The sequence below is a fragment of the Xiphophorus couchianus genome, chromosome 14 (genome assembly GCF_001444195.1).
Source record: "Xiphophorus couchianus chromosome 14, X_couchianus-1.0, whole genome shotgun sequence".
Classification (NCBI taxonomy): Eukaryota; Metazoa; Chordata; class Actinopteri; order Cyprinodontiformes; family Poeciliidae; genus Xiphophorus; species Xiphophorus couchianus.
Genome location: NC_040241.1, coordinates 19,709,143 through 19,770,073, shown reverse-complemented (window position 1 = coordinate 19,770,073; position 60,931 = coordinate 19,709,143). Strand labels below are relative to the sequence as shown.

General features: G+C 37.1%; 5 protein-coding genes and 2 pseudogenes across 12 annotated transcripts; 3 read left to right on the top strand and 4 right to left on the bottom strand.

The window, feature by feature from the left end:
• The first annotated feature begins 2,748 nt into the window (after positions 1–2,748).
• On the top strand, positions 2,749–18,025 carry mus81 (MUS81 structure-specific endonuclease subunit). 2 transcript variants are annotated; one of them, XM_028039288.1, is made up of 16 exons: positions 2,749–2,823; positions 3,065–3,207; positions 3,802–3,931; positions 10,327–10,424; positions 11,172–11,297; positions 11,372–11,452; positions 11,531–11,619; positions 12,671–13,009; positions 13,128–13,255; positions 14,385–14,497; positions 15,366–15,485; positions 16,178–16,273; positions 16,851–16,979; positions 17,060–17,163; positions 17,521–17,604; positions 17,734–18,025. In XM_028039288.1, exons 2-16 carry the CDS (start codon positions 3,067–3,069, stop codon positions 17,798–17,800), a joined length of 1,845 nt encoding a protein of 614 aa, XP_027895089.1. In that variant the 5' UTR covers positions 2,749–2,823; positions 3,065–3,066; the 3' UTR covers positions 17,801–18,025. The 2 variants fall into 2 exon arrangements, with proteins under 2 accessions (XP_027895089.1, XP_027895088.1); XM_028039287.1 differs by having other exon boundaries at positions 2,751–2,839.
• LOC114157996 (uncharacterized) lies at positions 4,644–10,064 on the top strand. Of its 2 annotated transcripts, none has more exons than XM_028039289.1 (2): positions 4,644–5,731; positions 9,888–10,064. In XM_028039289.1, the coding sequence occupies exons 1-2, from the start codon at positions 5,007–5,009 to the stop codon at positions 9,967–9,969; spliced, it is 807 nt and encodes a 268-aa protein (XP_027895090.1). In that variant the 5' UTR covers positions 4,644–5,006; the 3' UTR covers positions 9,970–10,064. The 2 variants fall into 2 exon arrangements, with proteins under 2 accessions (XP_027895090.1, XP_027895091.1); XM_028039290.1 differs by having other exon boundaries at positions 4,644–5,735; positions 9,892–10,064.
• Positions 18,026–20,216: 2,191 nt separating the features above from the next.
• On the top strand, positions 20,217–37,065 carry LOC114157594 (prostaglandin D2 receptor 2-like). 5 transcript variants are annotated; one of them, XM_028038683.1, is made up of 5 exons: positions 20,220–20,262; positions 25,785–25,993; positions 31,291–31,336; positions 34,329–35,519; positions 36,408–37,065. In XM_028038683.1, exon 4 carries the CDS (start codon positions 34,366–34,368, stop codon positions 35,479–35,481), a length of 1,116 nt encoding a protein of 371 aa, XP_027894484.1. In that variant the 5' UTR covers positions 20,220–20,262; positions 25,785–25,993; positions 31,291–31,336; positions 34,329–34,365; the 3' UTR covers positions 35,482–35,519; positions 36,408–37,065. The 5 variants fall into 5 exon arrangements, with proteins under 5 accessions (XP_027894486.1, XP_027894484.1, XP_027894488.1 ...); XM_028038685.1 differs by lacking the exon at positions 25,785–25,993 and having other exon boundaries at positions 20,217–20,262; XM_028038682.1 differs by lacking the exon at positions 20,220–20,262 and having other exon boundaries at positions 25,656–25,993.
• A 4-nt stretch (positions 37,066–37,069) lies between these two features.
• On the bottom strand, positions 37,070–43,055 carry LOC114157595 (G-protein coupled receptor 4). Its single transcript, XM_028038688.1, has 3 exons — positions 42,879–43,055; positions 41,152–41,904; positions 37,070–38,552 (listed from the first exon to the last, which is right to left on the bottom strand). Exons 2-3 carry the CDS (start codon positions 41,730–41,732, stop codon positions 38,129–38,131), a joined length of 1,005 nt encoding a protein of 334 aa, XP_027894489.1. The 5' UTR covers positions 41,733–41,904; positions 42,879–43,055; the 3' UTR covers positions 37,070–38,128.
• A 2,281-nt stretch (positions 43,056–45,336) lies between these two features.
• On the bottom strand, positions 45,337–48,559 carry LOC114157593 (UDP-glucuronosyltransferase 2B31 pseudogene; annotated as a pseudogene).
• Positions 48,560–48,672: 113 nt separating this feature from the next.
• On the bottom strand, positions 48,673–53,353 carry LOC114157591 (UDP-glucuronosyltransferase 2B20-like). 2 transcript variants are annotated; one of them, XM_028038681.1, is made up of 2 exons: positions 53,277–53,353; positions 48,673–51,255 (listed from the first exon to the last, which is right to left on the bottom strand). In XM_028038681.1, the coding sequence occupies exon 2, from the start codon at positions 51,250–51,252 to the stop codon at positions 49,666–49,668; it is 1,587 nt and encodes a 528-aa protein (XP_027894482.1). In that variant the 5' UTR covers positions 51,253–51,255; positions 53,277–53,353; the 3' UTR covers positions 48,673–49,665. The 2 variants fall into 2 exon arrangements, with proteins under 2 accessions (XP_027894482.1, XP_027894480.1); XM_028038679.1 differs by lacking the exon at positions 53,277–53,353 and adding an exon at positions 52,015–52,152.
• A 407-nt stretch (positions 53,354–53,760) lies between these two features.
• On the bottom strand, positions 53,761–57,680 carry LOC114157592 (UDP-glucuronosyltransferase 2B31 pseudogene; annotated as a pseudogene).
• Between the last annotated feature and the right edge of the window lie 3,251 nt (positions 57,681–60,931).

Genomic DNA, 60,931 nt, shown 5'->3' with positions numbered 1-60,931 from the left:
TCCAGCACGTTTGGTCAGCTGGTTTTACCCCTGAATGCACTGTACAAAGGCTGCTGGAAAAGACAAATGTCTTGTTTTGAATGTATTTAAGACTTTGATAGATCCCAGTATGTCGAGTTGCAGATGTGTAATTGTTTTACTTGAGTCATTTATGTTATAAGTTTATGTTTATTGTGACTATGCACTGTAGCTGAATGTGTTTTGTTTTGTTTTCCCGTCTCTCTATATGCTGTTTTTGTTTTTGTTGTTGTTGTCTTACCATCCAGAAACGATTTGCTGCATTCTTGTTGGTTGTGCAGCAGGCTCTACTAATGCTTTTCAAAGAGGTACTGTGGTCAGTGCATCAGTTTGTTGCTATTTTCATGTGTGAGCATAAACACTGAATTGGGGGCGTGGCCAGCAGCAGCTTACTTGGATTTAAAGTGACAAAGCCCCTAAACCAGAACTATCAGACTAAAATCTCAATGTCTAAGAATGATTTTGTGCAAAGAAAAATGTAATAAATATGTTTTGGATAGACCACAGACCTACCCTAACCTGTTAAAGGAAGCATAATATGTCACCTTTAAAGTTATTTTAAGGAAGCAAAGAATAATTTTTTTCCTTGTTTGACGAGGCGGTCTGCAGTCAGAGAAAGTGAAGTTATTTTGCCTTTTTCTTGCTCCCCAAACCCGTTCACCTCTCTCTCTGTCTTTGTGTCTCCTGAGTTTCTTCCTCCCATTCTCCTGCTTCTCGCCAAGCTTTGGACTGACTGTGTGTCTAAGAAAGGCTGCGGCTGGGGGGAGAGGTTGGATTCCTGATCCCTGTCGAGTCTTGTCGGAGGATTCCAGCTGCTGTCAGCCCGGGGATACAGGGAGGAAAACCCAGGCGGATAACGGTCTGTGAAAGGTAACAGACACAGACGGTGTAGGAAAATAATGGAATCATTCAAAAGTAATGTATTTTAATCAGGTTTATGCACTGTTTTTATGAAATTAGCGTTTTCTTGATGTTTCCAGAAGGTTTTCTGATTAACTTGGACTTTCTTTCTTGTGTCATTTTAAACTGCAAAACATACAATAGCAGACAGAAACTGCAGTGTCCAGACTTTTTGTCACATGGACCAAAATCTTCAGCTCAGAAGTACTTTAGAGTCAAAAAATATTATTTTAAAAATGTAAATCACCAAAAATGTGATTTTTTTTTCCTCATAGATTCAAAATATTTGCACATTTTTCTTTGTTAAATGAAAGGCAACTATAGTTTTCTTATTATTTTAGGCTTGGTAAAAGAAACCTGAAAAAAATATTTAGTCTATCAAGAAAAACAGGATTTAATTTGAAAACACTTGCTGTACTTAGCCAAGTTTTAATACAGTAATTACCAGCAGATATAGGTGCATTAAGGTGAACTTCATAGTATAAGTTGATGAGTTACCATGACAACAGAAGGAAACCAGAAAGCTTGGAGAAGATGCAACACATTAAATGCATTAAATGCAACACAATCGCTTTGTGTTGCATTTAATGTTTTTTTAATTACATTTTAGCTTAAAAATCTGAGTACTGGGGTGTGCTGTGGTGGCGCAGGGGGTTAGCGCACCCCATGTTTGGAGGCCTTGGTCCTTGGCACGGACGTCGTGGGTTCGACTCCCGGTCCTGGTGACCTTTGCCACGTGTCTTCCCCCTCTTTCCTGTCTGCCTACTGTCACAAAAAATACAAGCCATTAGTGCTGCAAAAACTCTTTGGAGAGAAAATTTTTTTTTAAGTATTTGTCCTAATTTCTTTAACTTATCCTTGAATTGTGCCCTAGGGCCTGAGGGGCCGCACAAAATCAGTCCAGGGTCCGCAAATGGCCCCGAGGCACCGAGGCCACATAATAATTTATTCATTAAACTCACATTGAAAAAAATTACAAAAATCCAACCTTTAATATAATTTTATGTATTCAGTGATAGAAAAACAAATTCCGCCTTAAGAAATATTAAAAAAACAAAAACACAAACTGCGACCTGCCCACTCTTATACTGGGTGTGGCCCATTTCTGAGGAAATTGTTGCACTGATTGGGCGTTTGGACAATTTCAAAATGACACATCCCATTGTCCTAACTGCTGGATAAACTCCTGGATTATGGTTCAGTCTATGTTGCATATTCAGCAGCAGGTCATCTTTGTGCAGGTGATTTTTTGTTATTGTACGTTGACATCCTCAGCAGTTGATGATGTAACAAACTCAAATCACTTGATCTGACTGTTGATGTTTAACTTATTAGGTTTTCTTGTCACAGCTTTCTGACAAGTCATAATCAGATCTGCTGCATGAGAATTTTATGTTTTCTTGTCTTTGCCATGTTTGAACAGAAGCTAAGACCAACAGACCACATCCTGGTATGCAGGAAGCCGTGAATTAAATTGATTACTGATTAAAAGTTCCCAAAATATCTTCTCAGTTTAATATATTCAATGATAAATCAAAAATAATGCTTGAGCTACGTTTGTTGCCTTTGATTTTATTTCTCACTGCATATACTGTCCTTATCAAAGACTTTTTAAGCATATAAGCCATTTTTAGAGTGAGATTATGCAGAATAATAAAAAAAATTACAAAAAGACGTAAAAACAAGAACAACAAAACATCATCGCCATAAAAAAGAAAAACCCAGAAGAGTATTTCTTTTAGAAAACGTAAACATCTTCGGGTTTTGTCGGCAGTATCAGACCATCCTCACCGCTTGGTGTCGCTGTTTTCCGTTTGCGCTCTACAGCTCCGTGGGTCACGTGACCGACGTCAATAAGGAAGTGCTTCGGTACGTTTTGAAAACAAGGCGCCAGCCAGCAGCTCAGTAAGAAAAGAACACGGTGAGCAACATTAACGGACACAAAACTATCTTATGAGAACGTTTTCTGATTAAACGTATGTTTTTACTGGTATTTACTTCAACAGCCTGTTGTTTCTTTGCGAAAACATTCAGATAAATACTCTAAAATGTTAGCGTAGCTTATTTAAACCGTGTTTCCTCGCTCTTTTCTCGCGTTATTCAGTGAGTTTACCGCTAGTATCCGTGTCCTGTTGGGTTTCTACAGGGATGCCCGGTTCGGAGCCGGTTCGGTTCGGACGGAAACGCGCCCTGCCGTCCTGTCCGAACCCGTTGTTCTTCCAGTGGCTCACCGAGCTCCGAGACGAGGCGAAGGAGAAAGGCCTGAAGATCCAGTACACCTACCAGAAGGTACCGGGCTCATTAGGGGAAAGTTCTTCCTGTTGGACGTGATTAAGATCCATTTCTCTGGTCTTGTGTCCGTTATTTGCTAGATTTAAGTTAACATTTTTTTAAAGGCAAGACTTTCAGAAATGGTTAATTTTTGCATTACTAACCAAATGTTAGCTTTTAAAGGAAAGCAAACAATCAAAAATTGAATGAGTGAATGAAAATATTAGATATAACCCCCATTGTTCCTGTGGAGAAATTCAGCTACACCAGCAGCAAAATGACAGGAAAGCTGAAGCATGTAGCTTAATATAAAAAGTATAACATTAGAAAAAAATACAGTCCAGTTATTAAAACCTTGATATTTAGAGTTAAAGAAATGTGCAACTGAGTAGGTCAATTTTAAAAAATCAACAAAATGTGCCTTTGTAATTGTGATTGATCAGTGCTACAAGAAAAAAGAGAGAAATAATATGATGTAATTTCTTTGTCAACCAAAATGAAAACTTTAGATTTATTTAAAAGAATAACTTCAAACACAAAGTCTTTTGTAAAACTGCAATATTGCACAGAAATATTTGATTCAAATAACTTTTGTTTGTTGTCTTCTTTCAGGCTATCGACTCTTTAAATAAATATCCACTTCCACTAAAAAACGCTAAAGAGGCAAAAATCCTTAAAAACTTTGGAGACGGAATCTGCAAAATACTGGATGACAAACTGCAGCGACATTACAGACAAAACGGTAAGAAACAGACGGCGAGGGCTGGGTCTGTGGAGGGACGGACAGATGATTGAACGGATGGAAGGATAGGCGGAGGGATGAATGGTTGGATTCACGGGCCGATGAAAGGAAGACCAAAAGCAGTACGGACTGATTGGAGGATGGTGTATTAGGACTGAAAAGTAAATCTACCAAAAAACTCTGATGTTTTTAGATTAATGTCAGAGATTTTCTAGAAAAGATGTGAAAATTTTGGAGTTTGAAAGGTCAAAAATTTGCGAGAAAAGTTAAGAAAACATTTGCCTGAAAAAACTCAATTAAGCTAAAAGCTTTTCTTGAAAAAAACGGAAATTTCTGAGTTTGAAAATTCAAAAATTTGCTAAAAACAAATTTAATTTTCAATTAATCTGAAAAAAATTTCTAGAAAAAAACATTAACATTTCTGAGTTTCAAAAGTTTATTTTTGAAACAAATTTTCAAACAAAAGCAAATTTTTGACTTTTTTCTAGAAATTTCTTTTTTGATTAATCTAAAAGTTTTTTGGTGGACATTTATGTCTCTTTCTAGCTGCAAAGGTCCTAATGCACTGATATATTTGATTGACAGATGAATAGATAAATGAATGGACTTGGTAAATAGTTGGCAAAGACAGATAAATGGACTTGTGGATTAAAAAGAAAACATAATGTTAAATCATAGCCAAGCTTGCAGGCTTAACTGAGTTCACTGTAGTTAAAAATATTTACGCTCGAGGGACTTCCGGTGGACGCGGAGCAAGATGGCAGCATAAGTTCGAGCTCCCTTGTCGAAGGAAAAAAGAAACCTCCCTAATCCAAGGAAATCAGTCAAAATACAATTTTAACCAGACACGAAATGAGTGGAGGACGCAAGCAGAGAAGTATAAGGAAGAAAATGGCAGAAGTATACAACCCCGACGCTGAGGAAATGGAAGAAGAAAGCGGCGACTCGAGTCAGCTACAGGCCGTGTTGGAGGGGCTACATAACATCACGGCGGAAATCCGAGACTTTAAAAAGGAGGTGAAGGAGAACCTCACACAATTCAAAGACGAATTCAAAGGAGGTGAAGCGAGAATTTATGGGCTTTAAAGAAGAAATTAAGAAAAAAGTGGCACAGAATGATGCGGAAATACAGAAACAACAAGAGGACATGACCGAGGCGCAGGGCCGCATAGCAGAGCTGGAACAGGGCAACACGGAAGCGAAGGCCGCCATTCTGAACCTCTTAAAACAGCAGAGAAAACTACAAGAGAAGCTAACGGAGTTGGAAGGACACGGCAGGCGCTGCAACATGAGAATTTACAACGTGGCTGAACAAGAAGGTGAATTAGTCCAAGAAAGGGTGGAGAAGCTGCTACACCGTGAGCTAGCCCTACCGGCCGGAACCGAGTTACAGATCCAGCGGGCTCATAGAAGCTTCGGAAAGAGACCTCCACCCGAAGCTAATCCCAGGTCCATAGTGGTTAACTTTCTTAAATACAAAACCAAAGAAGAAATCCTGACAAAAGCATGGAAAAAGAAAATTCAAGTCGAGGGGAAGCGAATATTTTTCGACCATGATTACCCCACTGAGGTAATAGAAAAACGCAAATCCTACTCCGAGATTAAAAAGGCTCTGAAAGACCGAAAGATCCGCTTCCAGACGCCAATGACTAAAATACGGATTCACTGGTCAGACGGGATCAAGATTTACAACAACGCAGAAGAAGCTGCAATAGACATGAGGAGACGAGGGCTGGAGATGGAGAACCAGAATGACACCGGACCTTCGCCCGAGGAGAGGAGCCAGACGGCGGCATCCTGGCAGCGCTATGGGAAGAAACATGGGTCGGGCGACGGGTCCTCCGCTACGGGCTCTGGCCAGAATGCGAGTAGCCGAGCGAGGGAACGGCTGCAGGAATTTCAAAGAGGAGGACACTGAAGACGCGGAGGTAAAGGGGGCATAAACTGCTCATTGAAGAAGGGGGATGGAAGAGACTACAGTCTTCTCTGAAGTTTGAATAAATAACGACAGGGAGATCCACCAAGCAAGGGACTGTTGGACTCGCCTAGCAGGTCGGGGGAACCCAACACAGGTTTGCCCAAAACCACTAGGGGGGGGGCCCTCTTCATAAAAGGATACCCCCCTCCCTTTCCAGCAAGGGGACAGGGCCTCTTGGGAATATGGCCCATTTTTAGTCGGGAGTTCAGATTTGTTTTTAGTTTAGTTTGTGTTCATAGTTCAAGTGGAGAGGCTGAGATTCAAACCAAGATATACAAACAATGTCTAAGGTTATAACTGTGGTATCACTGAATGTCAATGGTTTAAATAATATCAAAAAGAGAGATAAGGTCCTAAATAAATTTAGAAAAGAAAAAGTACAAGTTATTCTCTTACAGGAGACACACCTAACAAAAAAGGGCATGAAAAGTACAAAAAATTAGGGTATAGAAACTCATTTTCCTCCTCATTTGGAGAAAAGCATAAGCGAGGAGTTATGACACTGATTTCAAATAGTGTAAAGTTTGAATTGTTGGAGGAGATTGGGGATAAAGAAGGAAGATACTTAATGATAAAGGGCAAATTGGAAAACCAGTTAACCACACTACTCAATGTATATGCCCCTCCAGAAAGTGACAAAGTACTTTTTAAGAAAATATTTGATCTCATTAACTTGGAAACAGAGGGAATATTGATATGTAGCGGGGACTTTAATGTGGTGTTAAATTATAGGATGGATACTACAAGCAAGAAAAATAGTAAAAAACAAATCAGTAGGTACATGAACACCATGATGTCAGAAATGGCAATTGTAGATGTGTGGAGAGAATTTCACCCCTTAGATCAAGATTATACTCATTACTCAATACCACATGGTATTTATTCCAGAATTGATTATATACTAATGAACAAGAGAGAACTACACAGAGTGAAAGAGTGTAGGATTGGAGTTTCAGACGTTTCTGATCATAACGCAATCTATCTTAAGATTCATTTGGACAGCAAAAAGAACAATACTCTGTGGAGACTAAATGAAGGCATATTAAATAACAAGGGACTAGTTGGTGAAGTAAGAGAGGAGATAACCCGTTATAAAGAGGAAAATGATAACGGTGAAGTGGACCCAGTAATTCTTTGGGATGCTCTGAAGGCAGTAATACGGGGGAAAATGATTTCTTACACAGCATTTATGAAAAAAGCAAGATTAGAAACATACAATAAACAAATAAGAAAGCTAAGAGATTTAGAACAACAACATAAACAAACAAATGACCCAGACGTATTTAATCTGATTAAAGAAACCAGGAAAGAAATGGATGAGAGTTTATGGGAGGAGGTAGAAAAGAAGGCTAGATTTACTAAACAAATGTACTATGAGGGGGGACCGAAAGCTACAAAAAATTTGGCTAGGCGCGTTAAGAAACAACAAACATTAAGTAGCATACATAAAATAAGAGATCCACTATCCAATACAATCTTATATGAACAAGAAGAAATACAAGGAACATTTGAGCGATATTACAAAACTTTATATGCACAGCCACCATCGGCAGGGGAAGAGGAGGTGAGTAATTTTCTGGAAAAATTGGATTTACCAGCAATAGGCACAAAACAAAATGCGACATTGACTTCTCAAATTACAGAGGAAGAGATTACAAAGGCAATTGGCAGGACCAAAACAGGAAAGTCACCAGGGTCAGATGGTTTAGGGGCTTCTTTTTATAAAACCTTCAAAGAACAATTAACACCACTGTTATATGACTCGTTTAATTATAGTCTCAGGACTGGCAAGATGCCTCCATCTTGGAAAGAAGCCATTATTTCCGTAATTCCAAAGGAAGGTAAAGATCAAGAATACTGCCACAACTACAGACCGATATCGGTACTAAATGTAGACTATAAACTGTTTTCCTCTATCATAGCTAAAAGAATGGAAAATTTAATGCAGGATTTAATTGATGAGGATCAAACTGGTTTTATAAAGGAAAGACAAACACAAGACAATATAAGGAGAACTCTTCATATCATAGACCATCTGCAAAGAAGAGAGGAACAGGCAGTTCTGATAAGTATAGATGCGGAAAAAGCCTTCGACAGTGTTAATTGGAACTTTTTGTATAAGGTCTTAGAAAAATTTGGATTTAATGAAACATTTGTAAATTGTATTAAATCAATTTATCAAGACCCAACTGCAAGGATTAAAATAAATGGCAACCTGTCAGGAAGATTTACTCTGGAGAGAGGAACAAGGCAGGGATGCTGCCTCTCACCGAGTCTTTTTGCACTGTTTATAGAGCCGCTAGCTCAGATGATTAGGCAGGAAGAGGAAATGAAAGGAGTGGAAATAGGAGGGGAAGAACATAAAATAGGGCTGTTTGCAGATGACATTTTGATTTATCTAAAAAACCCAAATGAAATGTTTTTAAAAACAGTAAGTTTGCTTGAGGAGTTTGGGAAATTCTCTGGATACAAAATCAACGTGGAAAAAACACAGGTCCTAACAATAAATTACTCCCCGCAGCAGAAAATAAGGGATACTTATAAACTTAAGTGGAATGAAAAATCTATAAAATACTTGGGGGTGAACATAACCAAAACAATTGACAAACTCTATGATGCAAATTATTTAGAAATAAACCACAATATTAAGAAAGACCTGGGGCGATGGATGGACATTGGCTTGGATCTTAGCTCTAGAGTGGAGATAATTAAAATAAATATTTTACCACGACTGTTATACCTGTTTCAGTCCCTGCCACTGATTATCCCCCAAAAACAATTTGTAGAATGGGACAGATGGATTTCAAGGTTTATATGGAACGGGAAGAAACCTAGGGTTAGATATAAAACACTTCAGCTCCCAAAAGATAAAGGAGGCCTGGGCTTACCAGCCCTAAAAGAATATTTCTGGGCCGCACAAATTAGACCCCTCGTATGTTGGTGCAATGATGACTATGTTTCAAAATGGAAAAATATGGAAATAAGTAGAAAAGACATAGAAGTTAAAAATTTAATAGCACATAAAATACTCTTAGGAAAACTAAGCAATAAGCTAGATTCAATAACTAAAACTACGATTGAAATATGGAACACAGTGATTGATAATTACAATTTAGAGAAAGAAACAAAGAGTTTGAGCTGGTTTGCTTGGGACCCGAGGTTTAAACCAGGTATTTATGATACAGGTTTTAAACAATGGGCAGATAAAGGAGCCACAGCAATGTGTAAATTGACTGAAAAGGGCAATCTGCTGAGCTTTAATAGCTTAAAGGGAAAATACGATCTGGAGGATCAAGACCAGTATAGATATCTGCAAATAAAAGATTATTATGAGAAAGAGATAAAAACCAACGTAAGTGAAATAATAGAGATATTTCATAAGGCCTATGAGGGGAATAAATTGCGGGTTATTTCAGCACTATACCAGGGACTGATGGCAGGCAGGAAGACATCTACTATGTACATCAAAGAAAAATGGGAGGATGAATTGAAGGAGCTCATAAGCGAGGAGGAATGGTTTAAAATTTGTAAAATGCAGTGCACGGCCACCTGCTCCCGTGTGTGGAGGGAATTTAATTGGAAAAACATGATTAGATTCTTTATAACACCAAAGATCAAGTCCGGGATGGTATCCAGTTCACAGCCATGCTGGAGCCTCTGTGGCCAGACTGACGTAGGCCACACACACATATTCTGGTCTTGTCCAAAGCTAACCACATACTGGCATAATGTTAGCCTTATCTTGAAAAACATATTGGGATACGGAATACCCAGATCATGTAAAACACTCTACCTGGGATGCCTCACACACGATGTAATTCAAAAGGACGATGAATATCTGTTAAAAATATTACTTTCTGCATCAAGGAAAACCATCACAAAATTATGGTATAGACAAGACCCTCCTGCAGTGGAGCAGTGGCTGAGCATTGTGGAAGAGATTTTCGTAATGGAGAAAATCACATATAGACTAAGACTGCAGGAGGACAAGTTTGATGTTAAATGGGAAAAATGGAGCGACTACAGACGCAGGCCGAATGCCACTCTTGTATCCAGCTAAATATGGACACGGTTGCCCAACATTGTATATGAAGTTGAATGTATTGATGCCTCTCCACTGTATGTGTTCAGAAATGTTCAATAAAAAATAAGTATAAAAAAAATATATATATATTTACGCTCCATCCTCTGTTTCTTCAAACATTAAACATTATCACAGCAAAGAAAAATATTTTAAAAAGTATTGGTGTTTAAAGCAGGGACATTCTAGCAACATTTTCTAAATATTAACACAGAAACATATAAAAATTTAATAGGAACTGAATAAAAATGTACAAAATGCTATTCTGGTTGAAATGTTTCATCAAATACAATGAAGCTCTTGCTTCTCTCTCCTTACTGACTTGTGTACTTTCAGGTCCCAACGCTTCAATACACAGCTTGCCCAAAGGTGCGCCCCCTCCTGGCCGAACATACAACAACAACAGCAGTAACACTCTGGCTCCTTCTAGGAAGGTGATTAAAACAACTTTCTTATATTTTGGTTTGTTTATATTTTTACATAAATGGGAAAAATAGTGTTCACAGACTGATGAAATATGAAACATTGTGTTAAAGCACACAGAATATTGAACACACAGATAGGAAAACATAATTTACACTGTTTGAAATATATGGAAGAGGATAAGGGCCACTGAAAAAAAACAACTTTTTTCTCACAGTTGTGACTTTATTCTCATAATTCTGATATTAATCTGAGAATTCTGACTTTATTTTGTTTGTTTTTTTCTCAGTGGCCCTAATCGTCTCCCATAGGAAATAAAAGCTTTAAATGAGATAAATATTAAATATTGAGGTGCATGTCCTCTGCCGTCCACCAGAGGGCGCTGTGTGACCATTTTCTCTCCTGTCCGCAAATAAATAAATTGAAGCTTAGAAACATTTTTATCAGCTTTCTGTTGATGCGCATTAAACGGCATTTTAGTTATATAAATTAAGATTTTAAATATACTTAAAATATTTAAAATACTATGTTAAATATTTTTATTTAAATCCAAAAAATATTTAATAATAAAAATAAAATTTTAATTATGTAATTTAAATATTCAGCTGAAGTATTTAATGTCAAATTAAATATTTAGATATTAAACATTTAATATTAAATTAGTTAATTTAATCAACAATTAAATTAACATATAATTTTAATTATATAAATGCTGCTATAACTTCAAATTAAGCCATCATGTAATTAATCTGTTAAAGAGGAATGATGCAGGGAAGGACAGAGGAGAAGATGGAGGAACGAAGAAGAAGAAGAAGAGGGCGTTCGTTCCGCTGCAGCGATCTGGAGGATATGCTGTGTTGCTCGCTCTTTACAGACAGCAGCAGGTACCATTCTGTTGTTAAATTAATTTAAAATACTTTGAGCCTGGACCAGTTTTTACTCTTTTATCCACCTGTAGATACCTGGCAGTAAAGGCTACATGTTTAAGATGGAGCTGCAGTCGGAAGCTCAGCCTCTCTGTGACAAATCGTTTTCTGTGGTGAGTGTTTTCATGAGATCTGCTGCTGTTCCTCCGCCTGTCTCCTCTAAAACTTTCCCTCTTTGTGTTTGTCTGCAGCCCGATCTTGGCAGCAAGTACACCGCCTGGTCCTCAGTCAGCACTCTGATCCAGAAAAACCTGCTCATAAAGACTCACAATCCTGCCAGGTTACTAAACTACATCCTAAATGTTCAGTTTGTAGTAAAATTATTCAAAATATTTGGTTTGTACACATTTTGTCACATTAAAACAACAACGTTCTGCACATTTCACTGAGCTTTTGAGTAAAAGCTGAAAAGTGTGGCCTGTTTTTATATCTCATATGGTAATTTTTGCTCATTCCACTTTGCAGAATATCTGAAGCTATGAAAGGACTTTGACTAGGTCATTCCAACACATGAATGTTGGAATGGCCCTGCCAGTTTTGGGAGTCCAAACTGGCAAATTTAAAGCACTGATGGACAAAATTCATTAAACTAAAAATGGCAAAATTATTAATTTCTTTTCATAAAAAACATTTTTATAAAATCTATACATCATTTAAGATCCAAACATTTTTAAAAAGCTTTGAATTGTGACCTCATCAAAAGAAAAACAGAAAATTCCCAAACTTTTTGGTCATCAATTGTCTCCATTTTGTTGTCTAAATTTTTATGTGTCTTGACTTGTGGTCAGGGGCCAAATAAAATGATTTAAAGGACCACAAATGGCCAGCGGCCCACACTTTGGACACCTTCTCAGAAAGTTAGAGGGAAGAGGAGGAAAAAAATTCAAAAATAAATAATTTTTTAAAACTGTTTTTCAATAATTTTTTTAAATTAAAATATAAGTTAAAATAATTAATTTAAAATCTTTTTCTGATGCTCATTTTCTGATTGGCTGTCAGTCAAATTCATCAAATTCATCATGGAAATAGAAGAAGACCAAAGGAACTGTCCCATAAAAACTGAAAATAAAATATGATGTGATTCATATAAAATATTACATTTTCTTAAAATCTAATGGATGAATTGTGATGAAAAAAAATTATTGTCTGGTAATAAATTCCAACTAAAATCCCAAACTATAAGGCAACATTTATTCTAAATAAATGTAATAATTATTGAATAGTGGATAAAAACACTGTAAAAGTTTCTTTGCATCCTTGGTAGCGACAAACCAACTAGAGTTGGATTCAACATGGCAACCTGTAGATTTCAGCGTCTCTCTCTGCTGTAGGTATTCTCTGACGGATGAGGGTTTCGCTTTGGCCGAGCGACTTGAATCGGTGGAGAAGGAGAGGAGAAACGTCCCGGTGGAGGAGAGGAGGGGAGCAGCTGGACCGGAGGACGACGCCGTGGTTGATCTGACCGCAAGTGATGATGAGGAAGAGGAGGAGCGTGAGAGTCTGCCAGAACGAGCCACCGGTGAAACTCAGTCCAGCGGCGATGCCGGCCGGTTGCCTTTACCGGGGAAAACACAGGTTACCATGACGACGAACAGGAAGCCAAACAGAGACTGTCTCCTACCTGGAACCTACGATGTCATCCTGTGTGTTGACTTCATTGAGACGACAGGGTAAGAAACAATTGTTGTGAACGTTTGTGCAGCTGAAAGAGAAAAGAAAAGTGATTTTTTTGTTTTGTTTGTTTTGTTTTATTACTTATGTTTTTTTTTCCCGTCCTGGTTTGTGCAGCGGCAGCCATTACAGGAAGCAGGAGCTCGTCAGAGAGCTGCAGCGGAACGGAGTCGGCTTCGACGTCAGGAAGCTGAACGTCGGAGACTTCCTTTGGGTGGCGCGGGAAAAGGTCGCACCTGTTCCAGGTAACGCACGAAACACCAGAGCAAAAATGTACTCAGAATGCACTTTAAAATTATTTTTACTATATAAAAAGTTCAAACTATAGAGCAAAATTTAACAACTCTACTATTTTTTAAGTTACTGTATTAATTTACAATAAAATAACCATATTTTAATAATAAATAATAATTTGTTGTTATTACACAATATTTATTATTATGCTATAATAGCAATATAAAAATATTTAAATTAAAAAATGTATTTAAAAAAGAATATTTAAAAGTATTAGCATTTTTTTATAATTGAAAAGTAATTTTTTAAATTCAGTTTTTAATAAAAAAAATATTTATCTATGTAAATATTGTCATATTTATTAATATAATTTTATTATATTTATTGTTACTAACAATAAAATAAGTCTATGTACTTACTGAATATGGAAAAACAAATCAAATATAAACAAAAACTAATTCTGGAGCGATATTTGCAATTTTACGTCAGTCACAAGTCGAGCTGGACAATAAATAAAAAGCAAAATACGTCTAAATGAATATTTAATGTATAGAATGAAACTATAAGTGGTTGGTAGAATCAACTGACTCACTCACTCTTTAGTTACCTAGCAACTCACTCAAGTGGTTGCCTAGCAACAACTTGTTAAGTAACTGCCGCAGCAGCAGTTTAAAGTTCCCCCACTTTGTCTCATAACTGCTTAAAATAAAAAAAACACAACAGCATGGAGAGAAAACTGGATAAAAATCAAAATGATCCAGTTTGGCAGCATTTCAGATATTTAAAACAAACAAAGAAAACAGATCAATAATTATCGATATCGACTGATACGAAACGCTTTTATAGTGATGAATTTTTCAGCCGAACGTCGTCAGATTAACTGGTTTGACCTTGAAGCACATGCACGTCCTGAAGCACAGCAAATTATGACTCTCTAAAAAGATAAATATCTGTCTCTTCAGACTGAAATACTTTAGTCGCAAAAAAACCCCCAAAATTAATAAAAAAATTAAAAATGGTTAATTTCAGAATGTTGATGGTTTTCTAAAAGAATGGATGTCAGTAGTGGATTGTAGGTTATTATTCTCTCTATGCTTCAGTCTTTGTTTAGTGTTGGTTTCTGCTCATCTTTACCTCCAGGTCAGCTGCGAGCGCCTGCAGCCAGAGAGCTCGTCTTGGATTACATCATAGAGAGGAAGAGGATGGACGACCTGTGTGGGAGCATCATCGACGGACGCTTCAGGGAGCAGAAGGTGAGTACAGGAATGTTGTTTCCATCTCTGTTTTTATGTACATTTTAACCCACAAAGAGTCTTTTTTTAAAAGTTTGTTTGTTTATTTTTATTGAAACCGAGTTTGTCTGAAAACCGGTAACACTAAAATATGTTTCTCCAAAGTAAAATGTTGTTTCTTTTTTTCTTTTCTGTTAAACTCAAGTTTTATTCTGTTCTTTAGTGTTTTATAAAAACGTTTTAAACTGAGTTTGAACTGTAAAAATGTGGAAAAAACAACTTTTATAGTATTTACATTAGAGATGCTGTGATCCGATATCAATATCTGTATTGGTTCTAGAAAGAAAACCTAGATTGAGTATCGGTGACGATGTGATCCGTAAGGGCGGATCTATTCAGTCTAATTCTATGCTTTAATATTTATTCTTAATTCCACTTTCTGAACCATTTGAAAGAAAGTTTATTTTTACATGCATCTTATTGTCTTGTCAGTTTATTATTTATTTTATATTGGCTGTTTTCCTCCTAATTATTTACTGACTCAACAAATTAAAGTTGTTTTTACATCTTTGACTAAACTATCGGTGTATTTAAATGAGCTGCACTTGTGTAGAGTTATCAAATAAAACATGTCTGGATTTAAAAAAATAAACATTTTAAGTGAATCCAGCTGTTTTTATGCATCATCCGATCCTAAAACCTCAGACATCAGAAGTGATAAATGTGGATCCATCAACGTTTCCCAAAGAAGTTCAGATATTTTTTTCACACTGCTTGTTTTTGCTCAGCGTCTTGAAATCATTTCATAAATAAGCGTCAAGTTAAAGTGAACATGTAATCAAGAATAAATGAGCGTAAACAGTTTTTAAAACTGTGATTTTCTCGTCAGTTTCGGCTGAAGCGGTGTGGACTTCGTCGGCCCATCTACCTGGTGGAGGGCAGCAGCTCGTCTGCGGCTCACCTGAGTTTACCTGAAGCGACTCTGCAGCAGGCCATCGTCAACACACAGGTGAGACGGAAGAAAGAAACTGAAACTAAATGTTTTCTATTAACAGATAGTGAATAAGAGGGCTTATAAATAGAGTATTAAGTTTTTATTATGTTAGATCTGAACTATATAGAAACAAAAATGACTTGTTTTTATATTATAAACATAAATACGAACTATTTAGCCCATTTTTTATCCATATTTGTCTGAAAAACCCAATGATGACCTATTTTTAGTTTTCTTAAAGAGGAAGCCATGTTTTTATTTAAATTTAATTGATGCTTTGAGAATATTTATTGTGTTCAGTGCTTCAAGGTTTCCAAAGCCTTTCAAAGAGAAACTGACCCACAGCAACATAGATTATGGAAATGTTTTTCTCTGAATATTCATTTTGTTTCAGGTCAAACTTATTTAAAGTGTTTGTTCAAATCTAGTGACTTTTTTCTATTGTTTTTTTTTTTACTTTTATGGCTTTTATGAATGGTAGAAAAATTCAGCTGCGGTAGCCACCGTTCAGCCCAAAGGGGGCAGCACTGAGGCTGTTTTAGGCCAAATATTTACATCAAAGTTGCATGAAAATGTCAGAATTTGCACAGAAACATAAAGATAGAACTGTTAAGAATCAATTTATACACTTTATCTGCAAAAAAAAAAGTTAATCTGGGGTTACTCTATAAGCTTTCTGCTGTTATATTTAAATTTTTTTGTGTTAGGTTCTTGATGGCTTCTTTGTAAAACGAGTCCAGGACGTTCGGGAGTCGGCCGCCTACCTCACAGTCATGACCCGCTACCTGAGCAAACTCTACCAGGTGGGAAACAAACTGATAAAACCTGCTTTCTTCTTCACTTTCAATTAAACAAGCATCTTTCTGTCTGCTTCACTTCTTTTTGTTTTTAACAAATAGACAAGACAAACAAAAACAAACAATAGAAATATATATAAATGCCATCAGTCTGACAGAGAAGGGCAGTGGCAATGCTAATTTAAGAAGTGGAAATTTAAGATTTGAAATACTGTTGACAAGATATCAGTTTAGATAATTGATAGATTAATCGATAACTAAAACAATCATTAGTTGCAGCTCTAGATTTCTGCCTTTGTCTGTTTGTAGAAATCCAACATTTTAACTACAAATATCTGCATATGAAAGAACCTGAAAGTTCAAAATCTTACTGTCGTCTTTAACTGTGGAGAAAAATAATGAAACCGTGAATTTATGAGCTGCTTTAAACTCTGTCGTCTTTTTTTGAATGAATGAATTAATTTACGTTTCTAATCCACAGAGGGGAAATTGACATTTCAGAACAAACAATATAAGACATGAATAGACGGGTGCCTGTAAAATAAAGTTTGCTTTTATATATTTTACCTTTTTTAAATCCCAGAACCAAACGCTGGTCTGTCGCTCCAGGGAGCTGGAGGGAGACGTACCGAGCGATGAAGAGGAGAGAGGGAACCCCTCCTGCTCCCTCATTTCTTTTGCAGAGTTCAACCACGGCGCCGTCAAAAACAAGGTGAAACCGTCACATTGTCGACGATCTGAAGAGGAGTTTGTCTTGTTGTTTGTAAACTCACAGATCCTCTTCCTCTGCAGTGTCAGACGGTGAGGGAAGTGTTTGCCAGGCAGCTGATGCAGATCAGCGGTTTGTCTGGACACAAAGCAGCCGCCATATTGGAGCAGTACGGCACGCCACACAGGTATGTCAAAACTTTTCAATAACTTCTTAAAGAGACAGCAGAGTATTGGTGTTTAAATATTTTAAACCATTTGAGAATGAATGGGTGAAAAATGGACCAAAGCGTGAGTAGAGATTGTGTAGAGAAAAATCTGCGAATCAAAAGGGAAGCAAAACCATAGAAGAAGAAAAATGCTCAACTTCCGATAACAGCAACGAATCAAAAATATATAAAACTGACAGTATGGTGACAGTCATGACCAATCAAAAGGCAGATTATTTACTCTTTAGATGAGGATTCAACTGCCTCCCTGGTCTGGATTTTGTTCTATTTTATCCTTAATTTGCTGCTGTTCATCTTTTATTTTTCCCTCCTCAGTCTTCTGGCAGCTTATGAAAAGTGTGGAAGTGAATCTGAGAAAGAGAAACTCCTCTCCTGCATTCGATACGGAAAGCTAAAAAGGTTTGCAGTGATTTTTATTTGAAGCTTTCTTTTTTATTGTGAGACTAAGAGGTGGTTAGAAATGATCCAGACAGAATGCGTAGCGGCTAATTTAGAAACATTAAACATGTTTAATAATTTACTTTTCAGAAATCTGGGTCCAGCTCTGAGCAGGACAGTTTATCAGCTGTACTGTACTCCAGGAGCGCTCACATGATCTCTATGGATCCAACGATCTGCCTCGGATTTGTCTGCATCATGGCATGTTTTGACTCACGTCTTTACATGAAGTTACTTAAAGGATGAATGTTTACATTTATGTTCATTTTAAAAATGCTGCTATGTTTTAGTAGGTCTTTAAAACATTAATTTTGTAAACTTGTATAAAGAACTTTAGAAATGTTTCCCAGTATTGCACCAATAAAGTTGATTTTGAAGCATTCTGATGCTTAAATTGTCACTTTTTATCCTTTTTTTTTGCTTCTACATCGAGATGTACAAAAGAAGTTCACAATCTGTAAATGAATAAGATCATCCCTGAATCTGTAAGGGGGTAGAAAGAGAGTAAACAATAAAAATTTCCCCATGTTCAACTTTTTCTCGGCCCAATTCCGATCTGAGCCACTTCATATCATATCCTGTAGTTTTTAAAGCATCTGCTGTCTGATTGGTAATGTCCCATTTTATCCGACTTTTACGTTATTGACGTCAGACACACCTTTCAGTTTTGCGCCAGAAGAAGTCAGAGGCGGGAAATTCATGCATCTTCCTAAAATAATGGCTTCCTTTCTGCCAAAAGGGATCTTGAATAAATAAATAAATTAATAATAATAATAATTATCTCCTCAATCTTTCCACAATATATTTTAGGAAAAGAAAAAAAAAATCCAATTTAAGTTAAACATCTAAATTGAGTATTGCCACCTGCTGGGTGAATGTGGCCATTGATTTTACTGCTGTGCATCTAACCAGATTACTTTAGAGTAGGGCTGGGAAAAAATATATTGCAAATTCTTTATCACAATAAGACTGTACTCAATGTGTGTATTAATATATCATTAATTATATGTTAATATATAAAAAATACTCTTAATTAGGCCTGTCGCGATAAACGATAAATCGATTAATCGTACGATAAATTAAAACTATGGAAGTAATTTTAATTATCGGCATTATCGTCTCTTCCGGCCTTTTTCTCTTTCTATTGATGACACCGAATGAAAAAAGGCTCAACTCCACTGACTCCTCCCTTCCTCATTTCCTTAGTGTAAAGCCCAGCGCACACGACACGATCTTAGAGCTGTCAGCTGATTGTCGGCCGATTTTCAAAACCTGACAGACCACACATTAGCCGACAGAAATCCTAGCTATAACGGTTTGATCGGATTCATTCCTGCCGTGTGGTGTCCAACAATGGGCACAGAATAATGGCTATAAGTCCAGTTAACTAATTTTAAAACCAGGCATTAATCAATGCTTTACTACAATCTACCTGCAATGCATGTTGCTAGTGTCAGCGTAAAGTCCTGACTGAATGAAAATCATTAGAACCTATTTACGTCACGTTAACGAAGAACAGCTGAAAAGTTACCGGGTTTATCAACTGCAGTAGCAATTTCGCTCCAACTCCTCCTCTTGTCATTTCTATAGTCTTTGCATGTTGAATAAACATTAATGTTGTTTCCACGTATCATCTCCGATGTCCGCTGGACTTCGGGTTGCGCCGTATAAGCTGTTTGGGATTCCCAGACGTAATTTCCCCTCATCAAGCACGAGGAGAATCCTGCTGATTGGCTACCTGTCGCATTCAACAGGCTGCGTTAAAGCGCCCAGTCGGGGAAAACCCCTGATTTAGATCGGAGAGGCAACGACTATCTACCGTAACACACCACACAATCTTAGAAAGACCAACGTTTTAAGATTGTCATAAGGGGAAAAATAGGAGCAAAAAATCATGTAGTGTGAACTATTGCATCAGGTAGTCGGATGTGCCCATTTTCTCTATTTAAATCTAATTATTACTGAAGGGCAACATAATATACAGACTTCATAATCTGCCCTCTTTTGGTTGAATGCAGTATTTATTTCCACTTTGGCTTTATGTTGTTTAGTTTTTTTTTTCCAAGTGCGTTTTTTGTTAATGGAGACCATTTTATTTTCGTTTTTGGTTGTTTTGTTTATTTTGTTTATCAGCTCAAGTGTTAAATGTTCTTTTGAAAATAAAGTGTATCTATCTTTGGCAGGAAATCGCATGGATTATTATGTCATTTCCATTAAATCAGTGTAAAAAGGTCTTCAGACAATATTATCGTTTATCGCAATAATTTTTGAGACAATTAATCGCTCAGCAAAATTTGCTATCGTGACAGGTCTACTCTTAATTGTTAATAAGCATTTTAATAAATGAATTACAGGTTTACAGATCCAACAGAAACTAGATGCCTCATTTTCTCATAAACTATATGTACAAAAACAGTTGTTGATATATTGATGTAGACCTGTCTTCTTTTTTTCTAAGCAGAAAACCGAACATTTGATTGTTGGTTTTTGTAAAAAGTTTTCCAACATATGATTTGGGGAACTGAAACTAGAGCCGATACGGCTGATTAAGAAAGGAAACAGTTTGCAGACAGTCCTTTTCCTCTGTTGAGTCATGAGCTCACACTGCTGAAACGAACGGTAGGGGAAAACTTTGCTTTCTCACAAATTTTCTCAGAAGTATTTTACATTTCTTCACTTCTGACGGGTTATTTTAGTTTATCAAATGGAGGATCTGCTGCATGGTGGTTTAGAGTAAATTAATATCTGTCATACTGTACATTCAGTCTCTGTGTTTCATAGTATCTGAGTAAAACAGTGAAACTCTTGAACATTTTGAACATAGACGTTAATAAATAAAACAGTAGAGTACCATGAATTTAGTGGAAAACTTAACTAAACTCATCTTTGTTTGCTCAATCCCAACATTATATGTCAGAGCCAAGAGATCTGAATAATCCAGAGTTTAAAGTTTAAATTACCAGTACACTGCAAAAACACAAAAACCTACCAAGTAATTTTAGTTTCTAGTGCAAATATCTAAGTAAACTTGGAATAACACAAAACTACCCCATGAATACCTTTTCGGCAAGATATAGGAACTTATTTTAAGTGAGTAATTTCTTAATTTTGATGGGAAAATTATTTGTTCCATTTACAGATTATTTCACTGAAAATAAGAAATTTTTCTCATGTTTTAAGTGAAATAATTTACAACTGTAATAAGTATTTTTTTCATCAATATTAAGGATTTATTGACTCTAAATAAGCTCCTCTATCTTGTTGAAAAGTTACTTATACTGTATGTTAGTTTTGTCTTATTCCAAGTGAAATAAGATGTTTGCACTGGAATCTAAACCAGAAATACTTGGTAGTTTATATATATATATTTATTTTTTTTGCAGTGTGGGTAAATATTGTGAAACTGCTTGAGGTGAAGTATTATACATCAGGCGCAGTGGTTATTAATTTAATCTCCTCATCTTCACTTGTGAAATAATTCTCATTATGAATGTGTATCTAAGTCAGAAAAACTTCAGGAATCAGAAGTTTGTGCAGTTTGGCATTTATAGGACGTTAAACTGTAATAAAGCCCAAAAACAAAAGATTTTGCACAAAGTTAGTTGTGTAATTAATTAAATTAGATTACTAAATGCAGTAATTAAAGGATATTACATATTTACACTGCCACAAATGAACTAATCTACATCCTACAACAGGGTGTCCAAAGTGTTTTCATTGTTAAGTCAAAAGAACGCACAGGCTAATAAAATAATAATTAAAAAAAAACAAAAATTAGGCAAATAAAGTTACCCAGTTTTGAAGGAAACTAATGTTTGATCCAGAATGTAAAAATGATTTTGCATGTTTGCTGTATTGAAAGAAATTTGCACAAATTTATTCTCACTTGTAAAAACAGAGTCAGAATGCTTTCTATATTTTATCAAGTTTAATAAATTAAATAAAAGCTTATTTGTGTGCATAAAAGTCAGTTTTTCAGTAAAATAGTCTGGATAAACATGGTTAAAATATTAGTTTTAATTAGTTTCGTATCATTATGTTGGTGAAAACGATACCCAGAGTAAAAATATAAATTCTCCTTCTACCTTTCCTGCCGTTTAATATCAACAGTCAATTCGTTTTTATTTCACTTAAAAAATCACAACCAAATGAACATTTTGTGTATTTTGTGAGATTTGGGCCAGCGGGTTGCAGCTGCAGTGAGGTTTGCATCATCAGGGCTCCAGGTTTTACTCTGCAGTTCACTGGGACACAAGACAACGCAGCAGAAATGATTCCTCAAACAACTGGACAAAAAGAAAAAAGAGGAAACGAGCAATTTCTTCTGAAATCGTTTTTAATTTCATAATAGTAATTCTGAAAAGTGATGACACATCGTTTCTGAGATGTAGTTCTTAACGCAGCGAAGGAAACACCTGAATAATAAACGCTTTCTATAAAGGTAATTTTATTCATGTAGCACATTTTCAGCAACAAGGCAATACAAAATGCTTTACAGGAATTAAAAGGAAATACAAACAAAATAACAAACCAAAGGAAAGAGCAAAGGAAGAAAAATAATCTAATGTTGATCCAAAGTAAATAATCTAGATACTTTTATTCAGGGTTGGTAGATAAGTATAAATAAGTATCTCTGGTCTAATTCCTTTTCTGGTTTTCTGGTCTAAAGGTTGCTAAGTTTCTAAGTTTGTTCTAATTCCTTTTCTGGGCTGCAATAATAGACGTCTCTCTGCATAATAATCTAAAAAAATAACCTAATATTGATCTAAATAGTGAGTACTCTACAGTTTCTAAAATATAAGCTAAAGAGTGACTAATAATCTAGTAAACTAGAGTCTCTACAGTCTGTCACAAATGTGTTGATAAGCCAGGAATCTGCAAGCTCCAAACAGCAGAAATCCTGTGATCATGAATAAACCGCCGGACAACAGGGCTCTCCTGTGCCCAGTCTTCTTGTCGAGAAAATTTCATCCACTGCATTGAGAGACCGGTTGGCCAGATCCATAATTTGTAGATTTGGAAGATGTGCAGAAAAAAGTTCCAAAAATAGAGAAAAAGACAAAACCAGAGCAAGCAGGGCAGGGAGGGAGCAGAGGAAAAATGCGTCATAAGTTTATTTGTGTTGCACATTTCAGAAACAACACAGTTCAAAATGATTTACATCATGAAATTATACAAATATACTAATTATGAAGTAAGTAAACATATTTTGTGGAATACCATCATAAAAGTCACCAATAAACATCAAATATTTTGACTAATGTTTCATTTATGATGTTTTGAAATCAGCTCTAATCAGGTGGGTTTTTGGTCTACATTTAGAGGAACTCAGTGTTTCGGTTGTTTTGCAGTTTTCTGGAAGTTTGTTCCAGATTTGTGGTGCATAGAAGCTGAATGCTGCTTCTTCATGTTTGGTTCTGATTCTGGGGATGCAGAGCAGAACCAGAACCAGAAGACCTGGGCGGTCTGGAAGGTTGCTATGACAACAGCAGATCTTTAAAGTATTTTATAAGTATATATAAGTATCACTTTCATTTTGGGCCATTTCACAAATTTGAATGTTCTTAAAGGGCCGGTTGTGCCAGAATATGTTAATAAAACCAATTAAACTGTTAAAATATCAACAAATAGCTGTTCCTCCAGGATGTGTTTTTTTGCAATCAAAATTGCAGATTTTGTGGTGACAATTTAGAAATGTTTGCAAGATGTTAAATGTGATTTTTTTAATTGATCACCAAGTCACTTAAACTCAAAGTTTTTGACCAATTTTGAGAGAAATTTGCTGTAAAATCAGAACAAAACGTTGAGTTTTGTTGATCTTGTGTGAATTTTGCAGATTTGTAGAAAATTGGAGGGACTTATTGATGTCATTTGGAGTCTAAAGGGCCACATAAAAAGCCACGGCGGGCCAGATTTGGCCCCCGGGCCTTGAGTTTGACAGATGTTCCTCTAGATTGTTCCTCTTTAAGATAATAACTTCAGTTCTGTTTTTATTGAGGTAAAAAAAACTTTATGATACTTCATTTTCAGCGCTTGAATGGCTTCGTGGTCCCCTGGAGACATTGTAACAGATTTGTGTATCATCTGCATAGTTTTATAATTTTTCTGCTGGAGTAAAAATAGATGGAAGTAGTGCTGCGCCTCCCTCAGCGATTCTCAAAAACGTTTGACAAACTGCTGCTAAAGTTTACGGCATTAATGAAAATCCTTAGTCACAATTCATACAGAGAACAGCGCAAAAAAGGTTCTGTGAAATGCTTCCTGTTTAAAACTTAGAAAATGAGTTTGTTTTAACTCTTCTCTGCTAAGTCTACGGTGGGCTACATGATGTGCTACATGATGTTCTGGTGGTTTTTTATTCAAACTTCAGCTCTCTAGGGAACTCCTATTTGAATAGCAGGAAAAAACAAGCGAACGCTTCTTATTTTTCCTGTGAGCATGTCAAGGTTGGATTAGATTTCCTCTCTGCGTTCCTGTGTAGTTTTTCTTTTTTAAAATTGCTTTTCATCTTTTGGAGATTTGCACAAGCTGCTCACACCTGTGAGAAATTGTTTTCTCTTGTGCACTTAGTGAGGGCCAGTTAACATCTTAGGTAAGTCTCATTTTTCTCTGCGGCAAGAAATGCAGACATATAAAGCTGGAAGTTCAGGTTAAATATGGAGAGTCATGTTTCCTTTGGGTGAAAGAATGACAAAACCATTTGGGTTGATTTTACTATCTGGAAGGAAAGGAGAGCAGAAGTGAGACGTGTTTCCGCTTTGCACTGCTCTTTATTTGTAGTGACTGGTGTTTTCCAGTGGAAGCCAAACACAAACCAATATAAGTGCTTTTTTCTGTTTTTAAAGAATCTTACAGCTCACCTCAAACTATGGACAGCGATTTAAAGTTGGAACTAAACAATTATGGAAATGATTGTTGTTTTATATGAAAATAGAAAACAAAGATGAACTTTTCATGACGTCACAGTTAATAGAAATATATGTGTTCAGACGTGTGTTTAATTTGAGAACATTATGGAGCGTTTTCTGCAGCATCTTTTTTTATATACATATGAATTTTATTTAGAAAGTGATAATGTATCTAAAACATAAATGTGCTGTACCAGATTATAGTATAAACTAATTTGCATCTGCAGCCCCTTGGCAGGTTACAAAACGCAGCAGGTCCAAACTCAAACCGTGGAAGTGACATAAGACGGGTTTTGTGATGTACGCCTTGGTTTTTGACATGCGCCATGTCTTCCATCATGTTACCAAATCATGTTACCAAATCATGGCATATGTCATCATGCAAGCGATGGCAAACGCCACAAAAGCCGTGAGATGTGTACCATCTGTCATGGAAGAAAAATAATTTGGTTGTGAATTGTTTTTAAAAGAAAATTATGCTTATCAATAAATTAAGCATGTAATATTTTAATGAAACAAAGTTTCAGCTTTTTTTGGACTGTTTTCTAACCCTTTTCAGTTATTTTTTGTTTATTCCCAGCAACAAAAATAAGAACTTCCTTCAAAGAAATGCTTCTTCTGTTATCCAGGTTTAAAACAATAAATATGCTCTATTTATTATTTTTAAGTAGAAACTTGCTGGACATTCATTTACTATGAAATTAAAGGAAAACGCAGCTAATAAAAGAAAAAAAATTGTGTCTAATGCTTTCTATTATGGAATAATTAAGTTTATCACTGATGAAAAGTTTCGCCTAGAGTGCCAAGTTTGTAGCGGTCTTGAACTACAAATTTCGATGGCCGCACAGATTCAGTTCCAAGCTCCACAAATGGCCCCCAACCCTCACTTTGGACACCCCTGCCTGATTAAAAGTCATCTAGAAAGAATATAACAAACACTGAGCAGGAGGAAAATGACAATTCTTTGATCACTTAAAAATATCAATTAAGAAGAATTTTTATCCATAATATGAGAATGTCAATGTTTAGATCAAGCTGGATATGTAGAAATATGCAGGCAGGGTGAGATGCAGGCAGATTAGCTGCTGTGGCGCCCCCTGGGGGCTACCCTAGGGGTTGCGGTAATTAAACATCTGCACCAAAATTAGAGTTGAAGAGCTGAACGTCTGAGCTGAACAGCAGAAATAAGGATTTCTGCAGCAATTTCTCCTGACATTCCTCACTTCTCTCCAGCCAGGAAGATCTTCTCTTATCTATGAATCAACTATTGGAAAAACATGGAGAAAAAAAAAACCTTTTCCCCTCATTTTCCCTTCAGTAGAACCTTTATTTGGATGATCAGCAAGTTTTGAGGAAACGCCTGTTTTTTTAACATGAACCCGCAGACAGTCTGAAGCGGAAAGACCCGATTCCTCCAACTTTCATCACACCGAGTTTTTGCAGTAAGTAAAACTTTAACTTGCTTCATCCGAGGGGACATTTAGCTTTACTTTATTTGCGCTACATGCCAAATAGCTCATATTTACATCTGTTTTACTGCTGGTATTTTATGCTGTGTTATTAATTATCTCACGGTCATAAAATGTTGTGAAAGAGGCTGGAATGACCTCTGCAGCTGTTGACTCCGTTTCTACAAATCTCGGCTGTTTCTGTGGAGTTTGCGTGTTTTCTTACTGCATGCGTGTCACTGTGACATCCTTCCACATTCCTCTGTGTATTGCTCGGTGTAAATGTGTGTGTGTGTGTGTGTAGCTTTCTGCAATGGCGGCTCTCGGATAAATGAGGGTCAAGAGGGGCCCCAAATTCTGCGCCCCCCCAAAATCACCTCTGAACAGTGTTGTTGGTGTTGTTTTGAATTTATCACCCAAGAAACATACAAAAATCCACGATGGAGTGTTTGTTATTTATTACCAGAATATTAGCATAATAAAAACATCAACTTACAAGAAAAATCATACTTGTAATGATAAAAACTTCAGTAAATAGAAAATACAATTAATCAACCAATCAAGTTGATCTGTATAGCACATTTTGGCAACCAAGCAGTTAAGTTGCTCTGTTAAAAAGCTATAAAAACAACCTGGAGTTACCAATTGAGAAACCAGTAACAATTACATTTTGCTGACTGCCATCATCAAAATCATCAACAAACATCAGATATGTTGGTCAATGTTCCATTTAATATGGTTCAAAAGCAAATCTAAACAACATTACAAGTGACGTCACACTTCAAGGAGCTTTGTAGCTGACGGCCATCTTGGTAGGTACCATAACTCACTGTCATGGCGGCTGCTAACATGTTATTTTTGCCCAGTCTCTCATTAAGTAGAATAAAAAAAATAACCCTGAACAAACTACAGATCAATGGTTCCCATTCGGCAGTTGATGGCAGATAGCAGTTGTAACACAGCTGACATTAATTTTAACGATTTAAAAAATAGACACAAAACATAGAAAAATCAAACATGGAACTCTGCATACGATTAAATGTGTCTGAAATGTACTGTACTTCAAAACTGGATACTGCTTAAGAGATAACAGACCACAGTTTCAAACGGCAACAGAAAACAGGGGGAGGAGCTGGTTGCTACGGTAACCACCAACTGCCAAAAAGCAGGGTAAACAAAACTTATACAGCAATAAAATCAGGAGAAAATAACTTCTTGACTAGGCAAATTTTATTTGAAGAGTAAATAAACCAATTTGGACAAACTTCACATCGATAATAATGTTTTTAAAATAAAAACATAAATATATAGATGGATTGGTGTTTTCTCAAACGTCTCCACATATGGTGCTAACAATGTTGCTTTATTAAAGTCAGAGTAAGTGCAGCTGCTTCGCTGTGCTGGGGGAGAAGACCAAAGTTCAACAGCCTGCAGACAGTCACAGTGTACTGAGTAGAGAAATTAAAGGGTAGTGGCTAATTCCTATCCTGCATTGTGTAAAAGCACTTATAGTCAGTAAGTGCTGCAGTTTTATACCCCAAAATAAACTGCAGCATGCCTCGAAGCAGCCTGCAGACACTAACAGCGTCTGCAAGCTGACACTGTGACTGAGAGAAATTAAAGGGTAGTGGCTAATTCCTGTTCTGCATTGTGTAAGAGCTCTTACAGTCAGCAAGTGCTGCAGTTTTTATACCCCAAAATAAACTGCAGCACGCCTTAAAGCAGAAGTAAAGCCTTCAAATGTTCTTTCTCATTAACACTTAATTCTTATGCTTATGACATTTATTCAATGGAAAGTAAAATAATCTACATTTGGAAGAAAACAGAGTACCTCAGAAAGGCAACAGTCCTAGTGGTGTCAATGCACCAACCCAACAGCAGGTGGCAGTGTGATTCCCACACTTCATCCAGCCCAAAAGGTTTTTTTTTTACCAACAGTTATAATGTTAGGGACTGTCAATACTCGTCTGTGATCATGTAGATGTCTTGCTGTACCTCATGTTTCCTAACTTCTTGAAGTCTTTAAAGTTGCGACACAGCGTAAGCCAAAGTGCAACGGAGAAATGTCATCATCTAGTCTGCTCGTTTTCAACTGACTGCAAGTCACGAACTGCAGCAGTGCTTTCAGATTACACCACAAAACCATTGTTAGAGCAGCTTCTATCAAAATGCATATCACTGGAAAACTAGCCGGTGCATCAGTGAACATGAGGACTGAACTTCATCTCTGCCTTGTGTTGTATGTCCTGTTCAGATTCCCTCTTACTCTGACACACCTCCACTCCTTATGTGGCTTTCTGTTTGTTGAGTCAACGTGATATTTATAGTGTGAATTTACTGGGTATCAATCAATTAAATCTATTTATTAAAATGCTAATGCTTTGTGCTGCACCTAACATTTATCATTATGATAACATTTTTATTTAGCAGTAAAAATCTCAAATAAATCCTTTTTTAAATCTTTCCATCTGCATTAACTGTCTGTGCAGATGAGCCACATTTGTACCATTCTTGACTTGCAGGCTCTGATTAGCTGCCAGCCTGACTGTAGCTGTTAAAGTCACTCTGGTTAGCTTTTAGCCTAAATGTTATTAGCTGTTAGCTTGACTTTGATTAGCTGCTAATTCAGATTAACAGCTAGTCTGAATTTGATTAGCTGTTAGCTTGACCCTGATTTACGGTAAACTTCACTCTGATTAATATTTCTCTTAGAATGTTCCTGAAGAGTTTTTTTAAAATGTATTTTTGTCAAATACGGTGGTATTGCTATCATACGTACACAAATCAAAATGCAAATAAATGTTTTGGGGTTTTTTGCACAATCTTAACAGATTGTCCAAAAAAAAAATCACATTACTCCATATGTACACACACACACACACACACACACACACTGATTCATGGAGCAACATGGGATTTAGTGTTTTCCAAGGATTCAAATGTAATCAAACTCACTACAGTTCCCAAGCAGGCTACAGTTGCCAAGTTTACTTCTAGTGATGTGCTGATTGTTACGAGTTATTCCGAGTTTTGAAACAAAACCTTACAAAAACTGTCAAACCATAACTTAAAGGGTAAAAAGCAGAAGCTGAACTGAGAAGTGCTGCTGTGAGAAAGTAGTGGTGACCCAGTCAAGTCCCCGTGGAGCTCCCATCTAGCAACTTATAGACGAATCCACCTAGATCAAATACTGAATTCATGTCAATCAGCTCCTGAGAAACCCTGTTGCAAATTTTAAAAGCAGTCTAGTAATGATAGAACGTAAAAATGCCAACTTAGCAGAAAGCAGCAAAGATGCTCAGACCATAACGGCTAGCTGGATCAAAATCAAGAAACTTGAACTACTCATCGATTCTTCAGCAGAAACTTTGCATTCTTGCAATTACACAACTCAAGTAACACCTTTGGTGATGCATCAGCACTCGGGTTGACAAACAAATTTCTGTGGTTGAATATTTTCTGACATCAGCATCTTTGTAGCGTTGCTTGTCTCCAGTAGAAGAAAAACAACACATTGCCTCAATCCTGTTTTTGGAACGAAGCAATTCGTTCGATTTCTGCACAAATTCATGCAATCAGTTTTTAAACAAACCCTTGACTTTTGCACAGAAATGGTCAAGAGTATTTAAAGTGAACTTTAAAGCAGCTTCAGAAAAGAGCAAAACATTGAGATCAGTATCAACAGGAAGTGGAATTAGTGTGAAACATATTCTTAAAATTACTTTGAATTTCTTCTGACACCCATCCTGCGTCAGCTCGAACAGTTCTAGTTTCTTCTTGAACGTGCTCGACTCTTGGCTCCACGTCTTCTGTGACAATTTTGTTCCTCTTCAGGTTTTTAGACTTCCTATTGCTTTACATATTTACACCCATTGCGAGTATCAGTCGCTGCATCACTCTGTAGCAGACGCTGCAGCAAACACAGCTCACCGGTGAGGCATTTTAATTGATATGATTTAATTTAATTTTTACCTGCATGACGAGCTTGAGGCGACTCTTTCTTCCCCACGAACAAAAATATGCTCATTTTTTATTTGCAGTATTTAGTATGCATATTTTTCTCTTGCTTATTTGTGTTCGTAGAAAGTATTTAGCAATATTTTTATCTGTTATTATTTTTTGACGTTTTGTCAGGCATTCTTGCAGACAGCTAAAAATGTTTCCTACTGTGCTTGTGACGATAAAAGGTTGAACTTGAACACTTATGTGAAAACAAATGGGATGACAGCTAAATATTCGTCCTGGTGTCGTTAATAGGCCTGAATTTTGAAAAATACATCCTGGAAATGAGACTATATTACATATTTATTTATTTTGAACAGACAAAATATAAAAAAACAGAAAAAAAATAAAAATAAAGCTAGTTATCATGCCAGTTTTACATTATTTGTTTGAATAGGAGCAGGTAGAAAATACAAACTCTTATGATTTCCAGCCCCTCTCAGACTCACTTATGAGGATAATTTCTATTTATTTCAATTAATTGTAGTTCAGACTTACATTTTTTTGTACTTTTATCTGGTTTACGCTATAATAGTAGCAACACAATTAGCAGTCTGATCTGTTTAACATGTACATTTTTTCATAAATAGCTTCTCCTTGATATTTCGATGTGTGTTAACAGGAGATCTTTGAGACAAAAGGCGAGGCTGTCATACAAATTGCATTTCTTACTTTGTGGTCTGCCTGATACAAAACCTTGTTATGCTGTGAATAAATATTCAGAGGATGTGGGTAAAGTGAGAGATGAACATGTGAAGAGGTAGGGGACCAGCAGCTAATGAATTCATCAACTCTCCCCTCGGCTGCAGAGGATGCCCAGCCAGAGTAAAGCTGCAGAGAAAACCTGCGGGAGACGAATGCATCATGCATTTTATCCTGGCAGACATCTGCTGTTTGGTTTATCGCAGCTGATTACTTTAATTTTTTAAGGAGGGACATTCAGGGAAGCTATAGAAAAATATCCAAACATTTTGAATTTCAAAAAACAGAAGTTGAGTTGGGAAGTTGAATACAAAACCACGTCAGCAAGAAAAAGAACAAATGTCTTACTTTCCTTCCTCTACCCAACCACTTTTATCTATCAAATATAATCGTAAATAAACTGAGACTTGTGGTTTCGACCCCACACAATGTGAGCAGCCTGCAAGGCTTTGTACGTTTCTGCAGAAACAAATCCCCCTCTTAAAGCTGTGACTAAAAAACTAAAAAACTAAATGTTGTGGTTTGTAGAGATAGTGATTAACCACATTCGTTGAGCGAACATCACAGCTTATGTTTTATCTTCACAGCGACTGGATCAGCCTCATCCCAACCCAGATCATTCATTTTTACTCTGTAAGTATCACAACTAAGTGAAATAAATGATTTTACAAAGAATACAGACAACATTCAGTAATTTCTTTCATTTGTGTGTCATTTATAGCAACAATCATTATTATTTTTATTATCATTTCTTAATTCTGGCCCAAAGTTGTCCATCATTCATCGGGTTATTTTGGCAGATGCTATTTCCTATCCATGTTTTGTTCATTCAAAGTTGAGATCAGGATAACAAAGCCGCTTGTGAAACACCAAGCTGAAGGTTAAATATGATCTGAAATTAAGAACAGATAACATCTCTGATGAAGTCATTCCTGTGGTTTCTATACCTATAACACATTTCTGCCTCGCTTTATTTTAGTATAGAATATATATAAGCTATAGAATATATTTGATAACATTTATTTGAAGGGGTGTGTGTAACCGGGTTCTGCTTCACTCCACTGTACCAGGCCGGCCCAAGTAACCCCTCGACTCTGCGTTGTGTAGATTTATTTTAATGAAGACGAGGAGTTTCTGGGTGATCAGGCAGTTTATTTCCTGAATAAAAACATATCGGGGTTCGCATCAGTGCAACGGCTCAACTTCACTCAGCACACTATGGCAGAGCGTTATGTTAGCTTTTAACTTAGCACACGAAGTGTTTTACAATATTAACAAAACTAAAAGTACAAAAATTGGTGCCAGGCAAACATCTAGTAAATAGTCACTACACACCATTTGTCTAAGTTAGTAAAAATGATGTTTTATTATGTTGCTAACACTTTTCTACACTTTGTGCTGAAGAATGCAACTCACTTCTCGTGCAGCTTTCACAGACTGGCACTGAGTGCAGGGGCCAGCAACATATAACCAGCCACACAGAGAGGGGGCGCTATTTCCCCATTGCACTGATACATAGAAAGCAAGTGGGATTCTACAACCTAAACCTAAACACTGTTATATGTGCATAAGACTGACATAATACTGTCATAAATCTGATATAACACCAGTTGTGAACATGACAGAGTCTTTGTGATCGGTTATGACTGTTGTCAGGAAGTTTCCTTCGGTAAATAATGACACTTTTAATGCAAAGTTGACTCTTTTAATGGACTTTTAATGCAAGTTTTAATACAACTTTGCTTTAAAAAGTCAGTATTTATCGTGTCACACGTCATGACAACAGTTATAAAGACTCTTTCATGTCCTTAACATGTGTTATGTCATGTTTATTACAGTGTTATTTCAGTTTTCTTCTTATTTCAGAGTTCGGTAGTAACTAGTTACATTTACTTGAATAAGTTTTTTGAAGAAAAAAAAAAGCACTTTTAGGAGTATTTTTACTACAATCTACTTTTTACTTTTACTTGAGTAACTTTATTATGAAGTATTTCTACTCTTACTCGAGTAAAATTTCTGGATTTTCTACAAACTGAATGAAAAACAAACATGTTTTAACCCAAAACTCACCAGACACAGAAACACATCTGTAGTTTATGTTAAAGTTTCTTAAGATGTTTTTTATTGAAATAAACTGATTTGGAAACATTTTATTTAGCTGATTTTGTTATTTTTTTGTTACTTATATGAATTATTGTAATTTTGATCTTTAAAATACCAAAATTTCCACCTAACTATATTTTGGTCCGTGTGATGATGTAATTTTTAAATATTAAATGATTGATAATTTGATCAGTTTCTCAGTACTTGTGTAGACTTTTTACCAAGTACTTGAGTAATTTCCTGGACGGCCACTTTTTACTCTTACTTCAGTAAAAATATGTTGAAATAGTACTACTTTTACTGGCGTACATTGTTTTTTGGATACTCTGTCCCCCTCTGATTGTTCTTATTTCTAAATTAACTCAATAATAGAATTGGATACAGTCACAGCAAAAAAAGAAAGTACACCCTCTTTCAGTTTTAGAGTTTAGAGCTACATGGTGTGACTCTACAGCAATGCATTCTGGGTACAGAAACATGTGACCTTAGTGATACAGAACTTTTACGTTTTATTATTGTATTATTAATATCAAGTAATACTAAAACCATTCAAATTATATCTGCTCTTAAAAGACTACAACCCTCTAGCGTTAATTTAATTTTGAGTTTATAATTTACATGTTTTGAAATACCTTTAGATATTCTATTTATTTTTTATATCTTGTTCTCTACTGTCCATGTTTTATTTAGTCTCTGTTTGAAAAAACATAATTGGGGAGAAAAAGGTAGAAAACAAGGAGAGGAAATGGAACTGCTGCATAAACAGTCTTCCCCCCTTCAAAATAAGAGCATGAATATAAATGTTTAACTACCTGAAAAACTCTTAATAGTCTTAAAACTTCAACACAGATGTTAAACTTCGTGTTTGTTTGCCTAGAAAGCCTGGTTTGTTTGAGCGATGAACTCTGGTCTCTCTACAAACCTAGCTCTTGATTCGGTCGAAGTGAACTCTGGTGCGATTCAAAGGCATATGTGAATGCCAAGTTGGCCGGAGACCGCTCCAAAACCAGAAACTACAGAGCAGGGCATTCTGGGTAGATACAACCAAAACAAAGACGTGAGTCTAGCGACAGCAGGAGAATTGACTTGTGGTCTTTTACCAAATACAAGAGAGAAATCCTACAACAGCTAAAATCTGACGTTACTCCATTTGTTTACATTTTGTGAAGAAGGACGTTTCTCTCTGTCTCTTCATCTGCGGCTTTTGTGTCGTTTCGTTCAGTGCTTCTTGGTGCAGGTGACAGGGAAAGCAGGTTGCTCAAAGTGTGGTGTGAAAATGAGCTGCAGCAGCTGAAAATGTAGCAATGTTGGAATTTTGGTCGAACCGAGTCTACCGGACTATCGGGTGTAAAAACACCCTTAGCTAGGCAGAAGACAATGGATGTATTTTTACTATAACTATAAATCTAAAACTTGTACGGACTGTATTCAGAAGTAATGCAAGCTTATTTTTGTCACATAATCTATAGCTTAAACTATGTGACCACTTCACGTGATTAATTACTTGTGTTTTTTATTTTAGAGTTCTTGGAAATTCCAAGTAATCTCTTCCTTCCAAGATGGCCTGCCTTCCTCCCAACAACTCTGTTATACCAAGCCAAACGTGTGTCGCACAAAACCTGACCTCAATGAGCATTTTTACCGCCTCTCTCATTGGAATCGTGTCTGTCATCGGCATCATAGAAAACCTCCTCATCCTGGCAGTAGTGGGCTTCCGTGTCAGTCGCTCCATCATCAGCATCTGGATACTGAACCTGGCAGCGTCGGACCTCCTGGCCACATTTACCTTGCCCTTCTTCAGTCTCTACCATGCCTGCGGAGCGTCCTGGATCCTGGGTTCGACCTTCTGCCGCATCTATTCCTCCGTCTTTTTCCTCAACATGTTTGTCAGCGCCTTCCTGCTGGCCGCCATTTCTCTGGACCGCTGCCTGGTGGTGGTGCGACCCGTTTGGGCTCAAAACTACCGAAGCACACAGCTGGTGGGGAAGATTTGTTGTGTGATTTGGGCCTTAGCTGTACTCTTCACTATCCCTTTCTTTATGTTCCGTGACACCATCACCCTTGGAAAAGGCAAGTGTCTGTGCTACTACAGTTACTCACAGTATCTCCCAAGCGAACCCTTTGACCTTAAAGCTCTATGTAGGCAGCGCAAAGTGGGTTTGGCTTTTATGAAGCTGTTTTTTGCCTTCCTGATTCCTCTCACAATCATCATTCTCAGCTATGTCGTCGTGAATTCCAGCTTAGCACAAAGAGGTTGTCGCAGACCTTTCCGATTTGTTCGACTTGTGATAGCTGTGGTGGTGACCTTTGTCCTCTGCTGGGCTCCATACCACCTTTTCATTGTTATAGAAGTGATGGCTCCCAAAGACAGTTCTGCGAAGAAAGTAGCAACCAACGCCCTTGCGATCTCAGCAACGATTGGCTTCCTCAATAGTGTCCTCAACCCCATCCTATACGTCTTCAGCTGCCCTGACTTGTGTCGTAAAATCAAACATTCCCTCGGAGCGGTCATGGAGAGCGTCCTTGCCGAGGATCTGGCCGAGTTGGCACGGCGTCGCAGCACCGTTCGCAGCTCCATCAGCAACTCTGAATATTCCATGAAGAAGAAATACTCAGTTTCTGCGTTAAATCCGAAAGGCCAGGCGGAAAATGTCAGCACCTCAGATGAGATCTGAAATGTGAATTTTTAAAGATGAAAAGAAGAAACCACTCAATCTAGGCAACATGCTGCACCTGATCTCAACATCTGTTTCAGAAAACAGCAACCTATGACGGACTTGTCATCTTTCAGTCGTTAAAGTTTCTTTCAACAACCTAGACGTTCTTGGAATCTCTTAGATCTTCAATCAGCAAGGTCTTTCTTTAGGCTGGTTGCTTTTTCACCCATCATTAGCACAGTTTCTTGCGATTTTACTCAGAAATGTTGATTGAAAAGCTTCTTAACTATGAATGAAGGCGCTGAAACTCAAGGATTGGCCCTGTCGTTTCAACAAACGACAGATGACTTCAAAATGGGCCAACAGGTATATTACATTTTATGACTCTAAGGGAGAGTTCAGATACCCTGTGGAGAAAAATTATTTTGGACACTTGTGTCTGTATTTCATTCTTTAAGTCTCGACCAAGATCTCGTGACCATTGATGAGGATAGGAACGTAGATTGACCTGTAAATCAAGAACTTCACAACGTCACACCAATCCACCTATTTGTCTTCTGCTCTATTCCCTTATACTCATTCTTGTATAATGATTTGAAATATGTTAGCGACAAAAAAAGACACAAAAATACAATTACTCACATGAGTGACTAATTACTTTTTTACATTATTATTGTTATGTACACTTTTAACCAAACTGTCTTCAATGTCAGACTCAGAATCTGTTGATTGTTCCTCATACAAGTTGAGGACATATGAGGTTTTTTTCAGTTTGTAAATTCAGAACTGTGGGATCTATGGAGCTAATTCGGGGCCATAAAGTTTGGTCCAAAGCAAACAAAAAAAGAAAAAGAAAAGCTCTGAAACTGAAAAAAATGTTTTGAAACTGGAAAAAAATTATGTGAAACTCAAGAAAATCTCCAAAATTACTGTTTAGATTCAAGTTTTTTTTTCAGTTTCAGATGTTAAGTTTCATTTTTTTTCTCTCTTTTGAACGAAATTATGGCACCAATTTAGTTCCATAGAGTTGATCTCGAACATTTTTTTTCTCTGACTCTGTGGAAACCATTTCAGAAACATTGGATAACTATTAATGAAGACATTTTAAAAAACTTAACAAAACCTGCCCATATTTAGTGATGGTTTAAAACATTTTAATCATTATAGATGTGTGGAGTTTCTTACTTTTGTACTTTTTACTGTTAAAAGGAAAAAACAGTTTATTTTGATACCTAATGGTGCCTCCAGTCTTGTACAGGATGTACTTAAATCTTTCATTATTATTGTACCGAAGAGAAACATCATGCCATTTCCTCATTTTGTTTTGAATGTTTATTGGTTTGGTTTGCTGAGTCAAAACTACCATGTGCTTTTTTTGTGTGTGTGTAGATGTCTCATTATAGATCTTATCAGTGGTTGCCAGTGCTTATGCAACTGATTTTTTTCCCATAAAATTTCTTTCAAATAGATTGACTTTTTGTAGTGCATGGCTCAGAATCTGCCTGTAAATCTGCGTCATGTTATATTTCTGTGTGGTTTTTAGTGTTAAAAAGAAAATGTATAAATATATACTGTAAAAAATAAAAAAAGAGGAAACAGCAATGTGTTTCAATTAGAGATGATTCATTTTCTACACCAGCTTTATGGAAACGACCTTCATACTGATGTTTTTCACTGTGGGAGGAAATCAGAGTACATGGAGAAAACAGACATGTCTGCGGAGCTGAGATTGATGCCATTGTGTTGCTGCGAGGCGACACAACGAATAACAGCACAACATTTCTGTTTTTAAGTACAGCTGGAAACTGAAACATTTTAACTTTAAAATAAATCCGATAATGCAGCAGCAGAAGTTCATCTCTTACGCCAGCAAAATATCCTGAAAGTTTTTGAGTGGTCTAGTCAAAGTTTTAACATGGTGTATCCTTAAAGCTGCAGTATTTAACGTTTATAAAAAAATATATATATATTTTACATATTTGTTGAAACTGTCATTATGTGGTGACAGTAGGACACAAATAATCAAGCTTCTCTTCCGTCTCTAAGTAGAAACAACCAATCAGAGCCTGGAGGCGGGGCTTAGTGCTGTCAATCAATCTCGTGCAGCTCTGCTCATCCCCCTGTAATGCAGCTTTTCCCCGTCAGCAGATCTTGTTATGAATGCTAGGCTAGTTAGCATGACGGCAGTTAAACTGTTTTCCTGTAACAGTAAGTTGTTTCTCCATCACTAGAACATTTGGCAGTGAGTACTTGAGGATGATTGACAGCGCTAAGCCCCTCCTCCTGGCTCTGATTGGTTGTTTTTGGTGCATTTCTTCAGACAGCAATAGTAGGTCATGGAGAAGGTGGAGGAGATCGATCTTTTCACAGATTATCTGTCTCATAGCAAACTGTCATGACATGGTGAAAGTTTTAACAAATATGAAAATATATATATATTTATGAAAATTACGTACTGTAGCTTTAAAGACAAAATCCTCCAATCTAGTCAAAAGCATATCTGCAGTCTAAATAAATGTGTTGGAGGTAAAATTCAAACAAAATCCTTCCACAAGTCTTCTGTACTTTACTGGAGCATATTCATGTTTTCATTAGGAAACTGAAACAGCAGCAGTTTTCCACTAGATGGCGCCATTGCTCTGATATTACACCTGTTCAGTCCGGTTTAGATTGTCACAAAGTTGCTATGTCTGTTTTCATTCTCCCTCTGTTTGTCCAGGTGACATCTGGTGCTCATGCTCATGCTTTTATGGCCTTTTTGTCCTCTTCTCAGGCAGGGTAGGGATCTCTGCAGCTCTAGCCGAGCGTCAGGGCAGAGGAAGATGTAAAACAGGGGATCCAGTAAAGTGTTGAGGCTCGTCAGGCCGTAGCAAAGGCGGTAGACGTAGAAAATGGACTGCTCAAACAGACACGGCTCGTCGGTCTCCAACAGGGACACAAACCTGTATCCGCCTACCAGGTGGTAGGGTCCAAAGACTACAATAAAGTTGAATGTTATCACGACCAGGATGCCAACGATTTTGTAGCGCTCGTGGTTGGAGAGAGATGGAGACCGGCGTAATGTCACCCCAATGTGAGCTGAGGTGTAGCTGGGGGGAGAAGAAGAGATTCAGATCAGACATGAACCTGTTTGTTTAAATGCATAAAGCATACAGCTCTGACAATGTAAAAAAAACAAATAAAGAGCTTTTTTTTACTTTTGCAAATAAATCCAGAAATTTTAAGAGGTTTCTGAGTTTCAAAAGTCGAAAGCTATCAACTTTTGAAACTAACTTGGATTAATACAAAAATTTCTGAGATTTTCTCATAAATTAGCAAATTTTCAAACTCAGAAATGTTCTTGTTTTTAGAAAATTTCTGAAATTGATCTGAAATTTTCTGAGTTTCTTCGAAATCTGTGACAAAAATCTTTTCCTAGAAAATTTCTGAGATTAATATAATTTTTTTTTGTTAACAGAGAAGTGGCTCAGAAATTTCCTTGTTTTTTCTAGAAATTTTCTGAGATTAATCAAAAGATTTCTGAATTTTTTTTCTAGCAAATTTTCAACTTTTCAATCCAGAAATTGTATTGTTTTTTCTAGAAAATATTCAACCCCCTGGTACGCTGTCATACAAAACAGCAACATTTCTCCAGGTACACAGTGAAACAAACAAACAAAAACATTTATTTGTATTTTTTATATCATTTTGTTTATGTTCCTCGTTACTATTGCTAATGTGAATATTTTTAAAAAACGAATTGTAATGTGCTGTTTTTGACTGAATGAATATGGTATGAGCCATTTTATACACAGAAGTGCAGTTGGTTAGAGAAAAGGAAACTTTCTTGTGGATTTATTTTAATATTAGAGTGTAAAATACTGTGCTTGAGGTGCAAATAAAATCATGCATTATTTGCCTAAATGTTTATAGATTTCATTTTTGTCTAAACAGAGTAGAAATGTGTTAAAAACAAAGTAGGAGAAATTTTCTTTGTTTTGTTTGCCGAGATTGAGCAGCTCTCCACGTAGCGGTTAGCATAACCGAGCAGTTAGCTTTACAATAAGTAGCTCTATTGCTCAACAGTTAGATTGTCTCTGCATACCTCTGTGTATGATTGTTTAGTAATTAGCTTAAAAAGAAGTTCCTGTTAGTTATTAAACTTTAAGCAGGTGTTAGCTTGTTTCTGCATAGCTTGACTATGACTAGCTGTTAGCTTGGGCGCGACAACAGATTAGCGGTTAGCTTGACTCTGGGTCGATCGGTGAGATGATTAGACATTAGTGTACTTGTGGAGGAACGCAGCTTTTAATTTCATATTTTTATGTGGCTACTGATGGACATCTAACGGCCAGATGTGGCCTACAAGTCATAAAATTACTTTATAAAGTGAGTGCTGCTGTCTGCTGCAGGTAAAATGACTGATCATAACTATTTCACACAATCCCAGTTTGAAAAAACAAACTTAAGCATCTAATTTAGACTGGACAATAAATGTATTATCAAATAATCACATTTTTGGCCTTAAACTATTAAATTTTGGGGTTTGGGTTTGATGTTAGCACATCTAGGGCTATCAACTTATTGACAAGCGTGTTTTAAAGCTTTTATTTATTTAAAACTAATAATTAAACTCACTATGATGGAATATTAGGGCCAGGGCAGGATAAGATTTATTTCTTTTAATTACAAGAATAAAGTCAGAATGTATAAGTAAACAAAAAATCTGCCAGTGGAACTAGTACTTTTTATCAATATTTAACATTGACTTAAAACAAGCTCTTACATCTTGCTTAAAAGTTATTTATTAGTTTAGTCTTATTGAAGTGTACTGAGATATTTGCTGACGGAGGATTAGGATCATACAAAAAAAGGAAATTATCAGAACAAAAAATAAAAATTAAAAGAATAAAATTGTGTTGTGATAATCTTATGAGAATAAAGTCATAGTACTATGACTTTATACTCCTATGAAGTCATACTTTATAGTAGTAACTTAACACTACTATAAAATCATACTTTATGACTTTACAGAGAATAAAGTCATTTAAAAGTGATAGTAGAGTGATAGTAGAGTGAAAGTGATAGTAGCTTGAAGTGACCCAATTTAAATTTTTTCCCTTAAAGTGACCTGAATCCGATCTTTTCGTGACAGTCTGACAACATATCAGATTTATTTCAAATGCGACCCAGGCCACTTGGATATCCGATACGTTTATAATTTTTTCAAATGTGAAACGAATCTGTTCGCCCAGGTCACATTCATCCGACCTGAACGTCATTCATACTCAACAAACGTCACTATCCTGCGTCCTGATGCGCGCAAGCAGGAAGAAAAACAACAACCGTGGTGGACTATGATAAAGATTAAGCTGCTGTGCTGGCTCTGGTCGAACAATAAGTTACCATCCATGTTTACTTCTGCAAACACTGAGCACTGCTTCTTCTTCTTCTTCTCTTTTATGGCAGTTTGTGAAACACTGAGCATGCTCTATGTGATGTTATTGGTCCTCTACTGTGCATGTGGGAAACTTTCAGATCTTTTGAAGTTCACACTGGAGATCACATACAAGTCGCATATATTTGGACGTGTGAAAGACCTCGTCAAATCGGAATTGGGTCACTTCAGGCTGCAGTGTGAACGTAGCCATAAGAAACATGTGAAACAGTGAAAACTCACTGTTACCATAACTAGAAGTACAAACTTACCCTAGAATGGTACATGGCAGCAGAAAACCCAGAAGCACAGTGATTATCTTAAAGTGAGCGTATCTGGGGCTGACCGGGTACTTCTCTAGACACAGCTGCCGCTCAGAGTCAAACACGGACGGCAGCAACCCGCTCAGGCAGAACAGGAAGGTTAGGATCCACACTGCCACTCCCAGCACCGCCGCCACCTTCACTGTCCGCACCCTGCGGCTGCTCAGCGGGTACACGATGGCCAGGCAGCGGTCCATGGCGATCAGACACAGGAACATGACGCTGGCGTAGACGTTGACGTAAAACACGTATCCGACCAGCTCGCAGGTGAGCCGGCCGTAGGGCCAGCGGTGGGCGCCCTGCAGGTAGAGGATCCACAGGGGCAAGGTGAGCAGCTGGAGGAGGTCCGACAGCAGCAGGTTGAGGATGTAAACGAGCTGGCAGCCCCCGCTACCCGAGCGACCGAGGTGGTACAAGCCCCAAAGAGACAGCAGGTTGCTGGGCAAGCCCAAGGAGAAGATGACACTGTAGACACAGGTCAGGGCAAAGACGTCTGTGTCCAGAGGGAGGCTGCAGGTGTCATTGGACATGTCTCTGCTGGTTAAGGTCCGGACATGGAACACTGGAGACGACGACGGACCCACTCAAGGCAGAAAGCTGCTTAGTACATTCATGTTGAAATGTTCATAAATCCACCCAGCAGAGGAAAAAAAAAAAACATCTTCAAAAAGCCTCCTGGATCCATCCACAAATATAAAAATCCTGCAAAGACACTGTGAGCACTACACTGCAAAAATACAAGATATTATCTTTTCTTGGCTGGTTTCTAGTGTAAATACACTTAAACTAGGACAAAAACTTACAGGTAATTTTTCCATAAGAAATATGAGCTTGTTTTCAGTCAATAATTGTTTCATATTATTGAATCATATAAGCAGATTTATACAATTATTGTTAAAGTATCTGCAAAAACACAAAATCTTATCTATATTTTTCTGGTTTCTAGTATGAATACACTTAAAATAAGACAAGATTAACTAAAAGGTCATGTTTAAGTCAATAATAATTTAATATTGATCAAAAAGTACCATCTCCACTGGCAGATTTCTACACTTATAACCAGCATTTGTCAAACTATCTATACTGCAAAAACATAAATCTTACAAAGTATTTTTTTTGTTTTAAGTGCAAACATCTTAGTACACTTGAAATAAAACAAAATTAACTTACAAGTAACTTTTCAGCATGATATATAATCATATTTTCAGCCAATAATTGCTTAATATTGATGAAACATTTCTAGTTCACTGGTAGATTTCTACACTTAGAGCAAGACATTTTTCCTGTGTTGTCAGTTTAACTAGTCATTTTTTTAAATCATTATTGAACAATTACTGATTTAAAACAATCTCCTACATCTTTCTGAAAAGCTACTTGTAAATTAAGTTTGTCCTATTTTAAGTATAAAAAGATATGTGCACTAGAAACTAGACTGTTGTGTTTTTGCAGTGCAGACAGTTTGACACAACCAGGTCATAAGTTTATAAATCTGCCAGTGGAAATAGTACTTCTTCATCAATATTCAAGCATTATTTGTATGTTAGTTTCATCCCCTTTCAAGTGTATTTACACTGGAAACTAGAAAAAAATGATAAGATTTTGTTTGTTTTGCAGTGTAGATAGTTTGATACTTGCAGGTGCATGAAAAGAAATAAATATCAATAGTTTCCACTCACCTCCCACAGCTCTGTGTCAGAGTCTGAGTCCTGCACTCTGCAGATGGGTGACCTGAGCCGGAGAAACGCTGGGAACACGGTGTCTTGCCTGGGCCTTGTCTATTCTGTGATCGCTTCCTCCACAGGAAGCTCACTTCTTCAGATTTAAAGGCAACATCCTGAGGCGGGAGAACGCCTTTCTGCCACAGAACAAAAACATACGCTCTCTCTATTTTTCTCTGCCACCCTGTAGTCACAATCACCAAAGGTGGACCGCTGAGACATCCTGACCTCACTGAAAAAACACAAAATCTTACCAAGCATTTTTGGCGTCGTTTCTAAGAAACTAAGATACAAATATCTTATAAGACTAAACTAACTTGCAAGTAACTTTTCAGCAAAAGGAACTTGTTTTAAGAGGTGGCCTAATATGCTTTTTTGAACAGGTTAGGGTAGGTCTAGGAGTTATAGAAAACAAGCTTATTACAGGTTTTGCGTAAAATCATTCTTAGATAATTAGATTTTAGTCTATTCAGTTTCGTTTTAGAGCCTATTGTTGCTTTAAATACAAATTAGCTGCTGCTTGCCACGTCCCCTCACTGCTCACTGTTTACACTTGCATGTGAGTGTAACTGTGGGAGTCGAAACGCAAATGCGCAATTATACAACCGTACATTTTTGAAAAGCAGAAGTGGAGCCCCCTGCACAACCAAGAAGAATGCAGCAAGTGGTTTCTGGATAAGTCAACAACAATGGCTGCTGCCTTTTCCAGCAGTAAAACCAGGCGACCAAACATGTTGGAGCTCAGCTTGGGTTGCTAGGTAACGGCACGGTGCCTGTTGACTGTGACAGTTGGGACGGTTTTTAAAATGCCTCATTTTCCAAACATCAGAACATAAACTTATTGCCAAAAAAACGCTGGGTGTTTCTTTGTAGCGCCGGTGCTGCTTTTAGAAGCAGCTGAGACTCAAATGGAAATACAAATTGTGAATTCTGTGTGATAAGGGCCCTTTTAAGAATTTTTTAAAACTTAAAACAAGCTCAAATTTCTGGCTGACAAGTTACTTCAAAGTTAATTTTGTTTAATTCTAAATATGTGAAGATATTTGCAATAGAAACTAGATAAAAATACTTGGTAAGATTTTGTTTTTGCAGTGACACTTCATAATAAAATTACTCAAGTAAAAGTAAGAAGTAAGGCATAATAAAGAAAACTCCTAAAAACTATTCAAGTAAATGTAATTGAGTAAATGTAATTAGTTCCTACCCAACTCTGACTGATGAAACATAGAAAAATGAAAGCTGTTGTGTGTTTGTGTCAAACCTCAGAAATTGATTAATGTTCAACCTGCTTGAGAACAAAGCAGTAATTATTAATATTTTTAGCTCCAAAACAGTTTTATAGACACTGTGTGAGCTAAATTTCTGTCCTGAGTAATTTTTCTCACCAAAAGGAGGAAAAACATCCCAGACAATTGAAATTGTTTGAGTGGAGAATGGATTTATTGAGACAATAAGTGTGCGGCTGTATTTTTACCACGCAGATTCAACGGGAGCAGGGCCATTCAGATTGCTTCCTTCTAAATGTCACAGATCTCTGATTTATTGAATAACCCCAGTTGGTACCTAGTGAGCCGAAAGTCCTGTGAGACTTTTCGACCCGTCTCCAGCTCCCTCTGTTCCCCGGTGTGAACCTCGCTCAGCCTGCAGTCGGACATAAACACGATTAAACAGGAAGCCACCTGAATGTGACCTCCACCTCGAGTCCAACCCGGCATGGCGACAGCAAGATAAACCGTTTCTAGTAGTTTATTTAAATATGGGAGGTACTTCTGTCAAAATGTATTTTATTTAAAATCTTCTGTTATCTTCAGAATGAATGAATCATTAACAACATGTTCTATCTTCATTCTTGGACTTCCGATTAGACTTTTGAATAACTTTTCCTCTATTTTTATTGTATTTTTTTCAGCAGTTCCTGCCACTTAGTACTTATATTTATAATTAATTCATACAAATAGCATTTAAGTCTTTCTGTCCCTTCATAAACTGTACAAACTTGAGCTTTGTAAACAAATTCATCATTAATTATCTTCTCCTGACCTGATGACTTCAAAATTAGATGCGTTCATCTCTAAAAGCTGTGCAAACTGAGGTCAGAAAGCTGATTTCTGCCTGAATTAGGAGCAAACAGTCTGATTTCCTGGAATATTAGGGACAACACTGGATCTCAATAACTTGTTTATAATTGGCCATGTCCAGTTTTTAAACACCAGAAAGACTAATCATTGCATGGGAGCATATAACACACAAAGATTTCCTGTTATTCTCAGGATTTATTTAAAACAACAAAGATAATTTCATTTTAGCTGAGAAAGTAAGAAGAATCAACGGAAGCAACTATTAATAATTACAGTTACTAATAATCAAACTTACCACACAATGATTAAATAATTAAACAAAAAAAAAACAAGCACAATAAGATTTACAATTTATTTTCTATATTTACACTTAAGAAGTAAATAGTTCAATAATGAGCAAATGAACACTCAAAACACAATTTAATTAAATTTACTGATCCCTCAGGAATCTAATGAGGTGTTATGGTTTAATGTTGAGATTAAAGTTTTCATCTAAATATAAGCATGATAAAGACTTGGTATAAAACCAGGACTCGCCTTAATAGATTTCTCCAGATGTGTGTCTATCATAGTTACATCTCTTGTCGGAATTAAAAAATGTCTGGACTAGTCGCTGTTTTAGTCGAAAAAGTCACTCTGAGACCAACAAGACGTCATTGATGCTTTGGTGGCTCGTTTTTCTTTTTTTTCTCCGAAGAGTTTTTGCGGCGCTATGGGCTCGTATTTTTTGCGACAGTAGGCAGACAGGAAAGAGGGCGAGGAGACGAGGGAGGACATGCAGCATAGGTCGCCGAGAGTCGAATCCACAATGTCCGCGTCGAGGACTAAGGCCTCCAAACATGGGGCGTTCTAACAGTTCTTGTGGTTGAATGAGGGAGTTTCTTTGATGAATTACTCTGGTTTGATCTTCTTGCTGGACCTCTTACAGCAGAGTAACCTACAGACAAACATGAAACCCCAGATGGAGGTTCCAGTTATGGCCAATACAAAGACTGCTACGTCTAGGCAGAAGTAAGAATACCAAGGCAGACCGAAGCCTGCGGACTGCAGGTGGGCGGCTCCTTTGTTCCTGATGACGTACTCTATCCAGAAGATGGCTGTGTCCATTGGAGACATTGGTCGGTCACGGTGTAGCTGAGAGAGACGTTGGCTGTTTTCACGGTAAGATGGATTCTCCAAGATGTCCTTTAGAGCCTCCAGGAAATTGTCTTTGGTCAGTGATCGGACCTCCACCACCCTAGCTGCACCACGAACTTTCAGTCGGAGTAAGTTGTCAAATTGATCAAATAGGAGGGGCAAACCCAGAACAGGAACACCATGATAGACGGCCTCATACATGCCATTGGTTCCTCCATGGGCTATGAAGACTTTAGTCTTAGGATGTCCCAGGAGATCATTCTGGGGAAGCCATTTCACCAGCTTGGTGTTTTTGCCCAAAGATGAAGGTTTGTCACCATCAAAACGCCAAATCACTTTCTGAGGGAGCTCAGCAAAAGCAGCAGCAATGGCTTCTGTGATCCCATAAGGCAGAGCTGACACCAGTGTTCCCAGTGACATGACCACCACCCCATGTTCCCCAGAGCTCTGCATGATTTCCTCCAACTCATCAGGTAAAGGTTGGGCCTCCTTGCCCTGGAAGCCCCCTATGTAAACCATATTGGGCATGGTGGGCCGAGGGAAGTCAAAGATAAAATCTCCTCTACAAAGCCAGATATCAGCTGAGAGCTCCAAAGACACCAAGTCAGTTCCAGGAGGGAAGTATTTCTGGAAGAGATCTGTGTAGGCTGGGTTAACGACAACGTACAACTCATAAAGATTGTAGAGATAATGCAACATATTCTTTGTCCTCTCTAGAAAATCCATCTGATCATGAAGTTCACTTCCTGATACAGGTGCATAGGAGACAGGAGATGGAGCTATGGATTGATGACTTTCTCCATTATTGATCCAGCGGACATTAAAGACCATTGGAAGCTTGAGATAACCACCCAGAATAACCCCTATAGGAAACGCAGGATCCGTCAACATGAGGTCAAACTTCATGTCCTTTAACTTCTTCATTAGCACTTCATCCTCTAAAATTATATTAGACAATCGTGCCAAACTCTTATGGTTGTGTTTTAACATCAATGTAAGCAAATTGTGTTGACAAAATGAGCGTATAAAATTAGGATGGCCACGGCAATCCATGACATCCAGGAGCATTTTCATGAAAATGCTCCTGTCTGCCTCATCGAAGAAAGATGGAATATGAATTGAGGTGTAAATGGAAGGGTTATTGGTGATGTACCAGCTTTTGGCGGAGTGCAAAACGGTGATTTCGTGACCCCTGGAGTGAAGCTGTTCCAGGATAACCTTCATGTTGATCCAGTGGCTGCCATCAACAGGCAACACCAGGATCTTACTGCCTTTACAGTAAGAGGATCTGAGCACTAGACAGCAGAGGACTGCCAGGAATACAGAGACCGCCTTGGACATTTTCTGCAAAGGAAAAACAAAAAGGTTTTTTTTATGCCAAGCAGATGTACTTTTAAAAGAGGGGATAACATATCAAATTTTTTTACTTCAGATACAAATGGTAAGAACAATCATTTAACCCTCCCACGGTGTTATCAGGACGCCCAGAAGGAGTGCGGCTGATGTCACCGTCAGACAATGGTTAAGTGTCGTCCCATCAGTCAATCAGTTCCCGAAACGACACACAAAGAAAAACCTTGTAAAAGTGTATTCGGGGGTCAAACCTTGCTGGACTGCACACATAATGAAAAGCTCATGGGTCCAGTGGACCATGTCTCCTAAGACTGCAGGAGGGTTAAAAGCCAACCATTTTATCTAAGACAGAGTGCACTAAACCATTTGTGTTTTAAAATTCAAGAGTTTCCACTCGATATTTTCTTCCCTCTTCTAAAATAATTTACTTGGAATCGACAAAGACAAGGTATTTGTCAAGCTTTTTCTCTTTTATCTGACAAGTTTAACGATGGTTTTTATACTCAATTACATTTGGTCTCATCAGACCAAAGGATATGACTCCAAAAAATAAGGTGTCTGCCCCATTTTGCAAACTGCAGTATGGCTTTTTATGTTGCATTTAGAGTAATTGCCTCTGTTATGTTAAAATTTGATGAAGTATCAATTATGCATTTATCATCATGTAAAAAATGCAGAATCCAAACATATTTAGTTCACTCAGATCATCTCGGGAAGCAGTTAGAAAATGAACAATATGGAGTTGTTTTTGCATAATAATGTAAACTGAAAAATCAAACCTGAATCTAGATGAATCCTATTCCAGATGTTTGCCTTGAGCTGTTCATTGTCAGGAAGCGGGATTGTATTTGACACTCGCCTCACATTTCACAGTGAGTCTGAGCTTGTAGGACAAAGTCCAGTATGTGTACTAAAGGCAAGTTACAAAGTTTTATTGCTTGTCCTGAAAGGCTGTTTGGTATAATTATGTAGCATATGTGTATCTGTTTAGTCAATAGCTGGGCTGCGGAAAGTGTGGTTACATTTCCTTTTTTTCACACTATCTCTAAAAGACCAAATCTGAGTTTTATTTTACCTAACAAAATTAAGGCGAGTCAACATCCCTTTTTCCTTGACATGTCCTCTTCGTAAGAACAAAATGTTTGATCCAGTCGGGAGTCAGAGAAAGACAGCAAGACAATAAGTAGAGAAACTGCAAAGATTGATTTATTGTGACAGAGGCAAAAAAAAAATTCAGGTTGCTTTTCAGCATGTAGGTCTTGCGTTTAAATCTCAGCCATCAACATAACTTTTTTTGTTTCCCTGTATGATTGTATACAATTGTGCAGGAGACTCATATTGAACAGTATTTAACTTTCCATTGTTTCGGGACTATCCAGAATAAAATCAGTAGAATTGTACAACCATTATCAGTTGGGAAAACCACAGGCCAATCACGTATTAGTACGAAGTAAAAACGTGCAACAGCAGAACCTTTTTCAGGACGATGTGCAATGAACACAGATCTCAAGAATACAAGACAGTTTTCCTAAGCCTTGCTACTCTTACAAGATCTTTATACCCTCTTTTCGCAACTCAGATTACATAAACATTTTTGAACCTGTACTTCTCTGAGCAAAGAAGCAAATTACTAAGTCTCATTGGAGGGCAAGAAAGTCGTTCTCAATTATGCTCTCAAAGTTATGTGGGTGAAAGAATTGCCACTCTCAAATAAGGATTAAAGCCAACATCTTTTATAAGTTGTGTACAGAAAATGTCATACAAGTTGTAGAGGAGCGATCAACTACACAGAGAAATAACTTTTGATAAAAGTAACCCCCCTTAATCTAAAAAGTCAAATATCCCTGAAAGTGTGATGTTTTTCCAGTGGCTTTTTCCTATCATCTTTCCTTGACAGGCCTCCTTCATAAACATTAATACTACCATCTACTAATGTTAGTATTAATGTTGTATTTTACTGAGAAACAGGTCTGTTGCAAAATCCCTTTTTTTCTAAATTCAATATGTCCAGAAATAACATTTTAATGTAAGATAGTTAACAATTGTATGGTATTAACATTGAATATGAGGCAGAAATGTTGGTATATTGCACAGCTTGTTGTTTTTGGTTAAGCTACAGGGAGGACACTGTAGCAAAGCTGTATAGTTATTAAAATGGAAGTAATTTTTTAAATGAATTACTCTGGTTTGATCTTCTTGCTGGACCTCTTACAGCAGAGTAACCTACAGACAAACATGAAACCCCAGATGGAGCTCCCAGTTACAGCCAGTACAAAGACTGCTACATCTAGGCAGTAGTAGGAATACCAAGGCAGGCTGAAACCTGCGGACTGCAGGTGGGCGGCTCCTTTGTTCCTGATGACGTACTCTATCCAGAAGATGGCTGTGTCCATTGGAGACATTGGTCGGTCACGGTGTAGCTGAGAGAGACGTTGGATGTTTTCACGGTAAGATGGATTCTCCAAGATGTCCTTTAGAGCCTCCAGGAAATTGTCTTTGGTCAGTGATCGGACCTCCACCACCCTAGCTGCTCCGCGAACTTTCAGTCGGAGTAGGTTGTCAAATTGATCAAATAGGAGGGGCAAACCCAGAACAGGAACACCATGATAGACGGCCTCATACATGCCATTGGTTCCTCCATGGGCTATGAAGACTTTAGTCTTAGGATGTCCCAGGAGATCATTCTGGGGAAGCCATTTCACCAGCTTGGTGTTTTTGCCCAAAGATGAAGGCTTGTCACCATCAAAACGCCAAATCACTTTCTGAGGGAGCTCAGCAAAAGCAGCAGCAATGGCTTCTGTGATCTCAGGGGGCAGAACTGACACAAATGTCCCTACAGACATGACCACCACCCCGTGTTCTCCAGAGGTCTGCATGAATGCCTCCAACTCATCAGGCAGAGGTTGGGCCTCCTTGCCCTGGAAGCCCCCTATGTAAACCATATTGGGCATGGTGGGCCGAGGGAAGTCAAAGATAAAATCTCCTCTACAAAGCCAGATATCAGCTGAGAGCTCCAAAGACACCAAGTCAGTCCCAGGAGGGAAGTATTTCTGGAAGAGATCTGTGTAGGCTGGGTTAACGACAACGTACAACTCATAAAGATTGTAGAGATAATGCAACATATTCTTTGTCCTCTCTAGAAAATCCATCTGATCATGAAGTTCACTTCCTGATATAGGGACATAGGAGACAGGAGATGGAGCTATGGATTGATGACTCTCTCCATTATTAATCCAGCGGACATTACAAACCATTGGCAGCTTGAGGTAACCACCAAGAATAACCCCCATAGGAAACGCAGGGTCTGTCAACATGAGGTCAAACTTGGTATCCTTGAGTGTCTTCATTAGTGTTTCATCCTCAAAAATATTATTAGTCATTATAGACGTGATCTTATGCATGTCTTTTAACAGCATTGTAATCAATTTGTGTTGACAAAATGAGCGTATAAAAGTAGGATGGCCACGGCAATCCATGACATCCTGCATCATTTTCATGTAAAAGTTCCTGTCCATCTCATCGAGTACTGTTGGAATATGAATTGAGGTGTAAATGGAAGAGCTATTGGTGATGTACCAGCTTTTGGCGGAGTGCAAAACGGTGATTTCGTGGCCCCTGGAGTGAAGCTGTTCCAGGATAACCTTCATGTTGATCCAGTGGCTGCCGTCAACAGGCAACACCAGGATCTTACTGCCTTTACAGTAAGAGGATCTGAGCACTAGACAGCAGAGGACTGCCAGGAATACAGAGACCGCCTTGGACATTTTCTGCAAAGGAAAAACAAAACGATTTTTTTTATCACGCAGATGAATTTTGGAAAAGGGTATGACTTATCATGTTTATTTATTTCAGACTGAAAAAGTAAGTTTGACGCTCAAGAGGAGCGCGGCTGATGTCACAGTCAGACAGTCGGGAAGCGGGAGGATTTTCCCATCAGACCGACAGTTTGCGAAATGACCCACAAAGAAAAACCTTTGCTGTATCAGTATGACCCCTCCAGATCCCTCACAGGGTAAAATGCTTACAGGGTCCAATGACATGGTCTTTTAAGTCCCCCAGAGGGTTAAAAAACCAACAGTTTAATCTAAGTGTCTGAAGAGTTTACTAAACTTTTCATGTTTCAAATTCTAGGAATTTCCAGGAGAAATTTTCCTCTTTCTTCTGGAAAAATGTATTTTGGATCAATGAAGGCCAGATATTTAGCAAGCTCTTTTTTTCTGACAAGTTTAGCAATGGTTTTTATACTCAATTACATTTGGTCTCATCAGTACAAAGAATATCACTCCAAAAATTAGGGATTGCATTTACATTTGCAAACTGCAATATGGCTTCTTATCTTGCTTTTAGAGTAATGGTCTTTGTTACATTCCAAATACGATGAAGTACTGAATACTTATTAACATAAATGTAAAAGAAAATGGCAGAAGACAAATGTATTTAATCCACTCAGATCAACTTAAAAAGCAGTTAGAAAATGAACAAAATGAAATATGTTTTTCATAATAACGTAAACTGAAAAATCAAACCTGAATTTTGATTAATCCTATTCCAGATGTTTGCCTTGAGCTGTCCATCGTCAGGAAGCGGGATTGTATTTTATACTGGCCTCACGTCTCAGTCAGCAAGCCTGAGCATGTGGGACAAAGTCCAATACATGTACTAAAGGTAAGTTACAAAACATTTGTGCTTGTGCTGAAAGGCTGCTGGTTTTACTTACGTTGCATATCTGTATGAGTTTAGTCGATAGTTTGTGGGTGTTTTCTTTTTCATATTATCTCTTAAATACCCAACAAATGTCATTTTTATTTTGTCTAGCATAATTTAGGGGATCTAATATCCCTTTTTCCCGGACATGTTGTTTTTTATAATCAGAAAACAAGAACTCATTATGTCTGTGTTACGACATAATGAATTCCTCATTAAATCTGACTGATTGCCATGTTCATTACAAAGTGCGTACCGCTGTGCCATAGAACAGCGATGGACACAAAAAAGCTCAAAGGTTATGCTTAAATGCTGCCTTGTCACTTTATTAATGTCACACAAAATATTTTTTAAAGGTTTTGCCTTAAAAAGTCTTGGTCTCATCAAGACTTATAAAGACTTGATGAAACTTTATGGATTTGAAGACTTTATATGTCTCATCCAGTCATCACCTGGGCTCCCAAAATTATATAAAGCAATAGTAGTCTTAGTTTATGCCAACTTCGCAAATAAAAAAACTAAGAAGGGAAAAAAATTACCTGTTCAAAAATTTTCAGATAGAAATCATTCCAGTAATTCTGTTTGATCTAAAACAAGAAAAGGTTAATATGAATTTATGTCTGGCAGTGAGACAAACAATCCAAAAAATTTGGATGAATTAAAATAACTGAACAAATTTTCTTTCATCAACTTTATTAATATCTTTGACTTTTTCTTTTGTAGTTGTTTATCTCTACATAAAATCCAAAGGTATTTGGAGTTTAGCAGCAAATATTTTCCAATTTTCTTGGAAAACAAAATAAAAGAATACTGTATCCATTTTCAGGACTCCATATAAAACATGAGAATTACTAATATGTTTTTCACTCCTCTGTGTTGATAAGCTTCTGATGTCCATTTTTATCTTCAGCTTGTGTGTCTGGTGTACTCCAAATATGATGAAACATTCATTGTACATTAACAACCATGTAAAAAAAAAAGAGTAGTCAGAGTCCAAACATATTTAATTCACTCAGATTAACATAAAAAATGAAAACAATGAATATGAAGTTATGTTTTCTTCAGGTAGACTGAAAAATCAAACCTGAATCTTGATTAATCCAATTCCAGATGTTTGCCTTGAGCTGCCCGTCGTCAGGAAGCAGGATTGTATTTGACACTCAGCTCACGTTTCAACCAGCAAGTCTGAGCTTGTGGGTCAAAGTGCAATATGTGTACAAAAGGTAAGCTACAAAGATTTTATTGCTTGTGCTGACATGGTGTTTGTTTTAATTACAGAGCGTACCTGTATGCATTTACTGACATTTTCACTGCTCTCTGTTCTCATATGTCCGTTTTAATTTGGTGCACACATTTATGGCTATGTATTTACTGCCAGGAGGCAGGAAAGGAGGCTTGATCACCACAGAGGAGTAACAAAATTACTGAATACAGAAGGGACAGTATTTCATGCTGTAATTTGAATGAATTTATGTTCCTGTGATAGATGAGAACAAGAACGGCCTTTAGAATGGCTCTTAAAGAATCAAATAATATGGGTGAAAGAATCGTCACGCTCAAAAAAAGTATTAAATTCAACATCTTTAATTAGTTGTGGACAGAAAATCTTCCGCAATACATGTTTTGTAATCAATTAGAATTTAAAATTTCAGATTTGACAAATAAGGATACGGAGAAAACACTTGTGTTTGTTTCAGTAACAGATCAGTTGCAAAAGCACTTTAGTTTTCTCAATTCATATGTCCAGAATTAACATTTTAATTACAGTTTAGATGAGTTTTATGGTCTTAACGCAACATTGAATATGAGGAAGAAATGTTGGTATATTGCACAGCTTATTGTTTTTGCTTCAGCTACAGGCAGAACCCTGTAGCAAAATTGTATATTTATAAAAACTGAAGTAATTTGATTAATTATTCTGGTTTGATCTTCTTGCTGGACCTCTTACAGCAGACTAACCTACAGACAAAGATGAAACCCCAGATGGAGGTTCCAGTTACGGCCAATACAAAGACTGCTACATCTAGGCAGTAGTAGGAATACCAAGGCAGACTGAAACCTGCGGACTGCAGGTGGGCGGCTCCTTTGTTCCTGATGACGTACTCTATCCAGAAGATGGCTGTGTCCATTGGAGACATTGGTCGGTCACGGTGTAGCTGAGAGAGACGTTGGATGTTTTCACGGTAAGATGGATTCTCCAAGATGTCCTTTAGAGCCTCCAGGAAATTGTCTTTGGTCAGTGATCGGACCTCCACCACCCTAGCTGCTCCGCGAACTTTCAGTCGGAGTAGGTTGTCAAATTGATCAAATAGGAGGGGCAAACCCAGAACAGGAACACCATGATAGACGGCCTCATACATGCCATTGGTTCCTCCATGGGCTATGAAGACTTTAGTCTTAGGATGTCCCAGGAGATCATTCTGGGGAAGCCATTTCACCAGCTTGGTGTTTTTGCCCAAAGATGAAGGCTTGTCACCAACAAAACGCCAAATCACTTTCTGAGGGAGCTCAGCAAAAACAGCAGCAATGGCTTCTGTGATCCCATGAGGCAGAGCTGACACCAGTGTTCCCAGTGACATGACCACCACCCCGTGTTCCCCAGAGCTCTGCATGAATGCCTCCAACTCATCAGGCAGAGGTTGAGCCTCCTTGCACTGGAAGCCCCCTACGTAAACCATATTGGGCATGGTGGGCCGAGGGAACTCAAAGATAAAATCTGCCCTGAAAAGCCAAATATCAGCTGAGAGCTCCAAAGACAAGAAGTCAGTTCCAGGAGGGAAGTATTTCTGGAAGACATCTGAGTATGCTGGGTTAATGATGAAGTGCTGTTCATAAAGGCTGTAGAGATAATGCAACATATTCTTTATCCTCTCCTGAAAATCCATTTTATGGTGAAGTTCACTTCCAGATATAGGAACATAGGAGACCGGAGATGGAGCGATAGTTAGATGACCTTCCCCTGTATTCATCCAGCGGACATTATAGACCATTGGAAGCTTTAGGTAACTACCAAGAATCACGCCTAAAGGAAGTGCTGGGTCTGTCAATACTATGTCAAATTTAGTATCCTGTAACCTCTTCATTAGCACAACATCCTCCAAAATTTTACCAGCTGATTTTGCCAGAATCGTATGACCATCTCCTAAGGCAGATGTGAGCAAGTGCTGTTGATAAAATGTGCGTATAAAATTGGGATAGCTTCGTCGATACATGACATCCTGGATCATTGTAATGTAAAAGTCTCTGTCTGCGTCATCCTCCAACATTGGAACATTAATGGAGGTATAAATGGAGGAGTTACTGGGGATGTACCAACTCTTAGCAGAGCGTAGAACTGTGATTTCATGGCCTCTGGAGTGAAGCTCTTCAAGGATTATTTTCATGTTGATCCAGTGGCTGCCATCAACAGGCACCACCAGTATCTTGCTGCCTCCACAGTAAGTGGATGGGAGTAACAAGATGCAGAGAAGTGCCAGGAATACAGAGGCAGTGGTGGACATTTCCTGGGGGTAAAAAAGGCACAAAATGAAATAATTGTTAGCTAACCTTAAAAGTCAAATAGTAGCACATTTTATCTATAGCTCTATTATATTTTAATGATATGTAGAGGTGGACGCACTTCCAATAATATGCTATAGCAGAGCTAATTAATTGTTTAGCTTTTAGCATATTTTCTAACTTTAAAAATGTTTAGTGCACTTGCCCCAATTAAAATTTTCCAGATAAATTCTAAAGTGCTAATTTACTTGCTTCAACATAGAACAAGTTGTGTTGTTCTATGTTGAAGTTTGACTGTTAATAATTCGAGTTGTTAGACGCTTATATTCATGCTCTTATTTTGGAGTCTGTTTACACAGCAGTTCTGTTTCCTCTCCTCATGTTGTCTTTTTGCAGACACTTTGAATAAGTGGCAAGTAAACAACAAGTGAACAAATGAGGTAGAAAAATGCTTACATGAACAAACCAAGGTTGTTAGTTAAACAAATAAATTTTAAAAATTCACTTATATGAATTATTTTTGACAAGCTTTTGTGTTATATGTTTTTCTATCTTGTATGAAACATCAGAACTATCAAATTACAAGTATTTTATAGAGAACCCCATAAAGGAGGGAAGTTGCAAACAGCTAAAACTGGTAAAACAGCTGTAAACTGAGTAACCAAACTTATCTGTTTATCTCATTTACTTCCACTTGGAACAAGGCTAGGTCACCTGCCTTGAGTCATATAGGTGCATGTTATTACTCTGTAACTCAGATGGATTAGTATGAAGAAAGTGAAAACCTATTTTGTCAATTCTCAGCAGTAAAAACAAAATTTAGGTCAGTTTTTGTTTGAAGACACTTGGTGTATTCTGAAAAGTTTGAATAGAGCAATTAAAAGCAGATTTAGGTGCGCCATGGTATAATTTTAGAGCATGTCAATGAGTAGATGTGGTCCTAGTTACCATGACAACAGAAGAAAACCCAAAGGCTTGAAAAAAGTGATCGCTTTGTGATTTAAATTTAAAAGTCGTAGCTTTGTCCTAATTTATTTAGTTAATTTTCTAAACTGCTGTCTGGTGGGCCACAAAAAAATCAAGGTCCGCAAATGGCCCCCGAACCTCACTTTGAACAACCTTGATCTATATAATGTATTTCTAGTGAATTTAGTTAATACAATAAATTAACTTTTCAAAATTATCCTAATTTATTAACTAAGACTATACAAACACACGTGCCTGTAATGCACCTCCTTTTTATGGGTCATAAACAATGCCAAAAACCAGTATGTATGTGTATTTTTTAAAATATTACATTTGTGTAATTGTTACATTTTTAAAATTGAAACACAGCACACAATATACACACCAGTGAAGATGGAAAAATAGTACATTTTAAAGCATAATTGATCCATAACTGATTAGTACTCAGTTTGGTTTTAGTGCTGTTTGTTTATACATATAAAGGGTTCGTTAATTAACTCACCTGACTGTTGTTGTACCCGATTCCCAGAGTATAATTTGTGCTGCCAGTCCTCGGTGAGCCAGGATAATATTTGATGCTTATTTTCAGACAGCTGAGCTTTTGTACAAAGATGACCTCAGTTTGTAATCAAAGTCCAGTTTGTAGATTAAAGGTGAAGTTATCAGAGTTCATGGCACGTTTAACATCAAATATTACTCGTGAACATGGTAGTTCAATGGATTTATTCACTAATTTCCTTTTGAGATTTGATAAAGGAGTATTTCTTTGAGTTAGTAGGTGTTGTGTATTTTATTGTTTCCTGTCATTTCCCCAGTCAGCCTGTTCAGTTTGTCAGGCTGAATTAATTTGCACACAACTTAGTTTTTACACACCTTGAATGAGACAAAGTCCAGTCTTTGGGTTAAAGGTAAGACACAAACACTTATCATGAAAATTGCATTGGTTAGCAAAATGATGTGCATGAACTTAGCACAAAAAGTACAGTAGGCAAGTTTATTTGTTTAGCACATTTAAGCAGCAAGACAGTTCAAAGTGCTTTACAGGATGAAAACAAAAACAATACATTGCAGTGGGATAATAAAGGTAAATAAAGAAAAATTGGACTATAGACTAAAATGTATTATTTTTCAGTCAACATTAATCAAAGGCAACTCAGAAAATGTAACTTACACCCCCTCTCCCAGGACACTGTTAGCGGTAGACATGTTCTGAAAAGGAAGAGGGGCCCCAAATCAAATTTTACCCCCAGACCCTATATAACCTTTGGCCGGCCCTGCTGCAAGGTTATATTTCTGTATTTTTCCAAACCGGTCACTGAATCAAAAGCAAGCTCTTACATCCTTTTTGGTTGCACACAAAAAATGCTTCTGGAACACAACAAAAACCTTCCAAAGAGACGGGAGTGGCAGGGGAAAGAGAGAAGGAGGAAGCAGCAAGGTCATACAGCGGAGGGAAAATAACACGGGCGTTCGTGATTACGGCGATAGATCGAGTCCCAGCTCAGTCATATCAGCGAGCCGCAGCCTTTCCCTCCCCTCGCTCGCTCGCCCTCTGAGGATTTACACAAACCACAACAAGAGTGGGACAAAGGTGATCAGAGAAAGGTGGCTGCTGTAAAGGTTTTACGGTTAACTATTAACCCTGAGGAGAAGCTAGCATTAGCATCTGTCATCTTACAGGTACAGGACGCACACTTACTGTAATTTTAGTAATTATTAAAGCTATGGTGATTTTTTTAAGAAATAAAACTTATGCAGAAATTTCAAGTTACTGTGAAGTAAGAATTGTAGTCAGTAAGAAAAGCACTAGTACAAAATAAAAGTAAAAAATAGCCAAGAAATTACATAACAGTAAAAAAGTATTTGAACACAACTCAAGTCCTAAGTATTTGATAAAATTATTTAATATTTAAGAATTACATAATCAGATCGATAAAAATTTACATTTATGTGGAACCAAAATGAAAATAATTCATATAGATAAAAAAATATGGGCAAAAGAAATATTTTTCTAGATCAATATGGAACTTTAACAAAACCTGCAGGTGTGTGTCTGGTGAATTTTTGGTTAAAACATCTTTTTTCCTTCATTCATTGAAATTATTCACAGTGGAATCCAGAAAATTTACTAAATTAAGAGCAGCAATACGTAATAAAATTACTCTAGTAAAAGTAACAAGTACAGCTTAGTAAATATACTCCTAAAAGTAAATTTTTTCCAAGTGAAACTGAGTAATTGTAACTAGTGATTTAAATCAGCTTAAAAGAAGCATCTATGAAGAAAATAGTCAGCATGTAGGTGTCATTTACTGTTTGAACGTTAAAAAATTAACTAATAATGACAAAGTGTGGTGTAATGTAATCAGTTTTAGTCATGCAGTTTAGTTTTTCAAACAGATGTTTTAAGCGTATACCTTTTTTCCCTTTACAGCCGGAACTGGTACTGAATCAACGGTAAGGGTGAGTTTGAATGTGGTGGGAGCTTTAGCACCCTCTGGTGGATGGAAATGGGAATAAACATGCAAAACAAAGAGAAATGGAAAAAGTAGCAGAGTTTTGTACTCAAGCAAAAGTTTCAACATGTTTTTAAGACTAAAAATAGTCTATTTTTAGTGCCAAACATTTTAAATAAGACAAAACTAACTTATATGTAAATTTTCAGCAAGATATAGCAGCTTGTTTTAAGTCAATAATTCCTTAATATTGATGAAAAAAGGACTGGTTCCATTGGCAGATTATTTCACTTATAACATGGGGAAAATGTCTTGTTATAAATGAAATAATCTGCTATGATAATAAAAATCTCTTAGTAAGTTTTTGAGTTTTTGCAGTGGATCCAGAAATTTTTCTCAAATAAGAATAGCAATACTTTATAAAAAGAAATAAAAGCATAGTGTAGTAAAGCTTATTTTTTTCCAAAAAGTTACTAAAACAAATGTAACCAGTTACTACAACTCTTCCACTAAACATACAACATAAACTACTCAGTCTTCACTTTAAGTTGCATCATTATTTATTCTCCATAGGAACAAATAGTTTTCATAAACAGCATGGATAGTTTGTGCATGTGTAATCCAAAGTTTCACATCAAATCTAGATGCCATAAAATAATCCACAGTCAGAGCAAGCTGACATTTTGCATAAGAAGTAAAAATAGCTGCAGCTCAGAGAAGAAGTGGGAGCTGCTTGTGAAGGCTGCAGCTCTTCCTCCTCTCAACAATGAGTCAGGCTTAAAGGATGAATTTCATCATTAAAAATCATTTTCATGTTTGGATCGCTACATCCATCCAACACCGGGCTGCAGAAAAGGATCTAGCCGACACAAAATTTTATCTTTCGTTATTATTATTATTATTTACATGTAAAAAATGCTAAATACAAAATATTTTAATGAAATGTTACAGTCTGATTTCTAAGTGGAGAGAAATAAATATAGCTCTATTCCCAAGAATTAGAACTCTTCAAAAAAGAGAACATTTCATTTAGTCTAATATATAAGTCTGTAAGTCTGTTTTTGTCTAAATATTTCTGGGTTTCTAAAAGTAAAACCCCAAAACTCTGGTTAATTAAAGATTAATTTGTCTGCATCATTTTTGATTCATAAAAACTTTGTCCTAATTTCTTTAAAGTGCATCACCATGAACTAAATTTGTACCATTTCTGAACTGAGGTCAAAGGCCACACAAAATCATTCTAAGTGCCACTAATGGCCCACGACCCACACTTTGGACACCTCTAATCTGATGCTTTTCTTCCGTTTTTGTTCTGACTTGACTTGAATAAAATTAATTCTGAGAAGACTGTCTAAGTTGTTTTTTTCTTACTTAACATTTGAAATTCTTATTTTTGAAACGTCATGTTGTGTTCACCCTGGTTATATTTATCTGATTTTAAAATGGTTTGATTATCGGAAATATGTGAGACAGAAAAGCAAAAATGGAACAGATTTTCACAGCACTGCATCTAAAAAACACCTTTACTTTGTTTTAAATCATGTTTTTTTTGTGAGGATATGTTTAAAATCTAATCTTTTCCTCAGATAAGGCCCAACAAGTTGAGACGGAGCTGCTGATTTGTGACGCCGCCCTCTGCTGGAGAGGCGACGCAACTCCCAAAATAGAAAGTTGATAAAATTCCTTCACATCAAACTTTAAGATTAAACCAAGAATACACTGATAAAACTCTGCACTGCAAAAACTACCTTTTAGTTTCATTGAACTGTTTTATTATGATGTATCTCCAGTTTTATGAAATTTACAATTTATTTAATAGGTA

Excerpts from the sequence above, each read along its gene's own strand:
- mus81 (XM_028039288.1), top strand. The coding sequence starts at position 3,067 with ATGCCCGGTTCGGAGCCGGTTCGGTTCGGACGGAAACGCGCCCTGCCG. Across the intron at positions 10,425-11,171 it reads CTCTGGCTCCTTCTAGGAAG|AGGAATGATGCAGGGAAGGA; the intron begins GTGATTAAAACA and ends AATCTGTTAAAG. Across the intron at positions 17,164-17,520 it reads CAGTACGGCACGCCACACAG|TCTTCTGGCAGCTTATGAAA; the intron begins GTATGTCAAAAC and ends TTCCCTCCTCAG.
- LOC114157996 (XM_028039289.1), top strand. The coding sequence starts at position 5,007 with ATGGGCTTTAAAGAAGAAATTAAGAAAAAAGTGGCACAGAATGATGCG. Across the intron at positions 5,732-9,887 it reads AGCCAGACGGCGGCATCCTG|GCAGGAGGACAAGTTTGATG; the intron begins GCAGCGCTATGG and ends TAGACTAAGACT.
- LOC114157594 (XM_028038685.1), top strand. The coding sequence starts at position 34,366 with ATGGCCTGCCTTCCTCCCAACAACTCTGTTATACCAAGCCAAACGTGT.
- LOC114157595 (XM_028038688.1), bottom strand. The coding sequence starts at position 41,732 with ATGTCCAATGACACCTGCAGCCTCCCTCTGGACACAGACGTCTTTGCC. Across the intron at positions 38,553-41,151 it reads CTGCCATGTACCATTCTAGG|CTACACCTCAGCTCACATTG; the intron begins GTAAGTTTGTAC and ends TTCTCCCCCCAG.
- LOC114157591 (XM_028038679.1), bottom strand. The coding sequence starts at position 52,062 with ATGGACAGCTCAAGGCAAACATCTGGAATAGGATTAATCAAAATTCAG. Across the intron at positions 51,256-52,014 it reads TAGGATTAATCAAAATTCAG|AAAATGTCCAAGGCGGTCTC; the intron begins GTTTGATTTTTC and ends TTTCCTTTGCAG.